Below are 72,089 nucleotides of genomic sequence, written 5' to 3'. Positions count from 1 at the left end.
TTCTTTCCTTATTTGGCGAAGCCGACTGTTGAAGATTCAGAGCCGTTGGCGCACCGGACACTGTCCGGTGCTCCAATGTGACCGCTGGCTCGACCACGCGTCACGCGCGGAATCCTCGGCCGACCGTTGGCCCGGCTGACCGTTGGCTCACCGGACAGTCCGGTGCACCACCGGACAGACCGGTGATTTTTAGCCGTACGCCGTCAATCACTTCCCGAGAGCGACGACTTCGCCTGTGAACGGCTCACCGGACAGTCCGGTGCACCACCGGACAGTCCGGTGATTTATAGCCGTACACCGCCGTCGAAGTCCCGAGAGCAGCAAGTTCGCTAGAGCCAGCTGTGGGGGATAGATATCCCCTGGGTCCACTAAAGAAGTAAAAGGCCTCACGAAAGGCCCAAGGGCCCAATAATTCGTAAGGTCATTCTTTCGTGGGCCTAGGGAAAGACAACCGACAAAGAAGAGAAGACGTGAGACTGGATTGGTGCAAACCCGGACGGCCCACAACGTCGAACGAATAAATCGCAACAGAGACCCGACTTTCCCGCGCTGAAGCCCCCATGCATCGGAGCCATGCGAGGATAAGTCGGTGAGGGTTATGTAGGGATAAACTCAGGAGGTTCACTATCTTTTAGCTACTTGTTGTTATCATATCCACATGTACTGCCCCACGGTCGAGTATATAAGGCCTAGGGGGCACCCCTTCAGATCGATCGACCCTATTTTACTTAGCCACCCACGTAAACTCTCTGCGCCCTCAATCCAGAGAGTCCTCTTGTAACCACGCTCATATACTCACCAGGACGTAGGGTGTTACGCACTTCTAAGCGGCCCGAACCTGCAAATCTTGTCCATTGTCCCTCGTGCGATCGGCACGAACCATTTTGCTACAGTTGTCGACACCGTCCTACTCCTAAAAACATCTTGAGGGGCAACCCCGGGTGTGCGGTCGGACCCAAAACACCGACAGCTGGCGTGCCAGGTAGGGGGTGTGTCGACAATCCAAGCTAGCTCAATGGCCGTCACCTTCCACAGCAAGATCGTCGTGCGTCCCGGATCTGTATTCTGCTTCGGGACAATCTCATCTGTAGCGGATGAAGAAGGAATTCTACACCGCCTCGCAGATCTGCCGGAGCAGAAATCTCCTCCAACAAACTCTGAAAATGCTGGAAAGACGCTACCTCCGGCTCTTCGGAAAAAGATCATCTCCGGGAAGGCTGGAGCGAGAAGCTCGCTGACCCGGAAGACTCCGCTGTCTACTTCCCCGATGAAAGAATGGACACGGGTCGCGAGAAAGAAGGAGACCAGGGAAAGGCAAGTCGTTCTTCCCGTTCCTCCGGCCTCAAAGGAAAACGGAAAGAAAGTCGCCACGACAGCAGTACCATTCTACCCCGACGTCCTCTTCATCGGGAGAGTAGAGTCGCCCGCCGTCTCTGACGACGAACCGACCGCGCCTGGAGAAGAACCACCTCAACGAGAATCCCGCCGACGGAGGAACCGACGCAGGAACGTTCGACGACATCACGCGGCCGGGGAACGGGATCCGGAGCAGCCTGTCTCGCGAGACGAGGTCTCGGAGGTAGGAGAAACTCCGGAAGAACGCGTCTTCAGGGAACGAAGGAACTCCCGACGACGTGATCGCCGACGGATTCAGGAGCAAGCCGAGCAAGATGCAAGGCAACGCCGGTAGAATCCGCTCTTCGGGCGCAACCTGAACCCCGACTTCGCCCGAGCTATGAACACGCCGAGCGAGGTCGGAGGCGTTCTAGCTCGGATAGCTGACGGACTTCCTCGGACTCCCGACGCCGAGGGATACCGACGCCTGTTCACTCAGGCAGCCAACCATCTTCTACCGCTCGCTCACCCGCCGAACGATTTGCGACACGCCATCAACAGTCGCCGAGACGCGCGAAGCTCTATCAATGCTTCACGCGAACGGCGGCATGAGAACGAAATTCGCCGTCGAGAGGAGTATGACCGAGATCATGGCTTCCCGACTCAAAGCCAGGCCACCAGGACTGAGTCGGCAACAACTTCAACTGGCGGTACCACCCGGGGACGGTCGAGGAACCACCACCACCACTCCCCTCCCCGGGACAGACGTCATCCCCGACGACAGGAGGACACATGCGGAGTATCCGCTCTTACTCCGCGCCTTAGGGCAATCCAATGGCCTCCCAACTTCAAGGTATCCAATGTCGACAAATATGAACCTAAGCAGGATCCAGGGGGTTGGTTAGCCGTCTACACCACCGCTGCTCGGGCTGCCGGAGCATCCGAAGACGTCATGACCGCGTATCTACCCATCGTCCTTGGGCAAGATGCGCTGCAGTGGCTACGACATCTACCCCGACACTGCATCGACGACTGGGGAGACTTCAGTCGACGTTTCACCGCCAACTTCCAGTCTCTCTCCGACAAGCCAGCGCAACCATGGGACCTCAAATGCATCAAGCGCCGGGGGGATGAGACTCTCCGGTCGTACCTCAAAAGGTTCCAGACCATGAGAAACCGCATCCCCGAGGTCACGGAGGCGGTCGTGATCGAGGACTTCTACAGAGGATCCAATGACTCGGCTTTCGTCCGAGCCATACTACAAAAGGCGCCGACTACCTCCGAGGAGCTGTTCCGGGAAGCCGACCTCTACATCACCGCCGACGAGCGGGCCCAGGATCTCATTGGAGGAGCAAAGCCTGCACCGACAGCACCACGACGCGACGCGAACCAGCCACCCGACAAACGCTGGGAGAAGAGGCCTCGTGAAGAAGTACACGCCGCCGGACCACCTGCCTCTCGCGCCCGAGGAGGGCCTCGTGGAGGCGAGCGCACGCTGGACGACATCCTCGACGCCCAGTGCCCGTACCACAAGGACATGCGCCATACTCTCCGTAACTGTCGGGACTTCAAGCACTCCGTCGGGCATGGCCGACCCTTCCAACCTCTACCGCCTCCTCCGCCGAGGGGAGGACCAGATGAACCACGACAGCCCCATCAGCAGGAGGAGGGGGGAGGAGGAGCTTTCCCACGCGTTGACAGGGAGGTCAACGTCATCTTCGGTGGACATGGGTCGCAGGAGAACACAAGACAACAAAAGCTCAACGACCGCCAGATACTGGTGGCGACCACCGGACCGCTCGCCCCATACCGGTGGTCGGAGCACCCGATCACTTTCACTCGGGAGGATCAATGTCTCAACTTCGACCATCCAGGCAAGTACCCGCTCCTCATCGATCCGGTGATCCGAGAGAGCCGGGTAAAGAAGGTGTTAGTGGACGGGGGGAGCAGCATCAACGTCACCTTCCCCCGTACGCTCCAAGGCTTGGGAGTTCATCTCAAAGAGCTCCACAAATCAGACACTCCTTTCTTCGGCATCGTGCCGACGGAAGGGGAATACCCGCTGGGCCACATCTACATGCCGGTCACCTTCGGGACTCCGGAGAACTACAGAACCGAGTTCCTGAGGTTCGAGGTGGCGAACTTCGATTGCGGGTACAACGCCATCATCGGGAGGCCGGGGCTGGCCAAATTCATGGCCATTCCGCACTATACATACATGATACTGAAGATGCCAGGACCGCAAGGAATCATAACTGTGCGCGCCGACTTCCAAGGCGCCGCAGAATGTTTCCGAGTGGCCATCCAAGCAGCCCTCACCACCAAGCCGTCAACGGTTCCTTCTACGCCGGCGAACTCTAAGCCTGAGGAAGACCTCGCCGTACCGGCAAACGAAGCTCAGGCCGTGACCTCTATGCGGCCGACTGAAGAAACCAAGCGGATCAACCTGGGGTTTGCTGATGAGCGCAAGACAGCCATCATCAGCTCCAGTTTGAATGACAAATAGGAAAGCGCGCTCGTCCAGTTCCTGCAAGATAACCGAGACGTATTTGCATGGCAACCTGCGGATATGCCGGGAGTCCCAAGAGAACTGGCCGAGCACAAATTGAAGGTCTATCCTCAGGCGAGGCCGATTCGGCAAAAGCTGCGTCGTTTCACGCCCGACAAGAGAGAGGCCATTCGTGCCGAGTTAGCTCGCTTGGTCGCGGCTGGATTTATTAGAGAAGTATTACACCCCGAGTGGTTAGCCAACCCTGTTCTTGTACTCAAAAAGAATAAAGTGGATTGGCGCATGTGCGTCGACTACACTGATCTCAACAAACATTGTCCGAAGGATCCCTTCGGGCTCCTGAGGATAGATCAAGTGGTGGATTCCACCACTGGATGTTCTGTGCTGTCTTTCTTAGATTGCTATTCCGGGTATCATCAGATCAGTTTGGCAAAAGAAGACGAGGAAAAAACGGCGTTCATCACCCCGTTTGGTGCTTTCTGTTATACCTCCATGCCGTTCGGCCTCAAAAACGCTGGAGCGACTTATCAGAGAGCCATTCAAACATGCCTAGCCGATCACTGGGGCAAGCGTGTGGAGGCTTACGTTGATGACGTGGTGATCAAAACAGAGAATTCGGAAAACTTCATCGAAGATTTACAGCTGGTTTTCAACGGCCTGAGAAGATATAGATGGAAGCTCAATCCTGAAAAATGCGTTTTCGGGGTACCAGCAGGAAAGCTGCTCGGATTTATCGTCAGCCACCGGGGAATTGAGGCTAATCTAGAAAAGATTGAAGCTATCATGAAGATGGAAGCTCCTCGGTCACAAAAGAAGGTTCATCGACTCACTGGATGTATGGCAGCTCTGAGCAGATTTATATCCAGACTGGGAGAGAAAGGTTTGCCATTTTACAAGCTACTCAAGAAGGTGGACAAGTTTCAGTGGACTTCAGAAGCACAAGAAGCTTTAGATGCACTGAAAAAATTCTTGACGACACCACCAGTATTGAAACCGCCCCGGCGAGCTACGCCGACTCAACCGGCTGAAGATTTGCTGATGTATATCTCTTGCACGACTCACGTGGTAAGCACTGCGTTGGTAGTCGAGCGAGTGGAAGAAGGGCATGCCTATCCGGTACAACATCCTGTTTACTTCATCAGTGAAGTTCTAGGTCCCTCGAAGAAAAAATATCCTCAGGTTCAGAAGCTATTATATGCAGTACTTCTAACTGCCCGCAAGCTGCGTCACTACTTTGACGACCACAAAGTCATAGTAGTTACTGGTTTTCCAATAGGGGACATTCTTCACAACAAGGAAGCCATTGGCCGAATAGCCAAGTGGGCTTGCGAGTTAGGATCCCATGATATCGAGTTCCGACCTCGCACTGCCATCAAAACTCAAGCACTGGTTGATTTCGTATCAGAGTGGACAGAACAGCAAGTTCCAGACAATCCAGAGACGACAGAAGTATGGCGAATGTATTTTGATGGCTCGCTGAAGCTGCAGGGAGCAGGAGCAGGGATTCTCTTCACTGCACCTGGAGGCGAACACCTCAAGTATGCTCTCCAGTTGCTATTCCCGGCCTCTAACAATGCAGCCGAGTATGAAGCCTTGATACACGGATTAAACATCGCCATATCACTGGGCGTCAAAAGATTGATGGTATATGGAGATTCTCTGGTAGTCATCAGCCAGATAAACAAAGAATGAGATTGTTCAAGTGATTCAATGGGAAAATACTGCGCTGCCGTCCGAAAGCTGGAAGATAAATTCGAGGGTCTGGAATTTCATCATGTAGAAAGAGATCGGAACACGGCAGCCGATGTACTGTCCAAGCTCGGGTCCGGTCGAACTCAGGTCCCACCCGGAGTCTTCGTGCAAGAAATCCTGCAGCCGAGTATCTCAATGGATCAAGCAGAAGAGTGCAACGTCATAGATCAACCCGAGTCAGACTCTGATGACCGGAGACGGCCGATTATTAAGTATATAAAGAATGAAGAAGAACCAGATGACAAGAACTCGGCACAGCGTATTGCCAGACAATCGGCTCACTATACACTCATTGGGGAGGTATTATACAGGAGGGGCGCGTCAGGCGTCCTCATGAAATGCATTCTCCCGTCCACCGGGAAGCAACTTCTGGAGGAAGTCCATGCAGGGCAGTGTGGAGTACATGCAGCATCCAGAACACTAGTCGAGAAGGTTTTCAGGTCAGGATTCTATTGGCCGACGGCGAAGAACGATGCAGCCGAGTTAGTTCAGAGATGCGAAGCTTGCCAATACCTGTCAAAGCAACAGCACATGCCAGCACAGCATCTACAGACCATACCAGTAACTTGGCCCTTCACATGCTGGGGATTGGATATGATTGGACCTTTCAAGAAAGCTCAAGGAGGATATACCCATGTATTGGTGGCAATTGACAAATTCACTAAATGGATAGAGTTCCAGCCCATTGCTTCTTTAACCTCTGCTAAAGCCGTGGAATTCATACAAAGCATAATATTCAGATTCGGGATACCAAACAGTATCATTACTGACTTGGGATCCAACTTCACCAGCTCAGAATTCTTTGACTTCTGCGAGCAAAAGAGCATTCAGATCAAGTACGCATCCGTAGCACATCCAAGAGCCAACGGGCAGGTTGAGCGAGCCAACAGAATGATATTGGAGGCACTCAGGAAAAGGGTCTTCGATAAGAATGAAAAATTCGCGGGAAAATGGATAAGAGAACTGCCTTATGTTGTTTGGAGCCTGAGAACCCAACCTAGCCGGGCCCTGCATGGAAACACTCCTTTCTTCATGGTCTATGGGTCGGAGGCAGTGCTACCTGCTGATCTCAAGTTTGGGGCGCCAAGATTAATCTTCGAAAGCATAGCAGAAGCCGAAGCCACCAGGCTGGAGGATATTGATGTACTTGAGGAAGAACGACTGAATGCAGTAATCCAATCGGCACGATACCAGCAGACTCTAAGGCGCTACCACGACAAAGCTGTGCGACAACGTTTCTTTTCGATAGGAGACCTCGTCCTCCGCCGAATTCTAACGGGGGAGGGACGGCACAAGTTATCACCCTTATGGGAAGGGCCATTCATAGTAGCAGAGGTCACTTGGCCCGGATCATATCGCCTCACCCAGATGGATGGCACAGAAGTTGGGAACTCCTGGAACATAGAGCACCTCAGAAAGTTTTACCCCTAGCTGTATTTCAAAACAGCTGGAGCGACCATGTATTCTGTAAAATGGAAATACGTCATCAATAAAGAGAGATTTCAAAGATACTCGACTCGTTTACGGTTGACTTGCATTCTTACTTAATTCGGGGTGACCACTATGCCCTACAAACGGAGCAATCGACTTAAGTCGGCAACGACTTGAGGCGGTGCAACATGCTCACGCTTACTTAATTCGGGGTGACCACTATGCCCTACAAACGGAGCAATCGACTTAAGTCGGCAACGACTTGAGGCGGTGCAACATGCTCACGCTTACTTAATTCGGGGTGACCACTATGCCCTACAAACGGAGCAATCGACTTAAGTCGGCAACGACTTGAGGCGGTGCAACATGCTCACGCTTACTTAATTCGGGGTGACCACTATGCCCTACAAACGGAGCAATCGACTTAAGTCGGCAACGACTTGAGGCGGTGCAACATGCTCACGCTTACTTAATTCGGGGTGACCACTATGCCCTACAAACGGAGCAATCGACTTAAGTCGGCAACGACTTGAGGCGGTGCAACATGCTCACGCTTACTTAATTCGGGGTGACCACTATGCCCTACAAACGGAGCAATCGACTTAAGTCGGCAACGACTTGAGGCGGTGCAACATGCTCACGCTTACTTAATTCGGGGTGACCACTATGCCCTATAAACGGAGCAATCGACTTAAGTCGGCAACGACTTAAGCCGGTGCAACATGCTCACGCCTACTCAAACCCAGGGCGACCACTATGCCCTACTAACGGAGTTATCGGCTAAAGTCATTGATGGCTTAAGCCGGTATAGCATACTCGCGCTTATGCAATTCAGGGGATGACTTCCATATCCCACAAACAAACTTCATAATTATCGTGCAGCATTACCACGAACTTGCGAACTAATAAATTCTGATACGATAAGAAAGTAATCATGACATTCGAACGATAAGCTGATATCCTCTAAATGAGTACTTGATCATACTAACTGCGCGCTCATGGCACGCAAAATGTTTCTCTATTTTCCAATATCTTTCTCAGGAACGACCGACGAAGAAGGGTGATTCGAAGAATCGGGGGCGGCATGCACGTCGGCCTTTATATCTTCAGGAACTACCACTCCGGGTCTCCTCATCAAGATTCGTCCCGCTCGAATAGCCTTGTCCATGGCTTTATCGCGCTGGGCTTTGAGAGTAGCAGCAGTCTCTTCGGCGACTTTAGCGGCCAGCTGAGCAGTTTCTAACTCCTGAGCAATGGATTTCTTAGAAGCTCGAAGTCCCTTGATGGTGGCATCCTTCGCTGATACCAATTGCTTGAGGCGGGCCACTTCGTCCGCAGATTCTTGCAGCCGGCGACGCTGATTGTCCAGTTCTTCCATCGTAAAACGGTGGCTCCTCTCCAAGATGGTTAGCGAGTTGCTAGAATCTCGATACAATCTGTCCAGATTGTCGCGAGAAGCAGCAAGGATGCGTTTTTCTTCCTACAAGCAAAAATCAACTCATTCAGAATCCAAGCATGTAATAAGGCGAAGCACGGTTTTGTAAGTTACCTTTTTGGAGTCAAGCTGAGCGTGAAGAGAAGAACTCAGAGCGTTGGCATCATCCAAAGCAGCGGAGACCTGATTCAGTTCAGTCTGGCTCTGAGAATACTTATCCTCGAAGTCAGCACACCGTTGAGCCATTTCAGCTTGATCTCGGGAATGTTTTTCCTCAAGGACTGCGATCTGCCGAGTGAGAGCACCTAGAGGGGGGGGTGAATAGGTGATCCTGTAAAACTTAAACTTATAGCCACAAAAAGTTGTTAAGGGTTAGCACAATAATTGCCAAGTGGCTAAAGAGGAGATCTTGCACAATACGATAATCACAAAGAATTCAACACAGAGAAGACACGGTGATTTATCCCGTGGTTCGGCCAAGTACAAAACTTGCCTACTCCATGTTGTGGCGTCCCAACGGACGAGGGTTGCAATCAACCCCTCTCAAGCGGTCCAAAGACCCACTTGAATACCATGGTGTTTTGCCTTGCTTATCTTTATCCCACTCGCGAGGAATCTCCACAAATTGGAGTCTCTCGCCCTTACACTTAAAGTTCACAAAGAAGCACGGAGTAAGGGAGGGAAGCAACACACACAAATCCACAGCGAAATGCGCACACACACGGCCAAGAATCGAGCTCAAAGACTATCTCAAAGTTCTCACAAGAACGGAGCTCGAATCACTTAGAATGACAAACGGATGCGCAAAGACTGAGTGTGGATGATCAAGAATGCTCTAAGGTTGCTTGGTGTCATCCTCCATGCGCCTAGGGGTCCCTTTTATAGCCCCAAGGCAGCTAGGAGCCGTTGAGAATAAATCTGGAAGGCCATCTTTGCCTTCTGTCGTCGGGCGCACCGGACAGTCCGGTGCACACCGGACAGTGTCCGGTGCCCGATTCCTTTCCTTAATTGGCGAAGCCGACCGTTGCAGATCTGGGAGCCGTTGGCGCACCGGACATGTCCGGTGCACACCGGACAGTCCGGTGCCCCCTTCCGACCGTTGGCTCGGCCACGTGTCCCGCGCAGATCGCGCGGCCGACCGTTGGCCCGGCCGACCGTTGGCTCACCGGACAGTCCGGTGCACACCGGACAGTCCGGTGAATTTTAGCCGTACGCCGTCAGCAAATTCCCGAGAGCGGCCTCTTCGGCCGAGGCAGCCTGGCGCACCGGACACTGTCCGGTGCACCACCGGACAGTCCGGTGCCCCAGACCGAAACAGCCTCTTGGCTGTACACAGCCAACTTTCTTCTTCTCTTCTTCTTCCTGTTTCTAATACTTAGACAAGTATATTAGTACACAAAACCAATGTACTAAGACTTAGAAACATACCTTTGCTCTAGATTTGCACTTTGTTCATTCATGGGCATTGATTCACATTTAAGCACTTGTGTTGACACTCAATCACCAAAATACTTAGAAATGGCCCAAGGGCACATTTCCCTTTCAATCTCCCCCTTTTTGGTGATTTATGCCAACACAACATAAAGCAACTAGAACAAGTGCAAAATCACTTCAAATAAAACTCAAATTGATTTTGATTCAATTTTGGCATATATGGATCATCCTTTGCCACCACTTGGTTTGTTTTTGCAAATCAAACTCAAATCTCTATCTCTATGTCAAACACACATGTTGAGGCATAAAGAGAGTCATTCCAAAAGAGATTGATCAAAGATTTCAAAAACTCCCCCTATTTCCCATAATCAACACTTCTCCCCACAAGAAGCCAACTTTTGACAAGAGAGACAATAAGAGACAATAAAAGCATTTGACAAAGCAAAAACTCTATTCTACTATTTTCAAAATCGCTCAAGTGGTAGCTGATCCATTTATCGCTTTGGCCTTTATTTTCTCCCCCTTTGGCATCAAGCACCAAAACGGGATCAATCTTGGCCCTTTAACCCCATTGCCTCACCAAAGTCTTCAATTAAGAGCAAATGGCAATAAGATTTCATGAGATGAACTTGGAATAAGTTACCCTCTCATCGGAGTGCAGTGGAAGTCTTTCATGGTCCAAGTCCACCTTTTCCCTTTCAATCCTCCTTCGAGACTAAATCATCAAACTCAAGCACATGGTTAGTCTCAAAGGGTCAAGTTGTAACACATCTCCCCCTAAACATGTGCATCACTTTGCAACGGACTTGTGAGGTCCAGGGAGTGTTTGTACAACTTGAGCACCATAATAAGCAACAAAATGCAAAAAGGAACAAAAGCATAAGTACATGTATGCTACAATTCAATCCAGGTTCCGCGAATCTAAGACATTTAGCTCACTACGCAACCTGCAAAAGGTCTTCTCATCTAGAGGCTTAGTGAAGATATCGGCTAGCTGGTTCTCGGTGCTAACATGAAACACTTCGGTATCTCCCTTTTGCTGGTGGTCTCTGAAAAAGTGATGCCGGATGTCTATGTGCTTTGTGCGGCTGTGCTCAACAGGATTCTCCGCCATGCGGATAGCACTCTCATTGTCACATAGGAGTGGGACTTTGCTCATATTGTAGCCAAAGTCCCGGAGGGTTTGCCTCATCCAAAGTAGTTGCGCGCAACACTGACCTGCGGCAACGTACTCGGCCTCAGCGGTGGATAGGGCAACGGAGGTTTGTTTCTTAGAGTTCCATGACACCAGGGACCTTCCTAAGAATTGGCACGTCCCCGATGTACTCTTCCTATCGACCTTACATCCAGCATAGTCGGAGTCTGAGTATCCAACTAAGTCAAAGGTGGACCCCTTTGGATACCAGAGCCCGAAGCAAGGCATAGCAACCAAATATCTAAGAATTCGCTTCACCGCCACTAAGTGACACTCCTTAGGATCGAATTGAAATCTAGCACACATGCATACGCTAAGCATAATATCCGGTCTACTAGCACATAAGTAAAGCAAAGAACCTATCATTGATCGGTATGCTTTTTGATCAACGGACTTACCTCCTTTGTTGAGGTCGGTGTGTCCGTCGGTCCCCATCGGAGTCTTTGCGGGCTTGGCGTCCTTCATCCCAAACCGCTTTAGCAGATCTTGCGTGTACTTCGTTTGGGAGATGAAGGTGCCGTCCTTGAGTTGCTTCACTTGGAACCCAAGGAAGTAGTTCAACTCGCCCATCATCGACATCTCGAATTTCTGCGTCATCACCCTGCTAAACTCTTCACAAGACTTTTGGTTAGTAGAACCAAATATTATGTCATCGACATAAATTTGGCACACAAACAAATCACCATCACATGTCTTAGTAAAAAGAGTTGGATCGGCTTTCCCAACCTTGAAAGCATTAGCAATTAAAAAGTCTCTAAGGCATTCATACCATGCTCTTGGGGCTTGCTTAAGTCCATAGAGCGCCTTAGAGAGCTTACACACGTGGTCGGGGTACCGTTCATCCTCGAAGCCAGGGGGTTGCTCCACGTACACCTCCTCCTTGATTGGCCCGTTGAGGAAAGCGCTCTTCACATCCATTTGGTACAACCTGAAAGAATGGTGAGCGGCATATGCTAGCAAGATACGAATTGACTCTAGCCTAGCCACAGGAGCAAAAGTCTCCTCAAAGTCCAAACCTGCGACTTGGGCATAACCTTTTGCCACAAGTCGAGCCTTGTTCCTCGTCACCACCCCGTGCTCGTCCTGTTTGTTGCGGAACACCCACTTGGTTCCCACAACATTTTGCTTCGGACGAGGCACCAGTGTCCAAACTTCATTGCGCTTGAAGTTGTTGAGTTCCTCCTGCATGGCCAATACCCAATCCGGATCTTGCAAGGCCTCCTCTACCCTGAAAGGCTCAATAGAAGAGACAAAAGAGTAATGCTCACAAAAATTAACTAATCGAGATCGAGTAGTTACTCCCTTGCTAATATCACCTAGAATTTGGTCGACGGGATGATCCCTTTGAATCATCGCTCGAACTTGGGTTGGAGGTGCCGGTTGCGCTTCTTCCTCCATTCCTTGATCATCTTGTGCTCCCCCTTGATCAAGCGCCTCCACTTGAGGTACCTGTTCGTCATCTTCGGTTGGGGGATGCACCATAGTTGAGGAAGAAGGTTGATCTCGTTCATCTTGTTCCTGTGGCCGCACTTCTCCAATCGCCATGGTTCGTATAGCGGCCGTCGGAACATCTTCTTCATCTACATCATCACAATCAACAACTTGCTCTCTTGGAGAGCCATTAGTCTCATCAAATACAACGTCGCTAGAGACTTCAACCAAACCCGATGATTTGTTGAAGACTCTATATGCCTTTGTATTTGAGTCATAACCTAACAAAAACCCTTCTACAGCTTTGGGAGCAAACTTAGAATTTCTACCTTTCTTCACTAGAATGTAGCACTTGCTCCCAAATACACGAAAGTAAGATACATTGGGTTTGTTACCGGTTAGTAGCTCATACGAAGTCTTCTTGAGGAGACGATGAAGATAGACCCTGTTGATGGCGTGGCAAGCCGTGTTCACGGCTTCCGACCAAAAACACTCGGGGGTCTTGAATTCTCCAAGAATTGTCCTCGCCATATCGATTAGCGTCCTGTTCTTCCTCTCTACCACACCATTTTGCTGTGGTGTGTAGGGAGCGGAGAACTCGTGCTTGATCCCTTCCTCCTCAAGGAACTCCTCCACTTGAAGGTTCTTGAACTCGGACCCGTTGTCGCTCCTTATCTTCTTCACTTTGAGCTCAAACTCATTTTGAGCTCTCCTGAGGAAGCGCTTGAGGGTCCCTTGGGTTTCAGACTTATCCTGCAAAAAGAATACCCAAGTGAAGCGGGAAAAGTCATCAACAATAACTAAACCATACTTACTCCCTCCTATGCTCAGATAGGCGACGGGTCCGAAGAGGTCCATATGCAGCAGCTCCAGGGGTCTTGAAGTGGTCATCACATTCTTGCTGTGATGCGCTCCTCCCACTTGTTTACCTGCTTGACAAGCTGCACAAGGTCTATCTTTTTCGAAATGCACGTTAGTCAAACCTATCACGTGTTCTCCCTTTAGAAGCTTGTGAAGGTTCTTCATCCCCACATGTGCTAAGCGGCGATGCCACAGCCAGCCCATGCTAGTCTTAGCTATTAAGCATGCATCTAGACCGGCCTCTTCTTTTGCAAAATCAACTAAATAAAGTTTGCCGTCTAATACACCCTTAAAAGCTAATGAACCATCGCTTCTTCTAAAGACAGACACATCTACATTTGTAAATAGACAGTTATATCCCATATGACATAATTGACTAACAGATAGCAAATTATATCCAAGACTCTCTACTAAAAATACATTAGAGATAGAATGCTCATTAGAAATTGCAATTTTACCTAACCCTTTTACCTTGCCTTGATTCCCATCACCGAATATAATTGAATCTTGGGAATCCTTATTCTTGACGTAGGAAGTGAACATCTTCTTCTCCCCCGTCATATGGTTTGTGCATCCGCTGTCGATAATCCAGCTTGAACCCCCGGATGCATAAACCTGCAAGGCAAATTTAGGCTTGGGACTTAGGTACCCAACTCTTGTTGGGTCCTACAAGGTTAGTGCAAATTTCCTTAGGGACCCAAATGCAAGTTTTGTCTCCCTTGCATTTTGCCCCTAACTTCCTAGCAACTATTTTCCTATCCTTTCTACAAATAGCAAAGGAAGCATTTAGGGCATGATAAATTGTAGAAGGTCCATGAACTTTCCTATGAGCAACATTTCTCCTAGGCATATTGTGAATAGCATTTCTTCTACAAACCTTTCTATCATGCACAACATGAGAACTAGAGACAGTCATAGCATAAGAATCATAAGCATGTGAATCAAAGGCATCATAACTTCTAAAAATATTTCTAGAATTTTTCCTATCATGATACAAAAAGGCATGGTTCCTTTTAGCACTAGTAGCCATAGGGGCCTTCCCTTTCTCCTTAGCGGGAATGGGAGCCTTATGGCTTGTTAAGTTCTTGGCTTCCCTTTTGTAGCCAAGTCCATCCTTAATTGAGGGATGTCTACCAATCGTATAGGCATCCCTTGCAAATTTCAATTTATCAAATTCGCTTTTGCTAGTCTTAAGTTGGGCATTAAGACTAGACACTTCATCATTCAATTTAGAAATTGAAGCTAGATGTTCACTACACGCATCAATGTCAAAATCTTTACACCTAGTGCAAATCACAACATGTTCTACACAAGATGTTGATTTACTAGATTTTTCTAGCTTAGCATTTAAATCATCATTAACACTCTTTAAAGTAGCAATGTTTTCATGACAAGAAGATAATTCACTAGAAAGTACTTCATTTCTTTTAACTTCTAAAGCATAGGATTTTTGTGCCTCTACAAATTTATCATGCTCATCATACAACAAATCCTCTTGCTTTTCTAAAAGCCTATCCTTTTCATTCAAGGCATCAATCAATTCATTGATTTTATCAATTTTATTTCTATCCAATCCCTTGAACAAACTAGAATAATCTATTTCATCGTCACTAGACTCATCGTCACTAGACTCATCGTCACTAGAAGAATCATAAGTGATATCATTACGAGTGATTACCTTCTTCTCTCTTGCCATGAGGCAAGTGTGACGCTCGTTGGGGAAGAGGGATGACTTGTTGAAGGCGGTGGCGGCGAGTCCTTCATTGTCGGAGTCGGAAGAGGAGCAGTCCGAATCCCACTCCTTGCCTAGATGCGCCTCGCCCTTTGCCTTCTTATAGTTCTTCTTCTTTTCCCTCTTGTTCCCTTGATCCTGATCACTATCATTGTCGGGACAGTTAGCAATAAAATGACCAAGCTTACCGCATTTGAAGCATGATCGCTTTCCCTTGGTCTTAGCCTTGCTTGGCTGTCCCTTTCGACCTTTTAGCGCCGTCTTGAATCTTTTAATGATGAGGGCCATCTCTTCATCATTAAGACCGGCAGCCTCAATTTGTGCCACCTTGCTGGGTAGCGCCTCCTTGCTCCTTGTTGCCTTGAGAGCAATGGGTTGAGGCTCGTTGATCGGACCATTCAAGGCGTCGTCGACGTATCTTGCCTCCTTGATCATCATCCGCCCGCTTACGAATTTTCCGAGTACCTCCTCGGGCGTCATCTTCGTGTACCTGGGATTCTCACGAATATTGTTCACGAGATGAGGATCAAGAACGGTAAATGACCTTAGCATTAGGCGGACGACGTCGTGATCCGTCCATCGCGTGCTTCCGTAGCTCCTTATTTTGTTGATAAGGATCTTGAGCCGGTTGTATGTTTGCGTCGGCTCCTCGCCCCTTATCATTGCGAATCGTCCGAGCTCGCCCTCCACCAACTCCATCTTGGTGAGTAAGGTGACATCATTTCCCTCATGAGAGATCTTGAGGGTGTCCCAAATCTGCTTGGCATTGTCCAAGCCGCTCACCTTGTGATACTCGTCCCTGCACAAAGAGGCTAGCAACACAGTAGTAGCTTGTGCATTTTTATGGATCTGTTCATTAATAAATGAAGGACTATCCGAGCTATCAAATTTCATTCCACTTTCCACAATCTCCCAAATGCTTGGATGGAGAGAAAATAGGTGTGTACGCATTTTGTGACTCCAAAATCCGTAGTCCTCTCCATCAAAGTGAGGAGGCTTGCCAAGTGGAATGGGGAGCAAATGAGTATTTGAGCTGTGCGGAATGCGCGAATAATCAAAAGAGAAGTTTGAGTTAACCGTCTTTTGTCTGTCGTAGTCGTCGTCCTTGTGGGAAGAAGTAGACTCGTCGCTGTCGTAGTAGACGATCTCCTTGATTCGTCTTGTCTTTTTCTTCTTCCCATCTTTACGTTTGTGGCCCGAGCCAGAGTCGTTGGATTTGTCATCTTTTGGCTCGTTGACGAAGAACTCCTTTTCCTTGTCGTTGATCACGATTCCCTTCCCCTTAGGATCCATCTCTTCGGGTGGTTAGTCCCTTTCTTGAAGAGAACGGCTCTGATACCAATTGAGAGCACCTAGAGGGGGGGGGGGGGTGAATAGGTGATCCTGTAAAACTTAAACTTATAGCCACAAAAAGTTGTTAAGGGTTAGCACAATAATTGCCAAGTGGCTAAAGAGGAGATCTTGCACAATACGATAATCACAAAGAATTCAACACAGAGAAGACACGGTGATTTATCCCGTGGTTCGGCCAAGTACAAAACTTGCCTACTCCACGTTGTGGCGTCCCAACGGACGAGGGTTGCAATCAACCCCTCTCAAGCGGTCCAAAGACCCACTTGAATACCATGGTGTTTTGCCTTGCTTATCTTTATCCCACTCGCGAGGAATCTCCACAAATTGGAGTCTCTCGCCCTTACACTTAAAGTTCACAAAGAAGCACGGAGTAAGGGAGGGAAGCAACACACACAAATCCATAGCGAAATGCGCACACACACGGCCAAGAATCGAGCTCAAAGACTATCTCAAAGTTCTCACAAGAACGGAGCTCGAATCACTTAGAATGACAAACGGATGCGCAAAGACTGAGTGTGGATGATCAAGAATGCTCTAAGGTTGCTTGGTGTCATCCTCCATGCGCCTAGGGGTCCCTTTTATAGCCCCAAGGCAGCTAGGAGCCGTTGAGAATAAATCTGGAAGGCCATCTTTGCCTTCTGTCGTCGGGCGCACCGGACAGTCCGGTGCACACCGGACAGTGTCCGGTGCCCGATTCCTTTCCTTAATTGGCGAAGCCGACCGTTGCAGATCTGGGAGCCGTTGGCACACCGGACATGTCCGGTGCACACCGGACAGTCCGGTGCCCCCTTCCGACCGTTGGCTCAGCCACGTGTCCCGCGCAGATCGCGCGGCCGACCGTTGGCCCGGCCGACCGTTGGCTCACCGGACAGTCCGGTGCACACCGGACAGTCCGGTGAATTTTAGCCGTACGCCGTCAGCAAATTCCCGAGAGCGGCCTCTTCGGCCGAGGCAGCCTGGCGCACCGGACACTGTCCGGTGCACCACCGGACAGTCCGGTGCCCCAGACCGAAACAGCCTCTTGGCTGTACACAGCCAACTTTCTTCTTCTCTTCTTCTTCCTGTTTCTAATACTTAGACAAGTATATTAGTACACAAAACCAATGTACTAAGATTTAGAAACATACCTTTGCTCTAGATTTGCACTTTGTTCATTCATGGGCATTGATTCACATTTAAGCACTTGTGTTGACACTCAATCACCAAAATACTTAGAAATGGCCCAAGGGCACATTTCCCTTTCACCGAGTCATTCCTATCAAGAGGTAATCAAACGAAGTGAGGTCAAAAGGTAAAACAATCCACGAGCAAGGGCAAGAAAGAAGAAGAAAGGGCACTAACCAGCATTAGTTGCCTCCAACTCGGATACACGACGATGAAGCAACACCGGATTCCAACGCTCAAGAGATGAAGCCACTTCTGGGATGGAAGCACCCTGCGATTTCAGCTGACTGGCCAATCCATCCACCAAAGCCTGATAAGAAGAGCGGATGAACATAATGACAACAATTCATGCAACTTAAAGATCAAACTAAAGCACAGCACAGCACCTGGAGGTTGGAAAAGAGCGAAGGGATCCCCAAGTCAGGAGAAATCAGCTGGTAACCAGGTGCCAGATCACCACCCGAAGCAGCTTGCAGCAGACCAGCAGGAACGAGCTCAGTACATTCAATAGAGCCTAACGCCAGACCAGTGGAGATGCTGCCCTCTAAAGCGACCCCCTGATCCGGAGTTTGGGCCACCACCATACCGCCAGAGTGCGGAGGTGAACCCGCATGAACGTCCATGGAAGTGCAGGAAGGAGACCTCGCTCGGACACCCTCGGGGGCTGGGTCAAAATTGGCACTGCCCACTTGAGCCGGATCATCCCCGGCAACACCCTCGGGGGCTGGGCAGTGGCTTACACTCTTCACCCGAGCTAAGCCTTCCCCGGCGACATCCTCGGGGGCTGGGCGCGTGTCAGCACTATTCAAGGGGTCCAAGCTCTCCGCCGTAACCACCTCTAAGGTTGACGGGCCTTCAGCTACTTCCATGGGGCCAGGACAATCCAAATCAGCATCCCGACCCTCGAGATCATGCTCTAAGGTCGACGAGGCACGGGATGACCTCAACCTAGCATCGGGCACGGCAGCACAAGTCTCTGTTGCATCAACATCCACAGGCTCTGACAACAAATTCTCCGGGACCATATCCTCTAGAGTTTGATCAAAGTTGGCCATGGACAGTTCTTGCAGACCAATAAGGGCAGACAAAGCAGGAGAAGGAACTCCACTACTTCCACCGCTGGCGACGAACTGCCGACTGTTTTTCCGAGTTAATGGAGCTTCATTTTCTTCCTCCTCATCTTCCACAGCAACAGCGCAAATAGCATCCTCATTGGGATCAGCAACAGTTTGGGCACACCCATTGGGATCAACAACAGTTTGGGCACACCCATTGGGATCAGTGTCGGTAAGACCGATTACAGGCACTTCTTCAGCAGCAGGAGCTAAAGTGCCGGCGTCCTCATCAAAACTGGATACTCGCCGGAGGCGTCTTCTCTTTTTCTTTTGCTCATCAGCAGAAGGCTCGGGCTGACTGGTTCGGCTAGGGCGCCTCGGACGAGTGCTGACAGGTTTCGGGACATCCAAAGTTGTATCAACCTCTGGAAGGGGCACCACTGCCAAGGTACCATCAGGAGCAGCATCGGACGAATCCTCAGCTAATAGATCAAGCATGTCATTTATGTCAGCATCACTGGGGTTCAGAGGCACTTCAAAATAAACCTGCCGTTCATCATCAGGAATCGCCCCGAGCGAAGCAACTAAAGAACTGACTTCCTCAGTAGAGGGTCGCACTCTAAGGCCCAAATTGCTGTCAGTCACAGGCGGATTTGACACAAAAAGGGTGAAAGCTTTGGGAGGAGGTAGGTTCCAAGCCGAGTATGCCACTGGAGCACCAACATTCGAAACTTTACCCCTGAGGATCATTTCAAGTCGGCTTACCAAGTCAACAGAAGGAATTCTCTTATTGGTAACCCGAGTTGAGTCGGCCAGCCCTCGATACAGATATGCTGGATAGGCCCTGTCTTTCAGTGGCTGAATGTTCTTGAAAACAAAATCAGTGACCACAGCTTCGGCAGTCAGACCTCTTTCTTTCAGTAATCCGACTTCAGTAAGCAACACGCCTGCCTCGGCCACTTCCTGATCCGTGGGAGACTCAGTCCAACTCGGAGTACGAACGTCTGGCTGTCTTCCTGACCGGGAGGGGAGAGAATTTCCATAATTATCAACTATAAACCACTCCAGACGCCAACCTTTAATGCTATCTTTGAGGGGAATCTCGAGATACTCGGTCTTTCGCCCACGGCGCATCTCCAAACTGGCACCTCCGACCAGCTGATGTTGCCCCCCGGCCATCCCAGGACGGCAGTGATACAGATACTTCCATAAACCGAAATGCGGCAGCACACCGAGGTAGGCTTCGCATAGGTGAACGAAAATGGAGATTTGGAGAATGGAATTAGGGTTCAAATGAGTCAAGTTGATGTGATAAAAATCAAGGAGGCCACGGAAAAAAGGAGAGATGGGAAGGCCGAGGCCGCGGAGAAGGAAAGGAGCGTAAACTACTGACTCGTGGGTATCTTCGGTTGGGACAGTAGTCCCGTGGCAAATCCGCCAAGAACAGAGTTCCCGCGGAGGAAGAACCCCGATGGAGACAAGACGGAGAAGCTCAGCTTCGGAAATAACAGACATATGGTTACCTGCGAAGGGTAACTGACTGTTGGGGTCGATTGCGGGGATCACTGCAGCAGACGAGTTCGCAGTTTTCCTCTTGGGCGCCATCTTGCTTCTCACTGGCGAACAGAGTAGGAGACGAGTGGCAGAGAAGATTCAGATGCGGAAATGCAAGAACTAGGGCACGGAAAGCAAAGGCGGCTAAAAGCGCAACTCTTATGGGATATTCTTGAGCCAGATACCGCTTCAAAAAGTGCCCAGTCATCACCCGGCGGTTATTTCCGAAACCTCAGCATGCCACATGGACATCTGGCAGTTATTTCCGAAAAAGTCGGCGTTGCCTCTAAGACGCTGACCCCGTATTCAACCGCTCGACATTACTTCTAAAATGCCGACGCCGACCTTCAAATCACTCAGCGTTGCCTCTAAAACGCTGACCCTGTATTCTATCGCTCGACATTACTTCTAAAATGCCGACGCCGACCTTCAAATCACTCGGCGTTGCCTCTAAGACGCTGACCCCGTATTCAACCGCTCAGCATTACTTCTAAAATGCCGACGCCGACCTTCAAATCACTCAGCGTTGCCTCTAAAACGCTGACCCTGTATTCTATCGCTCGGCATTACTTCTAAAACGCCGATGCTGACCTTCAATCACTTGGCGCGGTTTCTAACACGTCGACCTCGTGTTCAATCGCTCGACGTTACTTCTAAAACGCCGACGCCGACCTCCAATCACTCGGCGTTGCCTCCAAAACGCTGAACTTGCATTCTATCGCTCGGCATTACTTCTAAAATGCCGACACCGACCTTCAGTCACTCGGCGTGGCCTCTAGAACGCCGATCTCGTGTTCGATTGCTCGGTGTTACTTCTAAAACGCTGATGTCAACCTTCAATCGCTCGGCGTTGCTTCTAAAATGCCGACACCGACCTTCAAGTCACTTGGCGTGGCCTCTAAAACGCCGATCTCGTGTTCGATTGCTCGGTGTTACTTCTAAAACGCTGATGTCAACCTTCAATCGCTCGGCGTTGCTTCTAAAATGCCGATACCGACTACAATATTACTCGGCAGCTACTTCTGGAAGCGTCAATGTGATGCGCAAGTTATTCATCTACTATATCAAAAGAACCAGTTCAACAATCAGAGAAAGCAAATCATCGAGATGGGGCCAACAACAGTTCTTCATTAAGGGGAAGTTAATAAGTTTACAAACCAACTCTTCGCGAGTTGGTGCTTCCCTACTTCTACTCTACATTACTACTACTACTAAACTACACTATACTACTCTACATTACTACTACATTATTCTAACTATACTAATATCTAAAGACCAGTGGCGTTTAGCCACTGGCCTTGCCGCTGCTGCCCTTGCCGCCGCCGCCCTTGGTGCTGCCCTTGCTGCTGCCGCCTCTGGTGCTGCCCGTGCTGCTGCCGCCTCTGGTGCTGCCCTTGCCGCCGCTGCCTCCGCCGCCGTTGCCGCCATCACCGTCTCCATCGCCACCGTCGTCGTCGTCGCCGTCGTCGTCGTCATCATCTTCGTCCTCGCCGCCGTCCGAGTCCTCCTCATCCGAGGAGAACTCAGACTCATCCGAGCCCTCGAGCCCGGAGCGCTCGACGGCCCGGATGTACGTCCAGACCTCCGCCGCAAGCCCCTGGGAGTCGTCTGAGTCATCAGACGACTCTCGCAGGGGGATGGGAGCCGGAGATCCCTCGGACTCAGAGGAGAACTCCTCCTCTGAGTATTCCGAGTCACCAAACTCCTCCGATGGAGGAGTCGGCTCACGCTTGCGCTTGTTGTTCTTGCCCATGGTGGAAGCTTTGGGAGAGAAGAAAGGGAAGAAGCAGAGAACAGCAAAGGATGCGAAAAAACCAGAGGAGCAAGGGCGTTATTTATAGAAAGGAAAGGCAACCGCTCACTTCCAACCGTGGTCACTGAACAGTCGCAAAGCATTCAATAAGCACTCCCACCCATCTGAAGACACGTCAGACGGCGGACGCCGTTTCATGCAACACTACACCCATTGGGACTCCAGTCAACAGCGCAAAGGATATGATTACACTAGCCGTCCCATCACATTACTACTCAGAAGTAGCCGGCTAAAACACTCAGCGTACCAAGCCGTCCCTTGCCCACACCCATTGGGGGGGGACGCCCAGGAATTATCAGTATATTTTTCAAAACGGTCACATCCGTGCAGGGCATGCAGTAAATACCTCAAGACAAAAATGAGATATCAGTAAGGATCAGAGGAAAGCCAAATATAGCCAGCAAAGTACAAGATATGACCGACAGAAGCGATGTGAGGACTAGACACAGAACGTCCATCAAACGTCCAATCAAGTTGCAGAAGCAAATAAATTGCATTACCTAGCAAGATATGGACGGATTGCAAACTCGGCTGCTAAAGACAAAATATATGCTGACCTCTGCAGCAAAATTTTGATGACATAATGCTGACCTCCAAAGCATAATGCGAATAGCTTCATGCCAATTTTTTCAAAAGGAAGACCTTCGAATGGATTATCCTTAAAAAATCCATTTGAAGGTCGGGGGCTACACCCATTGGGTGCACCTCCGGTGCACCCCATGGAGTATCATTCTAAACCGATATAGCGCCGACTTCTAAGGCGTGGGACAAGATTGAAAAGATCAATCCTCAACCGAGATGCAGGAGCGCGAACGGAGATAATCTTTGGAGAAGACCTTCGAGTAGATTATCTTCTAAAATCTACTCAAAGGTCGGGGGCTACACCCATTGGGTGCACCTCCGGTGCACCCAATGAAGTCCAGAATCTTACAATCCAAAATGCCGACCTCTAAGGCACAGGTACAAAACTAAACTTTGGTCGAACAAGTGATCAGAGCAAGAGAAGACAGCAGGGAGTCATTTTTGGACCTCGGATCTTTGAGTTGATTACCTCTAAATCAACCCAAAGATCGGGGGCTTGTGGGGGATAGATATCCCCTGGGTCCACTAAAGAAGTAAAAGGCCTCACGAAAGGCCCAAGGGCCCAATAATTCGTAAGGTCATTCTTTCGTGGGCCTAGGGAAAGACAACCGACAAAGAAGAGAAGACGTGAGACTGGATTGGTGCAAACCCGGATGGCCCACAACGTCGAACGAATAAATCGCAACAGAGACCCGACTTTCCCGCGCTGAAGCCCCCATGCAGCAGAGCCATGCGAGGATAAGTCGGCGAGGGTTACGTAGGGATAAACTCAGGAGGTTCACTATCTTTTAGCTACTTGTTGTTATCATATCCACATGTACTGCCCCACGGTCGAGTATATAAGGCCTAGGGGGCACCCCTTCAGATCGATCGACCCTATTTTACTTAGCCACCCACGTAAACTCTCTGCGCCCTCAATCCAGAGAATCCTCTTGTAACCATGCTCATATACTCACCAGGACGTAGGGTGTTACGCACTTCTAAGCGGCCCGAACCTGCAAATCTTGTCCATTGTCCCTCGTGCGATCGGCACGAACCATTTTGCTACAGTTGTCGACACCGTCCTACTCCTAAAAACATCTTGAGGGGCAACCCCGGGTGTGCGGTCGGACCCAAAACACCGACACCAGCCTGGCGCACCGGACACTGTCCGGTGCACCCAGACTGAGCAGACTTTGGCTGAACAAAGCCATCCCTTTTCCAACTTGATTTTTCCTGTTTCCAGCACTTAGACACAATACATTAGTCCATAAAACAATGTATTAAGTCTAGAAACATACCTTTACTTTTGATTTGCACTTTGTCCATCACTTGGGATACTTTAACACTTAAGCACTTGTGTTGGCACTCAATCACCAAAATACTTAGAAATGGCCCAAGGGCACATTTCCCTTTCAGCCCCCGAGCTTCGAGTGGATTTTTGAAAATAATTCACTCGAAGATCTTCATTTTATGCCTTTTTATAGTGATCATCTTCCCTTTTTGCCGGATGCCTTGAAGGTCAGCACTATGTTATTGATATTATGCTTTAGAGATCAGCGTATATTTTGTCTTTGAGACCGAGTTCGTGATCTGCTCATATCTTGCTAGGCGGTGCAATTTATTTGATCTGTGACTGATTGGACGTTTGACAGGTGACCCTTGGCTAGTCTTTGTTATCGCTTCTTGCTTTAATGCTTCTGCCGATTAGACTTGTACCTTGTTGGCTATATTTGGCTTTCCTTTGATCCTTGTTGATATCTCACTTTTCTCTTAAAGTATTCATTGCACGTGCTGCACGGATGTGACAGTTTTGAAAAATATACTGGTATTTCTTGGGCGTCCCCCCAATGGGTGTAGGCAAGGGACGACTTGGTACACCGAGTGTTTTAGCAAACTGTCTCTGAGTAGTAACTTGATATGACCGCGAGTGTAATCATATCGCTCGCGCAGTTCACTGGAGTCCCAATGGGTGTTGTGTTGCGTGAAACGGCGTCAGCCGCCTGGCGTGTCTTCAGACGGTTTGAATTGCATATTGAATTTTTGCGACTGTTCAGTAGCCGTGGTAGGAGGTGAGCGGTTGCCTCCTTCTATAAATAGTGTTCTTGCTTCCTCGACATTTTCACATCTCTTACTGCTCTCTGCTGCTTGCTTTCTTCTTCCTCCTTCCTTTCCACCATGGGCAAGAGTAAGAAGGGTAGTAGTTCCTCGCCTCGCTCTGGTGATAAGCGCAAACGTGAGCCGACTCCTCCCTCGGAGGACTTCGGCGACTCGGAGTACTCGGAGGAGGAGTTCTCCTCCGAGTTCGAGGGATCTCCAGCCCCCACCTCTCCCCCGGAGTCGTCTGATAATTCAGACGACTCCCAGGGGATTGCCGTGGAGGTCTGGACCTACATCCGGGCCGTCGAGCGCGCCGGGCTCGAGGGCTCGGATGAGTCGGAGTACTCCTCGGACGCGGAGGACTCCTCGGACTCGTCCGAGGAGGGCAGTGGCAGCAATGGCGGAGGCAGCAACGACGACGGAGGCGACGGCGACGGCGGCGACGACAGCGGCAAAGGCGGCAACGGCAACGGCGAGGGCGGCCACGGCGGCGGCAGGGGCAGCAGCAGGGGCAGCAACCAGGCCAGTGGCTAAATGCCACTGGTTTTTAGATATTAGTATAGATTAGTAGTAGAAATAGTATTAGTGAAATAACGTAGTAGTAGTAGTATAGAATAGTGTAATGTAATGTAGTAGTAGTAGTAGGGAAGTATCAACTCATAACGAGTTGATTTGCAAGTTCTGTAACTTCCCTTTCATGAAGAATGATATAGTCTCTCCCTGTGTTAATTTCTTTGCTTCCTGCGACGATGGTGTCTTAGAAACAGTGACCGAGTTATTATCGACGACATTAGCGCTTCTGAAATAGTGTCCGAATGATGGCGGGGCCACGTTGGTGTTTTTAGAATTAACGGCCGAGTAGTTACTGTTGATACCAGCGTTATAGAAGTAACAACCGAGTGACTGACAGCAGCGCCGGCGTTTTAGAGGCAACAGCCGAGTGACTGATGGCAACGTCGGCGTTTTAGAAGTAACGGCCGAGTGACTGACGGCGACGTCGGCGTTTTAGAAGTAACAGCCGAACGACTAACGTAGCGTCGGCGTTTTAGAGGCAACAGCCGAGTGACTGATGGCAATGTCGGCGTTTTAGAAGTAACGACCGAGTGACTGACGGCGACGTCGGCGCTTTAGAAGTAACAGTCGAACGACTAACGGTAGCGTCGGCGTTTTAGAGGACACAGCCGAGTGACTGATGGCAATATCGGCGTTTTAGAAGTAACGACCGAGTGACTGACGGCGACGTCGGCGTTTTAGAAGTAACAGCCGAGTGAAGTCAGCGTTTTTAGAAACCACGGCTGAGTCAATTTGGGCCGCGTTGGCCGTTTTGGAATCAACGGCCGAGTGATGACATGGCATGCCGGCTTTTTTAGAAATAACCGCTGGGTGATGATGTGGCACGCCAGCGTTTTTAGAAATAACCGCTGGGTGATGATTGAGCACTTTTTTGGAAACGGCATCTGGCCCGGGAAAACCCTATATGTACTGTACTGTTCCGCGTCTCCACATTCCGTGCCCTAGTTCTTGCTTTCCTGCTTCCAGATCCTCTCTGCTGATTTGCAATTCTGCTTCCACTCTGCTCGCCGGCGAGGTTAAGATGGCGCCTAAGCGGAAAGCTTCGAGTTCATCTGCTGCCGTCATTCCCCCCATCGATCCCAACAGTCAGTTGCCTTTCGTAGGTAACCATATGTCTGTTGTTTCCCTCCGCGGCCTTGCTCTTCCTATTTCTCCCTTTTTCCGTGGTTTACTTGATTTCTATCGCTTGAATCTGACCCATTTGAATCCCAATTCCATTCTACAAATCTCCATCTTTGTTCATTTATGTGAGGCTTTTCTTGGTGTTCTGCTGCATTTTGGCTTGTGGAAATATTTGTATCACTGTCGCCCTGGGATGGCCGGAGGTCAGCACCAACTGATAGGGGGCGCGAGCTTGGAGATGCGCCACGGGAGGAAAACCAACTACCTTGACATCCCACTTAAAGACAGCATCAAAGGATGGCGCTTAGAGTGGTTTATCGTGGAGAATCATGGGAATTCCCTCCCACCACGGTCAGGGAGACAACCGGATGTTCATACTCCGAGTTGGACCGAGTCCCCCACAGACCAGGAGGTGGCTGAAGGAGGGGCTCCGCTAGCTGAAGTTGGATTGCTGAAAATGTCGGTGTTTCGAAACCCGGGGGGTCCCTGGACCGACGAGTGAATTGTCGCCGCGTGCCCCAGCCCAGATGGGTCAACGCCAGGCGGAACGCGAAGGGGGGAAAGGAAGCAGCCGGAGGGAGGCAGGCGTGAGAGAGTGGATCCTGCGGCCTTCGTGTTAGCCCCGCGCCTGAGTCGAGTGTGCTTGCAGTAGGGGGATACAAGCGTCCACGCGGGAGTGGGAGCGAGCGGCCTTGCGCAAGCGCCGTCCCGTCCTTCTCCGCGCGGGCCAACCAACCTTTCGTAAGAGGGCCCTGGTCCTCCCTTTTATAGGCGTAAGGAGAGGATCCAGGTGTACAATGGGGAGTGTAGCAATGTGCTAACGTGTCTAGCGGTGGAGAGCTAGCGCCCTAAGTACATGCCATCATGGCAGCTGGAGAGGTCTTGGCGCCCAGTTCGCGTGGTGTCGTGTCCATCGGAGGAGCGCTGGAGCCTGGCGGAGGGACAGCTGTTGGGGCTGTCGAGTCCTTGTTGACGTCCTCTTGCTTCCGTAAGGGGGCTGAGAGCCGCCGTTGTCATAGGGCATGCGGGGCGCCATCATTACTCGCATGGTGGGGCGAGCCAGATGGGACGCCGGTCTGGTTCCCCGTAGCCCGAGTCCGCTCGGGGTAGGGTAATGATGGCGCTTCCTGTTGACGTGGTCGTTCCGTGCCCTAGGCTGGGCGAGGTGGAGGCTCCTCCGAGGTCGAGGTCGAGGTCGAGCCCCCGGGTCGGGCGAGGCGGAGTTCGTCGTCTTCCGGGGTTGAGCCCATGTCTGAGCCCTGGGGTCGGGCGAGGCGGAGTTCGCCGTCTTCCGGGGCTGAGCCCGAGTCCGAGCCCTGGGTCGGGCGGAGCGGAGTTCGCCATCTTCCGGGGCTGAGCCTGAGTCCAAGCCCTGGGTCGGGCAGAGCGGAGTTCGCCGTCTTCTGGGGCTGAGCCCGAGTCTGAGCCCTGGGTCGGGCGGAGCGGAGTTCGCCGTCTTCCGGGGCTGAGCCCGAGTCCGAGCCCTGGGGTCGGGTGAGGCGGAGTTTCCTATGACGCCCGAGGCCGGCCTTGGCTGCTGTCAGCTTCACTCTGTCGGGTGGCTCAGCAGTCGGTGCGGCGCAGGCGGCGCTGTCCTCTTGTCAGACCGGTCAGTAGAGCGGCGAAGTGACTGCAGTCACTTCGGCTCTGTCGACTGGAGGGCGTGCGTCAGGATAAAGGTGTCAGACCACCTTTGCATTAAATGCCCCTGCGATTTGGTCGGTCGGTGTGGCGATGTGGCCAAGGTTGCCTCTCGGTGAAGACTGGGCCTCGGGCGAGCCGACAGTGTGCCCGTTGCTGGAGGGGGGGTCCTCAGGCGAGACGTAGGCTCTCCAGGGTCGGCTTCCTTTGCCCGAGGCTAGGCTCGGGCGAGGCACGATCGTGTCCCTTGAATGGACCGATCCTTGACTTAATCGCACCCATCAGGCCTTTGCAGCTTTGTGCTGATGGGGGTTACCAGCTGAGATTTAGGGGTCTTGAGGGTACCCCTAATTATGGTCCCCGACAGTAGCCCTCGAGCCTCCAAGGGAGTACTAATACTCGCTTGGAGGCTTTTGCCGCACTTTTTTGCAAGGGGACCAGCCTTTTTCGGTTGCATTCTGTTCCGGTGGGTGCGCGCGAGCGCACCCGCCGGGTGTAGCCCCCGAGGCCTCGGAGGAGTAGTTTTACTCCTTCGAGGTCTTAGTGCGTTTCGCAACACTTCGGCTGGTCTAGTTGTTCCCTCATGCGAGCTGTCCGTAGCCCGAGTGCACGGTCGGGTCCCAAGTTCTCGGGCTGGTATGTTGACGCTGTCAACGGTTTGGCCGGAGTCGGGTTTGCGAGAGCAGCCCCCGAGCCTCTGCACAGGGCGAGAGGACGGTCAAGGACAGACTCGTCTTTTTTACATATGCCCCTGCGTCGCCTTTCCGCAAGGAGGAGGGGGGGAAAGCGCCATGTTGCCCTCGGAGGGCGCCAAACATGGTGTTTCCGGTGAGCTGCTGGCGGGTAATCCGAGCGGACGCCCATGCCCCATTTGCTAGGGGTCGGCTAGAGGCCCGGAGGCGCGCTCCAAAAGTACCTGCGGGTGATCTGCCGGACCCGGTCCCCTTTGACGGGGTCCGAGGGCTCGATGCCTCCCTCTGATGGGATTCCGTTACAAGATCGCTCCCGCTGGTCTCGGAAATGTCCTAGGGTACCTCGGGAGCGCAGCCCGAGCCTTGGTTATGTATCGAACGTACCCATGGTCATCCCTCGCTCTGTGTCTGAGGCGACTGTGAACCCTTCGAGGGCCAGCCTACGAACCCCTGATCAGTAGTGGGTGCGGAGCCCGAGTGGCCTGAGGCGGCCGTTGAACCCTTCGAGGGGCCGACCATCGAACCTCTGACCAGTAGTGGGTGCAGAACCCAATCGATCTGAGGCGGCCGTTGAACCCCTCCGAGGGGCCGGCCTTCGAACCTCTGATCAGTAGGGAGGCTCAGAGCCTGTTTCCTTCACGGAGAAGGGTCCTTTTCGGGGTATCCCCCTTTCCCGGTCCCTGTTGTAAGAGAGATAAAGAGGAAAAAGGAAAAGGATACGAAGTCGAATGACATGGCGTACCTTTTTCGACGCGGTCATTATGGCGAAGGTGAAGCGTCGCTTGCTTCTCCCGCCTGAGGCGCCGCCTGTCCTGCCGTGGAGTTAATGCGACGGGGCGAGCGGTTCGCGAGGCGATCGTTGCGCGTGTGCGAGCCGTTCGAGGAACGGATCACGGGCGCACCGTCTTCACGCCGTGGGAGAGGGCTCCCTCGCTGCCCCTGGATGGGACGTAAGCTTGGCTGACGACGTGACCGCTGCTCCTGCCCGCCTGTCACCGCCATTACTGCCGGCCCATTTTTGACCGCATTTGACCGTCGCACTTGGCTGGCACTGCAGGGTTGCCTCGAGTCGCGGTATTGACTCCACAGTCGAGGAGACGCGGTAGTGGCGTGAGTGGCGGTGCAGTTGCTCGCACGTAGCAATCAGCGTGCCGGTTGCATGACGCGTGGGCCTGGACCTCCATGCTGGGCGCGTTGGAGTCGAAGGGGCGCGCCCACTTGGCACGGTTGCATGCCACCTGCATGGTTGTCCGCCCTTTCGCCCGCTGGTCTGGGCGAAAGTGGAGGAGTGCTTGTAACCGTCGGGTGGTTGCATGCACCGCGCGCGTGGCGGGTTGGCTTCTTCTCCCCTGGACCGGCTTGCATGACGTGTGGGACCCAGCCCCCGCGCCGTGGGGGGGGAGAATCTTGGAGCGTGTTGGAGAAGACTCAACCCGCAATGGTTGAGGGCGCAAGTGGGGAGAGTCGCCTTTAAAAGGGGGGCGACCCCATTGGAGGGCAACCATGTCCTTCGCGCTCCCCTCATGCATCGTGCCTTTCCATCTTCCGAGCCCCCCCCGGATGGGGGACGCCCGCAATCCTTCCGCCTTGTCGTTGGAGGAACGCAACTTCGTGGAAGTTGGTACCTTTCGGCCATCGTTCGGCTTCAAGGATTTTCATCGTGCAGCCCGGCTGCATCCCCTCGCCGGTGGTCACCCAAGACGGTGACCTCCAGCTTGATGGCGGGGAGAAGCGAGCCGGGCTGCGGCCTCTGCCCCTCCCTCAGCTTCAAGGATGTTCATCATCAGTGCTGGGGAGGGGAGTGTGCCGAGTTGGGGTCGGTCCATGTGCGGGCGGCGGCCCGCTCCTTCCCTCAGTGATCAGGGGGAAGGGCGTCCGCCGTTCATGGCATGGGCAGCTGCCGCGTGCCCGGCTCTCTTAGCCGAGCGGCTTCGGAGCCGCTCCCGGTGCCGCCTTCCGCCACGGTAGCTGGAAGAGGTTCCGCCGCCGACGAGCTAGCCGGCGCCACCCACGGACTGACCTCCAACTCTTCGGCCTTCTGCCTGTCCTTGCCTCTCGAGTCGGGGGCATGGGCGAGGGCCTCATGGAAGCAGCATCCGCCCTGAGGTCATCGCTGCTGCTGTTCGGCCCTCCGGGGCAGAAGTCGTCGTCGTTGCCGCTGCCGGGGCGGGCGACGACGAGCCGTTCGTCGGTCTTCTGTTGCTCCGCAGGCCCCCCAGTCGCGTGGGGTTGTTCGTACCTGCGGAGGTGGAACCAGAGTTTCGTTTGTAAAGGCACCTTAAGTGCCGGTGTTTTGTTCAATGCGGCTGTCGAGGTCTGAACGTGTATGTATTTTCAGCACGGAGCCGTGTTTTTTCTTCATTTCGAGCACTGAGACTCGCCTTATCGATTATCTGAACCGCTTCACCGAGCGTGAGTTGCCTCGTGCAAAGGTGACGAGTGAGGTATCCGTATCCCGGAGGAGTAGGTGTCCCTCGGCTCGGTCGGCCTTGCAGTCTGAGGCCCCTCTTGCTTAGTTAAAGGAACCCCTCGGCCACCCTTCGATGAGCCGAAGCCGGAGGTAGCGGTGTCAGCACAGACGGAGGCAGAGTTGGCTTCGAAAAGGAGGTGTGGTTGGCCAGAGCCTGGCCGGGTCGTCCACTGGCGGAACCGACGCCGGAGTTGAGCTACCGAGGCCACAAGCCGAGCTGATGTCTTTGGGGGTCAGCTGGCCGAGGCCTCGGGGTGGCCGGCTGAGCCGCCTGCTCGGGCCAGATTCTCGAAGAAGACCCTGGCGGCGATGGCCCGGGTGTGGTGCTGATGTCGTCCTTCAGAGTGGGGGCCCTCCGACCGCGTCGCCGTCCGAGGCTAGGTCAGACCCCGCCGGAGGTGTAGTTGATGCCGAGGGTGCTGCTGCCCCCTTCGGCTGTCGACGTCCGAGCCTGCAGGATCAGGTTGTCTTGTAGTGTGTGTATGTTTTCTGCGGCCGCCGAGGCCTGAACACACTGTCGTCGTGTTGTAAAGCTGCGTTTCTTTTCCTCTTGTTTCGAGTATCCGGACTCATTTGTCGGTAACAGAATTGTTTGTGCGGGCGAGAGTTGCTTTTCACGGAAGGCGATGAGTGAGGTATCCGTATCTCAGAGGCGTAGGAATCCCTCGGCTCGGTCGGCCTTGCCGCTTACGCGCGCTCTTACTCGTCCATAGGGTTCTGTTACCGACGCAGTCGAGAAGGCCCGAAAAATCATTTCGGTAGAGAAGCTCTCGAGCATGAAGACTTGTTCGGTCCGTGGAGTCACTTATCCGAACGTGAGTTACTTATCGCAGAAGATGATGAGTGAGGTATCCGTATCCCGGAGGCATAGGAGTCCCTCGGCTCGGTTAGCCTTGGCTGCTTACGTGTACTCCATCGTTTTCAGGATCCACTCTTGAAGTAGTCGAAGAGCACGAAAGGCATTCTGGCAGAAAAGATTTTTTTTTCTTTTTTCGAGGAAAATTTTGACGCAGAGGGGGTTGCCCCCTTCTAGCCCCCGAGGGAGGGTCGGGCTTTGCCGAGGCAAGGCTGACCCTTCCTTGACAACTAGACTTGGTGTGTGAACGAGGTATATGAGCAACTTGAAAGCATCTTAAGGGTAGAAGTGACGTAGCTGTTGGATGTTCCAAGCGTTGCTGTAGACCTCGCCTTGGCTGTTGGCCAGCTTGTACGTTCCGGGCTTCAGGACCTTGGCGATGACGAACGACCCTTCCCAGGGAGGCGTGAGTTTGTGCCGCCCTCGGGCGTCTTGTCGCAGCCGAAGCACCAGGTCGCCCACCTGGAGGTCTCGGGACCTAACCCCTCGGGCGTGGTAGCGTCGCAGGGACTGCTGGTACCGCGCCGAGTGTAGTAAGGCCATGTCCCGAGCCTCCTCCAGCTGGTCCAGTGAGTCTTCTCGGTTGGCTCGGTTGCTTTGGTCGGTGTAGGCCCTCGCCCTCGTGGAACCGTGTTCCAAGTCTGTGGGCAAGATGGCCTCGGCCCCATAGACTAGAAAGAACGGTGTGAAGCCCGTGGCTCGGCTCGGCGTTGTTCTCAGACTCCAGACCACCGAGGGGAGTTCCTTCATCCACCGCTTGTCGAACTTGTTGAGGTCGTTGTAGATCCGAGGCTTGAGTCCTTGCAGGATCATGTCGTTAGCCCGCTCCACTTGCCCATTCGTCATGGGGTGAGCCACGGCAGCCCAGTCCACCTGGATGTGGTGATCCTCGCAGAAGTCCAGGAACTTTCTGCCGGTGAACTGGGTGCCGTTGTCGGTGATGATGGAGTTCGGGACCCCAAAGCGATGGATGATGTTGGTGAAGAACGCCACCGCCTGTTCGGACCTGATGCTGTTTAGGGGTCGGACCTCGATCCACTTGGAGAATTTGTCGATGGCGACCAACAGGTGTGTGTAGCCCCCAGGTGCCTTCTGCAAGGGGCCAACGAGGTCCAGACCCCACACAGCAAATGGCCAGGTGAGGGGTATGGTCTGCAGAGCCTAAGCGGGCAGGTGGGTCTACCTCGCGTAGAACTGACACCCTTCGCAGGTGCGGACAATTCTAGTAGCGTCGGGCACCGCCGTCGGCCAGTAGAATCCTTGTCGGAAGGCGTTTCCAACGAGGGTTCGAGGTGCTGCGTGATGGCCGCAAGCCCCCGAGTGTATCTCTTGCAAGAGCTCCTGGCCTTCGGTGATGGAAATGCATCGCTGGAGGATGCCTGAGGGGCTGCGGTGATAGAGCTTCTTCCCATCTCCCAGCAAGACGAAAGACTTGGCGCGCCGCGCCAACCGACGAGCTTCGGCTTGGTCGAGGGGCAGCTCTCCTCGGTGGAGATATTGCAGGTACGGGGTCTGCCAGCTTTGATTAGGCGTGACCTCGCTCGGTTCCCCCTCGACGCATAGTGCTTCACCCTCGGGGGCCAAGGGTACCTCGGACCGTGCCGAGGGTACCTCGGACCGTGCCGAGGGTACCCCGGACTGAGCCGAGGATACCTCGGACTCAGCCGAAGGTGCCTCGGGCGGAGCCGAAGGTGCCTCGGGCTCGGGTGTGTCCTCGGTCTCGACGGAGGGTTGATGCAGGTCTCGGGAGAATACGTCCGGGGGAACTGTTGTTCGTCCCGAGGCTATTTTAGCCAGCTCGTCCGCAGTCTCGTTGTAGCGTCGAGCGATGTGGTTGAGCTCGAGCCCGTAGAACTTGTCTTCCAGGCGCCGAACCTCATCGCAGTAGGCTTCCATCTTCGGGTCGCGGCAGTGGGAGTTCTTCATGACTTGGTCGATGACGAGCTGCGAGTCACCGCGAGCGTCGAGGCGTCGGACCCCTAGCTCGATGGCGATTCGCAACCCGTTTACCAGAGCCTCGTACTCTGCCACATTGTTGGACGCCGGGAAGTGGAGGCGTAGCACGTAGCGTAGGTGCTTTCCGAGGGGCGAGACGAAGAGGAGGCCTACGCCGGCCCCCGTCTTCATCAGCGACCCGTCGAAAAACATGGTCCAGAGCTCCGGTTGGACCGGAGCCGTCGGGAGCTGGGTGTCGGCCCATTCAGCCACGAAGTCCGCCAAGACCTGGGACTTGATGGCCTTCCGGGGGGCGAACGAGATCGTCTCGCCCATGATTTCCACCGCCCGCTTCGCAATTCTACCCGAGGCCTCTCGGGACCGAATGATCTCTCCCAGGGGGAAGGATGACACCACAGTCACCGGATGAGACTCGAAGTAGTGTCGCAACTTCCGCCGTGTCAGGATCACCGCGTAGAGCAGCTTCTGGATTTGTGGGTAGCGGATCTTGGTCTCGGACAGTACCTCACTGATGAAGTAGACCAGCCTCTGGACGAGCAATGCATGCCCTTCTTCTCGTCTCTCAACCACGATCGCGGCGCTAACCACCTGGGTGGTTGCGGCGACGTAGATCAAGAGGGCTTCTCCGGCAGCGGGGGGCACCAAGATGGGCACGTTCGTGAGGAGCGCCTTCAGGTTCCCGAGGGCTTCCTCGGCCTCAGGGGTCCAAGGGAAGCACTCGGCCTTCCTTAAGAGGCGGTACAGAGGTAGACCTCTTTCGCCGAGGCGTGAGATGAAGCGGCTCAAAGCCGCGAGACATCCCATGACCCTCTGTACGCCTTTCAAGTCCTTGATGGGCCCCATGCTGGTGATGGCTGCGATCTTCTCCGGGTTGGCTTCGATGCCCCGCTCGGAGACGATGAACCCCAAGAGCATGCCTCGGGGCACCCCGAAGACACACTTTTCGGGATTGAGCTTGACGCCTTTCGCCTTGAGACATCGGAATGTCGCTTCAAGGTCGGAAAGGAGGTCGGAGGCCTTCCTCGTCTTGACTACGATGTCATCGATGTAGGCCTCGACCGTTCAGCCGATGTGTTCGCCAAACACATGGTTCATGCATCGCTTGTATGTTGCCCCCGCATTCCCCAAACCAAACGGCATTGTAACATAGCAGTACATGCCGAAGGGTGTGATGAATGAAGTCGCGAGCTGGTCGGACTCTTTCATCCTGATCTGGTGATACCCTAAGTAGGCATCGAGGAAAGACAGGGTTTCGCACCCAGCAGTGGAATCCACGATCTGATCGATGTGAGGCAGAGGGTAGGGAACCTTCAGACATGCTTTGCTTAGACCAGTGTAGTCTACACACATCCGCCATTTCCCCCTTTCTTTCTCACAAGTACAGGGTTGGCAAGCCATTCGGGATGGAATACCTCTTTGATGAACCCTGCCGCCAGTAGCTTGTGGATCTCCTCGCCTATGGCCCTGCGCTTTTCTTCGTCGAATCGGCGCAGAGGTTGCTTCACGGGTCGGGCCCCAGCTCGGATATCCAGAGAGTGCTCGGCGACTTCCCTCGGTATGCCGGGCATGTCCGAGGGACTCCACGCGAAAACGTCGGCGTTTGCGCGGAGAAAGTCGACGAGCACTGCTTCCTATTTGGGGTCGAGCTCGGAACCGATCCGGATCTGCTTGGAGGCGTCGTTGCAGGGGTCGAGAGGGACGAACTTGACCGTCTCCGCTGGTTCGAAGTTGCCGGCGTGGCGCTTCACGTCGGGCGCCTCCCTAGAGAGGCTCTCCAGGTCAGCGATGAGGGCCTCGGATTCGGCGAGGGCCTCGGCGTACTCCACGCACTCCACATCGCATTCGTATGCGTGTCGGTACGTGGGCCCGACGGTGATGACCCCGTTGGGGCCCGGCATCTTGAGCTTGAGGTAGGTGTAGTTGGGGACGGCCATGAACTTGGCGTAGCATGGCCTCCCCAGCACTGCGTGGTAGGTTCCTCGAAACCCGACCACTTCAAACGTGAGGGTCTCCTTTCGAAAGTTGGAGGGCGTCCCAAAGCAGACGGGTAGGTCGAGTTGTCCGAGGGGTTGAACGCGCTTCCCGGGGACGATCCCGTGGAAAGGCGCAGCGCCCGTCCGGACTGAGGACAGATCGATTCGCAGAAGCCCGAGGGTCTCGGCGTAGATGATGTTGAGGCCGCTGCCTCCGTCCATGAGGACCTTGGTGAGCCTGACGTTGCCGATGATGGGGTCGACAACGAGTGGGTATCTCCCCGAGCTCGGCACGTAGTCTGGATGGTCGGCCTGGTCGAAGGTGATGGGCTTGTCGGACCAGTCTAGGTAGACTGGCGCCGCCACCTTTACCGAGCAGACCTCCCGACGCTCTTGCTTGCGGTGCCGAGCCGAGGCGTTCGCCACTTGCCCACCATAGATCATGAAGCAGTCGCGGACCTCGGGGAACCCTCCTGCCTTGTGATCTTCTTCCTTTGCGTGGTCGAGGGCCTTGCCACCCTCCGCGGGTGGCCCGGCCTTGTGGAAGTGTCGTCGAAGCATGGCACACTCCTCAAGGGTGTGCTTGACGGGCCCCTGATGATAGGGGCACGGCTCCTTGAGCATCTTGTTGAAGAGGTTGGCACCTCCGGGAGGCTTCCGAGGGTTCTTGTATTCGGTGGCGGCGACAAGGTCCGCGTTGGCGGCGTCGCGTTTCGCTTGCGACTTCTTCTTGCCTTTCTTCTTGGCGCCGTGCTGAGTTGACGCCTCGGGAGCATCTTCCGGTGGGTGGCCCTGGGGCTGCTTGTCCTTCCGGAAAATGGCCTCAACCGCCTCCTGGCCAGAGGCGAACTTGGTGACGATGTCCATCAGCTCGCTCGCCCTAGTGGGGGTCTTGTGACCCAGCTAGCTCACCAGGTCGCGGCAGGTGGTGCCGGCGAGGAACGCGCCGATGACATCTGAATCGGTGACGTTGGGCAGCTCTGTGCGCTGCTTCGAGAATCGCCGGATGTAGTCCCAAAGAGGCTCTCCCGGCTACTGGCGGCAGCTTCGGAGATCCCAGGAGTTCCCAGGGCGCACGTACGTGCCCTGGAAATTGCCGGCGAAGGCTTGGACCAGGTCGTCCCAGCTGGAGATCTGCCCGGGGGCAGGTGCTCCAGCCAGGCTCGAGCGGTGTCGGAGAGGAACAGGGGGAGGTTGCGGATGATGACGTTGTCATCGTCCGTTCCACCCAGTTGGCAGGCCAGCCGATAGTCCGCGAGCCATAGTTCCGGTCTAGTCTCCCCCGAGTACTTTGTGATAGTAGTCGGGGTTCGGAACCGGGTCGGGAACGGTGCCCGTTGTATGGCGCGGCTGAAAGCCTGCGGACCGGGCGGTTCAGGCGAAGGACTCCGATCCTCCCCACTGTCGTAGCGTCCCCCACACCTGGGGTGGTAGCCTCGGCGCGCCCTGTCGTCGAGGTGGGCCCGACGGCTGTGATGGTGGCGCTCGTTGCCGAGGCAACCCGGGGCCGCAGGCGCTGTGTTGCGCGTGCGCCCGAAGTGGACCAAGGCTTCCCGCATGAATCGGGATGTCGCGGTGCGATGTTCCGAGGGGAACCCCTGCCTTCGGGAGGCAGAGCTTTCGGCCCGTCGGACCGCGGCGTCCTCCAGGAGATTCTTGAGCTCTCCCTGGATACGCCGCCCATCGGTGGTTGATGGCTCCGGCATCGCGCGGAGGAGTATTGCCGCTGCTGTCAGGTTCTGGCCGACTCCGCTGGAATCCGGCGGTGGCCTCACCCTGACGTCGTCGGCGATGCGGTGCTGGATGTCCTGGGGGAGATGACGCGCTTCTCCGGCCGGGGGTTGGACCGCTCATTACTGCCCGATGTCCCGGCGGATCGGCACAAGCGTTCCTGCTCCCTCGTCGAGCCTGGCCTGCCTCTCGTGGATTTGCTCAAGCTGTGGGTCTGGACCCCCCGCCGAGACGGGGACCACAGCTAGCTCCCGAAGGATGTCAACGCGAGGCACGGGCCTAGGGGGATCACCGTTTTCCGGCATACCAAGATAGTTGCCTTCGCCGGGACCCCCTAGATCGACGTGGAAACATTCACGACTTGGGCCACGGTCCTCGTTGTCGAGGCCGCGGCTGCCGTCGGAACAGTCGGAAAGGCAGTAGTCACATGCGGTCATGAAGTCCCGCACGGCACTGGGGTTACCAAGTCCGGAGAAATCCCAAAAGAGGTCGGGCTCGCCATCTTCCTCGGACCCCGAGGGCTCGTAGGTCGAGTCGGCCGTCAGTCGGTCCTAGGGTGACCGTACACGATACCCCAGAGGGTTTGGACTCGCCTCTAAGAGAGTGCTCACCGAAGCGGAGTCGCTTGGTGGGTCGAGGCCGAATCCAAAAGACACGAGATGGGAATCGGTCGGTACATTTCGGTCGACGGTCGGTGACGAGGTCGCGTCTGGGACTGACAGCATCGTTGTCTCAGGTACAAGGGTGATGCCCAGCAAGTCCTTCGCGAGCGTGCTGGCATCATGCGTTTGCTTGAGATTGGCGTGTTGCGGGGAGGCGGCGCTCGTCTTCGTCTCAGACGCGATATCGATGCCCGACGCGCCCTCCGTTGGGGCGCCGGCGCCGTCGACTCGCTCGACAGCCAACGAGGTGCCGCTTCCCGCTTGGCCTTGGTTGCCCCGCCTCCTCCTCCGTCAGCGGGGGAGGGGACGAGACAAGCCCGAATGTCGTCCTTCCACCACGTGGGGAAGGCGTCGTCGATTTCCCCACCGGCGAGCGGGTTGTCGACCGCCATTGTCGTTGTTGCGCGGCAGGGGAAGGAGTATCATGTTGTAGCTGCCGTCGAGGGACATGAACTCAAGATTCCCGAAACGGAGCACCGTCCCGGGCTGGAAAGGTTGCTGGAGACTGCCCATCTGGAGCTTGACGGGAAGCTGTTCGTCAACACGCAGCAGGCCCCTACCTGGCGCGCCAACTGTCGGTGTTTCGAAACCCGGGGGGTCCCTGGACCGACGAGTGAATTGTCGCCGTGTGCCCCAGCCCAGATGGGTCGATGCCAGGCAGAACGCGAAGGGGGAAAGGAAGCAGTCGGAGGGAGGCAGGTGTGAGAGAGTGGATCCCGCGGCCTTCGTGTTAGCCCCGCGCCTGAGTCGGGTGCGCTTGCAGTAGGGGGATACAAGCGTCCACGCGGGAGTGGGAGCGAGCGGCCTTGCGCGAGCGCCGTCCCGTCCTTCTCCGCGCGGGCTGACCAACCTTTCGTAAGAGGGCCCTGGTCCTCCCTTTTATAGGCGTAAGGAGAGGATCCAGGTGTACAATGGGGAGTGTAGCAATGTGCTAACGTGTCTAGCGGTGGAGAGCTAGCGCCCTAAGTACATGCCATCGTGGCAGCCGGAGAGGTCTTGGCGCCCAGTTCGTGTGGTGTCATGTCCGTCGGAGGAGCGCTGGAGCCTGGCGGAGGGACAGCTGTTGGGGCTGTCGAGTCCTTGCTGATGTCCTCTTGCTTCCGTAAGGGGGCTGAGAGCCGCCGTCGTCACAGGGCATGCGGGGCACCATCATTACTCGCATGGTGGGGCGAGCCAGATGGGACGCCGGTCTGGTTCCCCGTAGCCCAAGTCAGCTCGGGGTAGGGTAATGATGGCGCTTCCTATTGACGTGGTCGGTCCGTGCCCTAGGCTGGGCGAGGTGGAGGCTCCTTCGAGGTCGAGGTCGAGGTTGAGCCCCCGGGTCGGGCGAGGCGGAGTTCGTCGTCTTCCGGGGTTGAGCCCATGTCCGAGCCCTGGGGTCGGGCGAGGTGGAGTTCGCCGTCTTCCGGGGCTGAGCCCGAGTCCGAGCCCTAGGTCGGGCGGAGCGGAGTTCGCCGTCTTCCGGGGTTGAGCCCGAGTCCGAGCCCTGGGTCGGGCGGAGCAGAGTTCGCCGTCTTCCGGGGCTGAGCCCGAGTCTGAGCCCTGGGTCGGGCGGAGCGGAGTTCGCCGTCTTCCGGGGCTGAGCCCGAGTCCGAGCCCTGGGGTCGGGCGAGGTGGAGTTTCCTATGATGCCCGAGGCCGGCCTTGGCTGCTGTCAGCTTCACTCTGTCGGGTGGCTCAGCAGTCGGAGCGGCGCAGGCGGTGCTGTCCTCTTGTCAGACCGGTCAGTAGAGCGGCGAAGTGACTGTGGTCACTTTGGCTCTGTCGACCGAAGGGCGTGCGTCAGGATAAAGGTGTCAGGCCACCTTTGCATTAAATGCCCCTACGATTTGGTCGGTCGGCGTGGTGATGTGGCCAAGGTTGCCTCTCGGTGAAGACTGGGCCTCAGGCGAGCCGATAGTGTGCCCGTTGCTGGAGGGGGGTCCTCGGGCGAGACGTAGGCTCTCCGGGGTCGGCTTCCTTTGCCCGAGGCTAGGCTCGGGCGAGGCACGATCGTGTCCCTTGAATGGACCGATCCTTGACTTAATCGCACCCATCAGGCCTTTGCAGCTTTGTGCTGATGGGGGTTACCAGCTGAGATTTAGGGGTCTTGAGGGTACCCCTAATTATGGTCCCTGACAGAAAGAGAGGGGTCTGACTACCGAGGCTGTGGTTGCTGACTTTGTCTTCAAGAATATTCAGCCACTGAAGGACAAGGCATACCCGGCCTATCTGTATCGAGGTCTAGCTGACTCAACCCGGGTCACCAACAGAAGAATTCCTGCTTTGGACTTGGTGAACCGACTTGAAATGATACTTAGAGGCAAGGTACCAAACGTTGGCGCCCCTGTTGCGTACTCGGCCTGGAACCTGTCTCCTTCCAAAGCCTTTACTTATTTCGTGTCAAGTCCTCCTTCTGCTGATGGCGGTTTGGGCCTTAGAGTGCGACCCTCTGCCGAAGAAGTTAGTGCTTTGGTTGCTTTGCTTGGAGAAATTCCTGATGATGAACGGCAGGTCCACTATGAAGTGCCTTTGGATCCTAGTGATGCAGAGATAGGTGCCATGCTGGATATGTTGGCTGGGGATTCTTCTGATGCCGCTCCTACTGAAACATTGGTGGTGGTGCCCATCCCTGAAGCTGATAAAGCCTTGGACGCTCAGAAGCCTGTCAATGTTCATCCAAAACGTTCTCGCCGAGTTGACCAAGCCTCTTTTCCTACTGAGGGGGAGAAAAAGAAGAAGAGACGCCTTCGTCAGGTGTCTAGCTTGGATCAAGGTGTCGGTCCTTCTGCTCCTGTTGCTGAGGAAGTGCGAGTGCCTGAATTCACTAAAGCTAATCCCAATGGGTGTAGCCCGTCTGACGCTGAACCCAATGGGTGTACTGTCCGCCTTGCTGATGATAACGGTGAAGAAGAAGACGAAATCCCCCTGATTCGGAAAAACAACTGCCGTTATACTGCCAGTGGGGAGAGTAGCGGTGTTCCTTCTCCAGCCTTGTCTGCCCTCATTGGACTGCAAGAATTATCTCTGGCTAACTTTGATCAAACTCTTGAGGACATGATTCCAGAACATCTGCTATCAGAATCGGCAGATGGTGGCGCCATGGATGTTCGTGTTGATGTGCTCAACGCCGGGTTGGGGTCCTCCCGGGCAGCGTCCCACGCCTCATCGACCTTGGAGCGCGGTCTTTAGGGTCAGGAGGCTGGTTTGGATTCCCCTGCTCCTATGGAAGTGACCGAGGGACCTTCAGCCTTAGAAGCGACTGCTGCAGAGAACTCGGCCCACAATGATGGTGCTAGCCTTTACCCAGCCCTCGAGGGTGCTGCCGAAGATGATCCGGCTCAAATGGATAGTGCCAGCTACTACCCAGCCCCCAAGGGTGCTGCCGGAGATGATCCGGCTCGGATGGGTAGTGCAAGCTATGATCCAGCCTCCGAGGGTGTCCGAGCGGGTTCTCCCTCTTGCACTTCCATGGATGTTCACGTAGGGTCCTCTCCTCCACACTCTGGTTGCGTGGTAACAGCCCAAGCCTTTGGTCAGGGGGCTTGTGGGCGCTACCAATATTTGGCGATCATTGAGCTTTTGTTGTCTCTTGTTCTCCTGTGATCCATGTCCGCCGAAGATGACGTTGACCTCTCTGTCGACGCGCGGGAAGGCTCCATCTCCTCCCCCCTCCTGTTGTTGGGGTTGTCGCGGTTCTGGTCCTCCCCGTGGCAGAGGAGGAGGTAGAGGCTGGAAAGGTCGGCCGTGCCCAATGGAGTGCTTGAAGTCCCGGCAGTTCCGAAGGGTGTGGCGCATGTCCTTGTGGTACGGGCACTGGGCGTCGAGGATGTCGTCCAGCGTGCGTTCGCCTCCACGAGGTCCTCCTCGGGCGTGAGAGGCGGGCGGTCTGGCGGCGTGAACTTCTTCGCGAGGCCTCTTCTCCCAACACTTGTCGGGTTGTTGGTTCGTGTCGCGTCGTGGTGCTTCGACCGTCCCCAGGTAGTGCCGCCAGTCGAAGCTGTTGCCGACTCAGTCCTGGTGGCCTGACTCCGGGTCGGGATGCCGTGATCCCTGTCGTACTCTTCCCGGCGACGGATCTCGCTCTCATGTCGTCGTTCGCGTGAAGCGTTGATGGAGCTCCATGCGTCCCATCGACTATTGATGGTATGTCGTAGATCATTCGGTGGATGCGCGAGAGGTAGAAGATGGTTGGCCGCTCGAGTGAACAGTCGCCGGTAGCCCTCGACATCGGGAGTCCGAGGGAGACCGTCGGCTATCTGAGCCAGTACTCCGCCGACTTCACTTGGCGTTTTCAAGGCTCAGGTGAAGTCGGGGTTCAGGTTGCGCCCGAAGAGAGGATTTTCCCGACGTTGCTTAGTTTCCTGTTCGGCCTGTTCTTGAGCTCGCCGGCGATCGCGTCATCGGGAATTCCTCCTTTCCCGGAAGACACGCTCTTCTGGGGTTTCTCCCATTTCTGAGGCCTCGTCTCGCGACACAGGCTGCACCAGATCCCGCTCTCTGGCCTCGTGGTGTCTTCGGATATTTCGGCGTTGGTTCCTTCGTCGACGGGATTCCCGCTGAGGAGGTTCCTCTCCGGGTATAGTCAGCTCGTCGTCGGAGATGGGAGGTGACTCCGCTCTCCCGATGAAGAGGACGTCAGGGTAGAATGGCGTAGCTGTCGTGACGATCTTCTTTCTGTTCTCCTTTGAGGGCGGAGGCACAGAAAGAACAACTTGCTTCCCCCTGATTTTATTTGTTTCTTTATTTCTTGTAATTTGTGTCCATTCTTCTGTCGGAGAGTAGACAATGGAGTTCTCCAGGTTGGCGGGCCTCGAGCCTCTGTCCTGCCGGAGGCGATCCTTTTTCGGAGCATTGGAGGTTGCGCCTTTTCCTGCTTTTCCCCGATTTCCACGGAGATTTTTGAGGAAGATCTTCTCTCCGTTGGGTCCGCAATGCGATGCAGAGTTCCCTCTTCATCCGCTACAACTGAAATGGTTTCGAAGCAGAATTTGGACCCGGGGCGGAAGACGATCTTGTGCAGGAAAGTGACGGCCATTGAGCTAGCTTGGATCGATGACACACCCCCTACCTGGCGCGCCAGCTGTTGGTGTTTTGGGTCCGACCGCACACCCGGGGTTGCCCCTCAAGGTGCTTTTAGGAGTAGGACGGTGTTGTCAACTGTAGTTCAATGGTTCGTGCTAGTTGCACGAGAGACGACAGACAATGATTTACAGGTTCGAGCCGCTTTGAAGTGTGTAATACCCTACGTCCTGGCGAGAGTGTTGTATATGGTGAGTTACAAGGTGATTCTCTAATGCGTATGAAGCTGGGGTGGATGGCTAAGTGGTGAGTTCGATTTCCTCTGAAGGGGTGCCCCCTAGGCCTTATATACTCGACCGTGGGGCAGTACATGCAGATATGATAATCACGTGCACCTAAGAAATAGTAAACCGATTGAGTCTATCTTCCTATAGTTCCGCCGACCCATCTTCGCTCGGTTCGTTGTACGGGCCTCCAGCGCGGGGAGATCGGGTCTCTATTGTGATTACTCGCTCGAGATCATTGGGCCGTCTGAGCTTGTTCCGACCCAGCCTTATGTCGATCTACTTCACTGGTCGTTCCTCCCCAGGCCCACGAAGGGATGACCTTACGACTTATTGGACCCTTGGGCCTTTCGTGAGGTCTTTTATCCTTCCAGTGGACCCGGGGGATATCTGTCCCCCACAATATGACCATATGCACGATGTGTTGCTATAGCCTAATGTTGTCTCCAGCAAATCGTGCATGTGGCTATGCAAAATACCATTTTACACTATAGACTGCATCATTTAAAGAACGCGTGTTTGATTGGCTCTTGCCCATGGATACATAAAACATGTTTTGTTTGGTTCATGGACAAGTGTATACATTTGTTGGTGATGCAAAAGCGTGGCTCTTGCAGGCCAAATTACGCATACGAAGACTAAAAGACGAGACAAATTTATTAAATGAAGGACCAATGAGGCAACCAGAAAGGGTGAATGAAAGCCAATTAAATTTTACTGCCGAAGAATGAAAATGAGCACTTCACTTCACTTGAAATAAAGTAAGCACTGAAAGGGAAATGTGCCATTGGACCATTTCTATAAGTATTTTGGTGATTAGATGTCCAACACATATTAATTGAGTCCTAATGTGCTAAATGTGGAAGAAGTGTAAATCAAAGGACAAGGTATGTTTCTACACTTAGTGAAATGTTTTTTGTATGCTAACATGTTTATCCAAGTGCTAGAAACAGTACCAAGAAAAGAAGATTGGAATTGGAGAACAGTTGGCAGTGTACAGCCAACACCAGCTCAGGCCTGGCGCACTGGACTGTCCGGTGGCGCACCGGACAGTGTCCGGTGCCCCAGGCGAGTCGACAGTGAACCGACTGCTCTCGGGAAACGACGGAGTCGTACGGCTATAATTCACCGGACTGTCCGGTGGTGCACCAGATTGTCCGGTGAGTCATCCGCGATGAACTCGTTGCTCTCGGGAAAAGAAAAAGGCGACGTGGCTAAAATTCACCGGACTGTCTGGTGGTGCACCGGACTGTCCGATGAGCCAACGGTGCCAGCGTGCAACAGTCGTCTGCGCGATCAACTCGCGACACATGGCTTGCTCCAACGGTCGGCTGGGTGCACCGGACTGTCCAGTGCGCCATCCAACCCTGAGGAGCAACGGTCGGCTGCGCCCGATATGAAAGGAGATCGCGCACCGGACATGAACAGTGGCTGTCCGGTGGTGCACCGGACTGTCCGGTGCACCACTCGACAAAAGGCAAGAATGGTCTTCCAAATTGATCTCCAACGGCTCCTAGCTGCCTTGGGGCTATAAAAGAGACCCCTAGGCGCATGGAGCACAAAACCAAGCTCTCAAAAAAACATTCTAAGACTCCCAGACTCCGTCTCCATGCATTTGATTCGTTGTGTTAGTGATTTGAGCTCCGTTTGAGTTGCGAACTCCCTGTGTTGTGTTTTGAGCTTAAGTCTTGGCTTTTGTGCATGGTTGTGATGTGGATTTAATTCTTGTGTGTGTTGCTCTCCCAATCTTACTCTTGTGCCTTCTTTGTGATCTATATTGTAAGGGCAAGAGGCTCCAACTTGTGGAGATTCCTCGCAAACGGGAAGAGTACTCAAAGATAAAAACACCATGGTATTCAAGTTGATCATTGGATCGTTTGAAAGGGGTTGAGTGCAACCCTCGTCCATTGGGACGCCACAACGTGGAAGTAGGCAAGTGTTACCTGGCCGAACCACGGGATAAAAATCGCATGTCTCGTGTGTTACTTCTTGTGATTGTTTTGTTCGCACGAGCGTTTTTCATAGCCACTTGATTTCACTAACATCTTAATAATCGAATTTGTGGCTATTTAGTGTTTGATTTTACAGGATCACCTATTCACCCCCCCTCTAGGTGCTCTCAATTGGTATCGGAGCCGTACTCTTCATCTAAGGGACTAACCGCCCGAAGAGATGGATCCTAAGGGAAAGGGGATGGTGATCAACGACAAGGAGAAGGAGCCCCTCTTCAACGAGCCAAGAGACGACAAGCCCACTGACTTAGGCTCGAGTCACAAGAAAAGGGACGACAAGAAGAAGAGACGCATCAAGAAGATCATCTACTACGACAACACTGCATCCTCTTCTTCTCCAAGGGACGACGACTCCTCGTCCAAGAGATAAACGGTCAATCAAAATTTTTCTTTTGATTATTCTCGTATTCCATATAATTTGAATGCCCATTTACTTTCTATTCCTCTCGGAAAACCCTCACACTTTGATGGAGAGGATTACTCATTTTGGAGCCATAAAATGCGTAGTCATCTATTTTCTCTCCATCCTAGTGTTTGGGAAATTGTGGAAAACGGGATGCATTTTGATAGTATAGATAATCCTATGATTATTAATGAACAAATTCATAAAAATGCCTAAGCTACTACTGTCTTGCTAGCTTCACTTTGCAGGGATGAGTATAACAAAGTAAGTGGCTTGGACAATGCTAAACAAATCTGGGATACCCTAAAGATATCACATGAGGGAAATGATGCCACCATGATCACCAAGCTGGAACTAGTGGAGGGCGAGCTGGGGAGGTTCGTGTTGATCAGGGGAGAGGAGCCAACTCAGACCTACAATAGGCTCAAGACCCTGGTCAACAAGATCCAAAGCTACGGAAGCACAAGATGGACGGATCATGATGTCGTCCGACTCATGCTTAGGTCATTTACCGTTATTGACCCCATCTTGTCAATCTTATTCGTGAAAACCCCAGGTACACCAAGATGACGTCTGAGGAGATCCTTGGAAAATTTGTAAGCAGGCGCATGATGGTGAAGGAGGCGCGATACGTGGACGACGCACTAAATGGTCCACTACTCATCTACGAGTCGCAGCCCGTTGCTCTCAAAGCAACAAGCAGCAAGGAGGCGTTACCAAGCAAGGTAGCACAAGTGGAGGTTGCCGGGCTCAATGAGGACGAAATGGCGCTTATCATCAAGTGCTTCAAGACCATGCTCAAAGGACGCAAGGAGTACCCCCAACAAGAATAAAACAAGGGGAAAGCGTTCCTGCTTCAAATACGGTAAGACTAGTCATTTCATAGCACAATGCCCCGATAATGATGATGACCAGGGACAAGAAAAGAGCGGGAAGAGGGAGAAGAAGAAGAACTACAGGAAGGCAAAGGGCGAGGCGCACCTTGGAAAGGAATAGGATTCAGACTACTCCTCGTCCGACTCCGACGATGAAGGTTTGGCTACCTCGGCCTTCGACAAGTCTTCGCTCTTCCCCAACGAACGCCATACTTGCCTCATGGCTAAGGAGAAGAAGGTATGTATTCGAGATTCTCCTAAGTACTCTTCTTCTAGCGATGAGGAATCCCCTGATGATGAAGTAGATTACTCTGAGTTATTTAAAGGGTTAGATAGAGCCAAAGTAGAGAAAATTAATGAATTAATTGATGCTCTAAATGAAAAGGATAGACTACTAGAAAAGCAAGAGGACATTTTGTATGAGGAACATGACAAGTTTGTTAGTGTTCAAAAATCTCTTGCCTTAGAAATTAAAAGAAATGAGATGCTATCTTCTGAGTTGTCTGCTTGTCATGAAACTATCTCTTGTTTAAAGAATTTAAATGATGAATTAAATGCTAAGCTAGAAAAAGAAACCGAGTCATGTGTAGAACATGTAGTTATTTGTAATAGATGTAAGGACTTTGATGTTGATGCCTGTAATGAACATCTTACTTCTATTGATAAATTAAACAATGAGGTGGCAAGTCTTAATGCTTAACTTAAGACTTGCAAAGTTGATTTTGATAAATTAAAAATTGCTAGGGATGCCTACACTATTGGTAGACACCCATCGATTAAGGATGGACTTGGTTTTCGAAAGGGAACCAAGAACTTAACAAGCCAAAGGGCTCCCGCTCTCAACAAGGAGAAAGGGAAGGCCCCTATGGCTAGTAGTTCCCAAAAGAATCATGCCTATATTTATGATAGGAAATATTCTAAGAATGCTTATAATGATAGATGCTATGATCATTGTCGGTACCCTGAAATAGGGGTACCCCTTACTACAGCATGAAGATGCGGTGCCCACGCGACTATCTCTAGTCACGTGGTGAACAACACCCGACTCCACCACGTGGATGGCTCCAGGGTCGCCATGTGGCCACAGAAAGCGATACACTCCAAGATGCCAACAGTGGGTCTGGAACCCCATGGGAAAGTGCCGAACCCCTGTACATGTAGACCGGACCTCCGGAGCAAGATCCAGGACCCCCGCGAGTGCAACCCGGACCTCCGGGTCGGGTCCCGGACCCCTCTGCGTGGGGTCCAGACTACCCACAGCCGGGTCCCAGGACTTTGGGGCAGAGAATACCTAGGCCTTGCTCAGGCAGGCGTCCAGTGCCGACATGTGTCCAGGCCCAGCCTGGTGCAGACCTGTCCGCATAACGCTACTGCTCCCCGCCTAGGCGGAGACCCGATGCTGCCACATGGCCCACCGTGCGTGACGTAAGCCGGCGGGCGGAGCCTGATGTAAGGCCTCTAGGTCGCACTGTCTCTACATTTATTGTGGAGAAGACACGCCGCCTGACTATCCTGCTGACAGGCGATGTGCCCCTTCAGCATTTAATGTGTCCTGTCCACTAAGCTGGCAGGCGGCGTCCAGGCCATCCTACAGGCGGCGTGCCTATCCATTCCATTGCCAAACAGTACGCCCGTGCTGTGAAGTGCACTGTGCCCATCCATCATCACTCGTACGTTGCCAGGGAAGCTTCCCCTGCACACCAATACTACGTAGATCGCGGATATCAGGGCGCAAGGAGATTGCTCCAACGATGAGCATTAGTTGCTCCAAGTATTACATCCGTTATGTTCCTGGGCCCACATGTCGGGGCTTAGCACCCTTGTGCGTGTCCCCCTTGAGCTATAAAAGGGGAGGCATGCAACGACACACGGACAGAGACACACTTAGACCCAGCTCAGGCTTACAAGCTCTCAAGCTCAATACATCACACAGTGGAGTAGGGTATTACGCTCCGGCGGCCCGAACCACTCTAAATCCTTGTGTGTTCTTGTGTTTGTTCATCGTTTAGCAGACAGGTAAAACACTTAGGCCCCTCCTCATCTTAGGACTTGGGGCGGGTGCATTCCGCCACCCGGCCGGAGATTTTCCTCTCCGACATTTGGCGCACCGGGTAGGGGCTCTTAGCATTAGGTTTTTGCTTGTTTTCATGCTTGACACCATGGTTCACATCGTCGAGCACCACGAATTCATCCCCGAGGATTTCCCCATGGAGGAGGCTGCCTCTTCCATGCCACGGGCCTCCAGCCACCCTGTGCTCGGTGCAGCTGCTGCTGTGCGCTCTGTGCGGCAGCACACTCCTGCGCAGTCGACCAGGGCATCAAGGGCCACCCTCGGTGCGCTGTCCACTGCCAGGGAGTTGTTGCGCCACCCTCCTAGCTCCACGACCTCGCCAGGGGCCATGAAGCAGTGGCGTGACGACGTCGACCGGCTGCTCGGCATGGCGCACTCCGGCTCAGCCAGGCCCAGGCCCCGTTTGTCCCGCCGTCATCTTGAGGTGTCGGCATCAGTGTGCTCGCCCTCTGTGAGGGCTGCGCTGACCGAGGACATGCAGACAGAGTTCAACCACTGGCGAGCGGGAGAGGACGCCACAACCTCTCTGGAGGAGCCAGACGATCTGCGGACAGAACTCAACCGCAGGCGTGCGGGCGAGGATGCCCGTGTCTCTCTCGAGAGGGTGCGTGAGCGCCGACAAAACATCGAGGGTCGCAACCTTGATTACGACTTCGCTGCGGTAGCACCGCAGACCCCGACGGGCGCCCGGACCCTGACGGGTGTCCCGTTGGCCGGCGTGGGCCGCGCCGCGCTCACGGATCATCTCTACGTAGCGACGTGGCCATCCAAGTTCTGGCCACACCTACCGGAGAAATACAATGGTACATCCAATCCGTCGGAATTCTTGTAGGTTTACGTCACCGCCATCACGGCAGCAGGTGGAGACACCACCGTGATGGCAACATATTTCCATGTAGCCTTGTCTGGGCCGGCCTGGACTTGGCTCATGAACCTTGCCCCAGGAAAAAGCTCTGCGCACGGTTCACAGCGAACTTCGCCAGTGCTTACCAGCAGCATGGCGTGGAGGCCCACCTCCACGCAGTGAGGCAGGATCCTCGAGAAACTCTTCAGACGTTCATCTCCCGCTTCACCAAGGTACGAGGCACCATACCTCGTATTTCTGATGCTTCTATCTGAAAGGGAAATGTGCCCTTGGGCCATTTCTAAGTATTTTGGTGATTGAGTGTCAACACAAGTGCTGAAATGTGAATCAATGCCCATGGATGAACAAAGTACAAATCTAGAGCAAAGGTATGTTTCTAAGTCTTAGTACATTGGTTTTGTGTACTAATATATTTGTCTAAGTGTTAGAAACAGAAAGAAGAAGAGAAGAGAAGACTTGGCTGTATACAGCCAAGAGGCTGTTTCGGTCTGGGACACCGGACTGTCCGGTGGTGCACCGGACAGTGTCCGGTGCGCCAGGCTGCCTCGGCCGAAGAGGCCGCTCTCGGGAATTTGCTGACGGCGTACGGCTAAAATTCACCGGACTGTCCGGTGTGCACCGGACTGTCCGGTGAGCCAACGGTCGGCCGGGCCAACGGTCGACCGCGCGATCTGCGCGGGACACGTGGCCGAGCCAACGGTCGGAAGGGGGCACCGGACTGTCCGGTGTGCACCGGACATGTCCGGTGCGCCAACGGCTCCCGCATCTGCAACGGTCGGCTTCGCCATTTAAGGAAAGGAATCGGGCACCGGACACTGTCCGGTGTGCACCGGACTGTCCGGTGCGCCCGACGACAGAAGGCAAAGATGGCCTTCCAGATTTGTTCTCAACGGCTCCTAGCTGCCTTGGGGCTATAAAAGGGACCCCTAGGCGCATGGAGGAGAACACCAAGCAACTCTTGAGCATTCTTGATCATCCACACTCAGTCTTTGCGCATCCGTTTGTGATTCTAAGTGATTCGAGCTCCGTTCTTGTGTGAAACTGTGGGATAGTCTTTGAGCTCGATTCTTGGCCGTGTGTGTGCGCATTTCGCTGTGGATTTGTGTGTGTTGCTTCCCTCCCTTACTCCGTGCTTCTTTGTGAATCTTAAGTGTAAGGGCGAGAGACTCCAATTTGTGGAGATTCCTCGCGAGTGGGATAAAGATAAGCAAGGCAAAAACACCGTGGTATTCAAGTGGGTCTTTGGACCGCTTGAGAGGGGTTGATTGCAACCCTCGTCCGTTGGGACGCCACAACGTGGAGTAGGCAAGTTTTGTACTTGGCCGAACCACGGGATAAATCACCGTGTCTTCCCTGTGTTAAATTCTTTGTGATTGTCATATTGTGCAAGATCTCCTCTTTAGCCACTTGGCAATTATTGTGCTAACCCTTAACAAGTTTTTGTGGCTATAAGTTAAGTTTTTACAGGATCACCTATTCACCCCCCCCCCTCTAGGTGCTCTCAATTGGTATCGGAGCCGTTCTCTTCACAAAGGGACTTACTGCCCGAAGAGATGGATCCTAAGGGGAAGGGAATCGTGATCAACGACAAAGAAAAGGAATCCTTCGTCAACGAGCCGAAGGACGACAAGCCTAACGACTCCGGCTCGGGGCATAGACGAAAGGAAGGGAAGAAGAAGAAGACAAGGCGCATCAAGGAGATCATCTACTACGACGATAGTGATGAGTCTACTTCTTCCCAAAAAGATGATGACAACGACTACAAAAAGACGGTCAATTCGAACTTTTCATTTGATTATTCTCGTATTCAACATAGTTCGAATTCGCATTTGCTTTCCATTCCTCTTGGCAAACCTCCACACTTCGATGGGGAGGACTACGGATTTTGGAGTCACAAAATGCGTAGTCACTTATTCTCTCTCCATCCAAGCATATGGGAGATTGTGGAGAATGGAATGAAATTTGATAGCTCGGATAGCCCTATGCTTATAAATGAACAAATTCATAGAAATGCACAAGCTACTACTGTTCTCTTAGCATCTTTGTGCAGGGAAGAGTACAATAAGGTGAGCGGCTTGGACAATGCCAAGCAGATATGGGACACCCTCAAGATCTCTCACGAGGGGAACGACATCACCATGCTCACCAAGATGGAGTTGGTGGAGGGCGAGCTTGGACGATTCGCCATGATAAGGGGAGAGGAGCCAACTCAAACTTACAACCGGCTCAAGACCCTTATCAACAAAATAAGGAGCTACGGAAGCACGCGTTGGACGGATCATGACGTCGTCCGCCTAATGCTCAGGTCATTTACCGTTCTTGATCCTCATCTCGTGAACAATATTCGTGAGAATCCCAGGTACACGAAGATGACGCCCGAGGAGGTACTCGGAAAATTCGTAAGCGGGCGGATGATGATCAAGGAGGCAAGATACGTCGACGACGCCTTGAATGGTCCGATCAACGAGCCTCAACCCATTGCTCTCAAGGCAACAAGGAGCAAGGAGGCGCTACCCAGCAAGGTGGCACAAATTGAGGCTGCCGGTCTTAATGATGAAGAGATGGCCCTCATCATTAAAAGATTCAAGACGGAGCTAAAAGGTCGAAAGGGACAGCCAAGCAAGGCCAAGACCAAGGGAAAGCGATCATGCTTCAAATGCGGTAAGCTTGGTCATTTTATTGCTAACTGTCCCGAAAATGATAGTGACCAGGAGCATGGGAAAAATGGGAAGAGAGAGAACAAGAAGGTTTACAAGAAGGCCAAAGGCGAAGCACACCTTGGAAAGGAGTGGGATTCGGATTGCTCTTCGTCCGACTCCGACGACGAAGGACTCGCCGCCACTGCCTTCAACAAATCGGCTCTCTTCCCCAACGAGCATCACACTTGCCTCATGGCAAGGGAAAAGAAGGTAATCACTCGTAATGCTAATACTTATGATTCTTCTAGTGATGATGAATCTAGTGAGGATGAAATTGATTACTCTAGTTTATTCAAGGGATTGGATAGAACTAAGATAGCTAAGATTAATGAGTTGATTGATGCCTTAAATGAAAAGGATAGAATCTTAGAGAAACAAGAAGACCTGTTATATGAAGAACATGATAAATTTGTTAGTGCACAAAATTCACTTGCTCTAGAAGTTAAAAGAAATGGAATACTTTCTTGTGAACTTTCTACTTGTAATGAAACCATTTCTTCTTTAAAAGGTGAAATTAATGTTTTAACTGCTAAACTAGAAGTAGCAAGTAACTCTTGTGTTGAAAATATTACAATTTGCACTAGGTGTAAGGATTTTGATGTTAATGCTTGTAGTGAACACTTAGTTTCAATTTCAAAACTAAATGATGAAGTGGCTAGTCTTAATGCTCAACTTAAGACTAGCAAGAGTGAAGTTGATAAAATAAAATTTGCAAGGGATGCCTACACGGTGGGTAGACACCCCTCAATTAAGGATGGTCTTGGCTTCAAGAGAGAGGCCAAGAACTTAACAAGCCATAAGGCTCCCATCTTCGTCAAGGAGAAAGGGAAGGCCCCTATGGCTAGTAGTGCTAAAAGGAACCATGCTTTCTTATACCATGATAGGAGACATGCTTATAATGATTTTGATTCACATGTTTATGATTCTCATGCCATGTTTGCTTCTAGTTCTTCCTATAAGCATGATAGAGATATGTGTAGGAGAAATGTTGTGCATATGCCTAGGAGAAATTTTGCTCATGTTCCTAGAAAAGTTGTGAACAAACCTTCTACCATTTATTATGCTTGCAATGCTCCCTTTGCTATTTGTAGAAAGGGTAAGAAGGTAATTGCTAGGAAATTAGGGGCAAGATGCAAGGGAGATAAAACTTGCATTTGGGTCCCTAAGGATATATGTGCTAACCTTGTAGGACCCAACATGAGTTGGGTACCTAAGTCCCAAGCCTAAATTTGCCTTGCAGGTTTATGCATCCGGGGGTTCAAGCTGGATTATCGACAGCGGATGCACAAACCATATGACGGGGGAGAAGAAGATGTTCACTTCCTACGTCAAGAATAAGGATTCCCAAGATTCAATTATATTCGGTGATGGGAATCAAGGCAAGGTAAAAGGGTTAGGTAAAATTGCAATTTCTAATGAGCATTCTATCTCTAATGTATTTTTAGTAGAGAGTCTTGGATATAATTTGCTATCTGTTAGTCAATTATGTCATATGGGATATAACTGTCTATTTACAAATGTAGATGTGTCTGTCTTTAGAAGAAGCGATGGTTCATTAGCTTTTAAGGGTGTATTAGACGGCAAACTTTATTTAGTTGATTTTGCAAAAGAAGAGGCCGGTCTAGATGCATGCTTAATAGCTAAGACTAGCATGGGCTGGCTGTGGCATCGCCGCTTAGCACATGTGGGGATGAAGAACCTTCACAAGCTTCTAAAGGGAGAACACGTGATAGGTTTGACTAACGTGCATTTCGAAAAAGATAGACCTTGTGCAGCTTGTCAAGCAGGTAAACAAGTGGGAGGAGCGCATCACGGCAAGAATGTGATGACCACTTCAAGACCCCTGGAGCTGCTGCATATGGACCTCTTCGGACCTGTCGCCTATCTGAGCATAGGAGGGAGTAAGTATGGTTTAGTTATTGTTGATGACTTTTCCCGCTTCACTTGGGTATTCTTTTTGCAGGATAAGTCTGAAACCCAAGGGACCCTCAAGCGCTTCCTCAGGAGAGCTCAAAATGAGTTTGAGCTCAAAGTGAAGAAGATAAGGAGCGACAACGGGTCTGAGTTCAAGAACCTTCAAGTGGAGGAGTTCCTTGAGGAGGAAGGGATCAAGCACGAGTTCTTCGCTCCCTACACACCACAGCAAAATGGTGTGGTAGAGAGGAAGAACAGGACGCTAATCGATATGGCGAGGACAATGCTTGGAGAATTCAAGACCCCCGAGTGTTTCTGGTCGGAAGCCGTGAACACGGCTTGCCACGCCATCAACAGGGTCTACCTTCATCGCCTCCTCAAGAAGACTTCGTATGAGCTACTAACCGGTAACAAACCCAATGTATCTTACTTTCGTGTATTTGGGAGCAAGTGCTACATTCTAGTGAAGAAAGGTAGAAATTCTAAGTTTGCTCCCAAAGCTGTAGAAGGGTTTTTGTTAGGTTATGACTCAAATACAAAGGCGTATAGAGTCTTCAACAAATCATCGGGTTTGGTTGAAGTCTCTAGCGACGTTGTATTTGATGAGACTAATGGCTCTCCAAGAGAGCAAGTTGTTGATTGTGATGATGTAGATGAAGAAGATGTTCCGGCGGCCGCTATACGAACCATGGCAATTGGAGAAGTGCGGCCACAGGAAAAAGATGAACAACCTTCTTCCTCAACTATGGTGCATCCCCCAACCGAAGATGACGTACAGGTACCTCAAGTGGAGGCGCTTGAACAAGGGGGAGCACAAGATGATCAAGTAATGGAGGAAGAAGCGCAACCGGCACCTCCAACCCAAGTTCGGGCGATGATTCAAAGGGATCATCCCGTCGATCAAATTCTGGGTGACATTAGCAAGGGAGTAACTACTCGATCTCGATTAGCTAATTTTTGTGAGCATTACTCCTTTGTCTCTTCTATTGAGCCTTTCAGGGTAGAGGAGGCCTTGCTAGATCCGGATTGGGTATTGGCCATGCAGGAGGAGCTCAACAACTTCAAGCGCAATGAAGTTTGGACACTGGTGCCTCGTCCGAAGCAAAATGTTGTGGGAACCAAGTGGGTGTTCCACAACAAACAGGACGAGCACGGGGTGGTGACGAGGAACAAGGCTCGACTTGTGGCAAAAGGTTATGCCCAAGTCGCAGGTTTGGACTTTGAGGAGACTTTCGCTCCTGTGGCTAGGCTAGAGTCCATTCGTATCTTGCTAGCATATGCCGCTCACCATTCTTTCAGGTTGTACCAAATGGATGTGAAGAGCGCTTTCCTCAACGGGCCAATCAAGGAGGAGGTATATGTGGAGCAACCCCCTGGCTTCGAGGATGAACGGTACCCCGACCACGTGTGTAAGCTCTCTAAGGCGCTCTATGGACTTAAGCAAGCCCCAAGAGCATGGTATGAATGCCTTAGAGACTTTTTAATTGCTAATGCTTTCAAGGTTGGGAAAGCCAATCCAACTCTTTTCACTAAGACATGTGATGGTGATTTGTTTGTGTGCCAAATTTATGTCGATGACATAATATTTGGTTCTACTAACCAAAAGTCTTGTGAAGAGTTTAGCAGGGTGATGACGCAGAAATTCGAGATGTCGATGATGGGCGAGTTGAACTACTTCCTTGGGTTCCAAGTGAAGCAACTCAAGGACGGCACCTTCATCTCCCAAACGAAGTACACGCAAGATCTGCTAAAGCGGTTTGGGATGAAGGATGCCAAGCCCGCAAAGACTCCGATGGGGACAGACGGACACACCGACCTCAACAAAGGAGGTAAGTCCGTTGATCAAAAAGCATACCAGTCAATGATAGGTTCTTTGCTTTACTTATGTGCTAGTAGACCGGATATTATGCTTAGCGTATGCATGTGTGCTAGATTTCAATCCGATCCTAAGGAGTGTCACTTAGTGGCGGTGAAGCGAATTCTTAGATATTTGGTTGCTATGCCTTGCTTCGGGCTCTGGTATCCAAAGGGGTCTACCTTTGACTTAGTTGGATACTCAGACTCCGACTATGCTGGATGTAAGGTCGATAGGAAGAGTACATCGGGGACGTGCCAATTCTTAGGAAGGTCCCTGGTGTCATGGAACTCTAAGAAACAAACCTCCGTTGCCCTATCCGCCGCTGAGGCCGAGTACGTTGCCGCAGGTCAGTGTTGCGCGCAACTACTTTGGATGAGGCAAACCCTCCGGGACTTTGGCTACAATCTGAGCAAAGTCCCACTCCTATGTGACAATGAGAGTGCTATCCGCATGGCGGAGAATCCTGTTGAGCACAGCCGCACAAAGCACATAGACATCCGACATCACTTTTTGAGAGACCACCAGCAAAAGGGAGATATCGAAGTATTTCATGTTAGCACCGAGAACCAGCTAGCCGATATCTTCACTAAGCCTCTAGATGAGAAAACCTTTTGCAGGTTGCGTAGTGAGCTAAATGTCTTAGATTCGCGGAACCTGGATTGAATTGTAGCATACATGTATTTATGCTTTTGATCATGTTCCTTTTTGCATTTTGTTGCTTATTATGGTGCTCAAGTTGTACAAACACTCCCTGGACCTCACAAGTCCGTTGCAAAGTGATGCACATGTTTAGGGGGAGATGTGTTACAACTTGACCCTTTGAGACTAACCATGTGCTTGAGTTTGATGATTTAGTCTCGAAGGAGGATTGAAAGGGAAAAGGTGGACTTGGACCATGAAAGACTTCCACTGCACTCCGATGAGAGGGTAACTAATTCCAAGTTCATCTCATGAAATCTTATTGCCATTTGCTCTTAATTGAAGACTTTGGTGAGGCAATGGGGTTAAAAGGCCAAGATTGATCCCGTTTTGGTGCTTGATGCCAAAGGGGGAGAAAATAAAGGCCAAAGTGATAAATGGATCAGCTACCACTTGAGAGATTTTGAAAATAGTAGAATAGAGTTTTTGTTTTGTCAAAAGCTTTTATTGTCTCTTATTGTCTCTATTGTCAAAAGTTGGCTTCTTGTGGGGAGAAGTGTTGATTATGGGAAATAGGGGGAGTTTTTGAAATCTTTGATCAATCTCTTTTGGAATGACTCTCTTTATGCCTCAACATGTGTGTTTGACATAGAAATAGAGATTTGAGTTTGATTTGCAAAAACAAACCAAGTGGTGGCAAAGGATGATCCATATATGCCAAAATTGAATCAAAACCAATTTGAGTTTTTATTTGAAGTGATTTTGCACTTGTTCTAGCTGCTTTATGTTGTGTTGGCATAAATCACCAAAAAGGGGGAGATTGAAAGGGAAATGTGCCCTTGGGCCATTTCTAAGTATTTTGGTGATTGAGTGTCAACACAAGTGCTGAAATGTGAATCAATGCCCATGGATGAACAAAGTACAAATCTAGAGCAAAGGTATGTTTCTAAGTCTTAGTACATTGGTTTTGTGTACTAATATATTTGTCTAAGTGTTAGAAACAGAAAGAAGAAGAGAAGAGAAGACTTGGCTGTATACAGCCAAGAGGCTGTTTCGGTCTGGGACACCGGACTGTCCGGTGGTGCACCGGACAGTGTCCGGTGGTGCACCGGACAGTGTCCGGTGCGCCAGGCTGCCTCGGCCGAAGAGGCCGCTCTCGGGAATTTGCTGACGGCGTACGGCTAAAATTCACCGGACTGTCCGGTGTGCACCGGACTGTCCGGTGAGCCAACGGTCGGCCGGGCCAACGGTCGACCGCGCGATCTGCGCGGGACACGTGGCCGAGCCAACGGTCGGAAGGGGGCACCGGACTGTCCGGTGTGCACCAGACATGTCCGGTGCGCCAACGGCTCCCGCATCTGCAACGGTCGGCTTCGCCATTTAAGGAAAGGAATCGGGCACCGGACACTGTCCGGTGTGCACCGGACTGTCCGGTGCGCCCGACGACAGAAGGCAAAGATGGCCTTCCAGATTTGTTCTCAACGGCTCCTAGCTGCCTTGGGGCTATAAAAGGGACCCCCTAGGCGCATGGAGGAGAACACCAAGCAACTCTTGAGCATTCTTGATCATCCACACTCAGTCTTTGCGCATCCGTTTGTGATTCTAAGTGATTCGAGCTCCGTTCTTGTGTGAAACTGTGGGATAGTCTTTGAGCTCGATTCTTGGCTGTGTGTGTGCGCATTTCGCTGTGGATTTGTGTGTGTTGCTTCCCTCCCTTACTCCGTGCTTCTTTGTGAATCTTAAGTGTAAGGGCGAGAGACTCCAATTTGTGGAGATTCCTCGCGAGTGGGATAAAGATAAGCAAGGCAAAAACACCGTGGTATTCAAGTGGGTCTTTGGACCGCTTGAGAGGGGTTGATTGCAACCCTCGTCCGTTGGGACGCCACAACGTGGAGTAGGCAAGTTTTGTACTTGGCCGAACCACGGGATAAATCACCGTGTCTTCCCTGTGTTAAATTCTTTGTGATTGTCATATTGTGCAAGATCTCCTCTTTAGCCACTTGGCAATTATTGTGCTAACCCTTAACAAGTTTTTGTGGCTATAAGTTAAGTTTTTACAGGATCACCTATTCACCCCCCCCCCCTCTAGGTGCTCTCACTATCATCACTGCTTTCCGCCGGGGAGTACGTGACAAAAAGATGTTGGAGAAGTTAGCCACGCACGACGTGGAGACTGTCTCCACACTCTTTGCTCTGGTCGACAAGTGCGCCAGAGCCGCCGAGGGCCGTGCGTGGCACTCGATGCCACAAACCCGGGCTGCCCAGATGGGTGGCTCGGGTGTCGTCGCTCAGGACGGCAAAAAGAAGAAGAAAAAGAACCGCGGCCACAAGATGCCGTCGTCTGCCGCTCTGGTCGTAGCAGCTGCGGCTGGGGCCGGAGCGAGCGCAACAAGCGCCCGCGGCCGCAGAGGGGTAACAGCGGCTGAGCCCTATACACCCCAACAATCGCCACAGCGCTGCGGAGTGTCGCGAGATCATCGAGCTCGTGAAGCGCGTCAGCGAGCGGCGCGAGCAGACCTCCAGGGATGGCTCCCCTCCTTACCGCTGGCCTAGCAAGGAAAGGGTCGACAGCGGCGAGGTGGCCGTAGGAGAACCGGACCTCAGGTATCAGTCACCCGAGAGGGTCTTGAAGGATGTTTTTACCGGACACTCCAACTCTAATGATGACAACTAGACGGGCCACCGGGGGACCCAGTACTCCCTAGTCTACGGGGTCGAAGCCTGCCTTCCCTCGAAAACCTTTCTGGACTCCCCATGGATCCAGTCTTTTGATAAGTCTATGCAGGAGCGGCCACTGCGTAAGAATGTGGACTCCATCAACGAACACAGAGGGCAAGCAGCAACCTGAAATGCACGTTGCAACTAGGCGCCCAAGCGCAACTAATGGTTCATGCATAGTAGGGAACCCAGGGTCAGGACCTAGCCCTATGGCGAGTACTAAACCAAGAAGGGTCCCGTAAACTCTCCCCCAGCTGGGAAGGACCCTTCAAGGTGACGGAAATGTGCTGACCTGGGGGTAACCACCTTGCTACAGCTGGAGTACCTCCTCCTGACCCTTGGAGCGTCTCTGTAAGTTCTATCCATAGAAGCAAGTCTGAGGGGTTGAGTTTTTCTCCCTTTTATAACTAGGTTGTGCATACGTGTACGCCAGCTCGGTGAGGTCCGCCCTCATAAGCCCGGCCTGTTGGCCTGCACCCATGCATGTCGAGTCATAAAGAGAAGTTTTACCCCCTCAGATGTGCTTCTATGACAGTTTTGTCCTCCTGCCTCTATGGTTTTATCCTGCAGTTTCCAGATATTATTTTTTATCTAACCCACCCGTGCAGTTCCCATCTGTTCTGGCATGATGACAACCGAATTGAGTAGCCAGGCCTGCAGTTTAGGACCCCTCTATGAAAGCAGGGGGTTCGGTAGCCTGGGGGCCGGTTCTAAAGAACAGGAGCTCGTTCCATGGGGTGGTCCGGAGCATTGTAGCCGCTTAGCCTGGTTCCGTACCCAAAGCCTGCACACTCCACCACTCTGTGACGGGCACCCTAGTATTTGGAACTATAGTCCTGTGGGTCCGACAACCTGGGGTCCGGTTCTAAAGAATGGATACTTGTCTCCTATGGTGGTCCAGAGCCGTGTAGCCGCTTAGCCTGGTTCCGTACCGTAAGCCTGCACGCTCCACCACTCTGCGACGGGTGTCCTAGTATTTGGAATCGCGGTCCAGGGGGTCCGGACACACAACTTGGCCTCCCAGACTAAAACCTGCAGGAGTCATGCATGTATCAAAGGATGGCTAATGTCAGACGATGGGTCCTATGGGTGTGCTACAAACGCTCCCTAGTCGAAGCTGTGTTCAGGTCCAGGTCCTAGTCAAGGCTGCCTCCTGGGAGCCATTGCCAACTCTTTTAGGTATGCTGGTATCTAGCCTCGACACGTCGAGCCTACATCCCAGGGGGACCAGGTACCATGGAGGAGTCGGCAGCGCCACACACAATAGGGACAAATAGTATGCAGATAAGTGCTAATACTACTCGATAAATAGTACTCAAAAAGTACCTTACAAAAGCAAAGTTATTACATTCGCCTTCAAGCGGAGCCCTAGCCTTATGTCTATAGGTACGACCTACTTGACATCAGTAGGGTCACGCTGGAAGCAAGCGGCCGCCATCTCCACGGCGTACGACATCTTGTACGACCCCCCCGGAGGGCGTCCTCAGCAGCCAGGCACCGGCGGAAGAGCGCAAACTCCCCGACGGTGAGATCACCAAGGGGGATGTCGTCGATCCGAATCCTTCCACCAAACACCGTCGTACACCATCCAAGCAGGCGGCACACCATGTCGAGCACCCACTCAGTCTGGACACGCTCGGGATGAACTTACAAGGCCATGGCGAACTACGGCGACGCAAAGCAGAGACCTTGAAGGCAAAGGGGCGCAGAGGGCTCTGAGGCGAAATGGCACAACGAGTGGGAGAGAAGCGAAGGCATGACTGCTACTCGAGGGATGAACCCTTTTTTAAAGGCAGACTCCCCCGCCCGCACCGTGAAACACCACGGGAAGTCTCCCCCGATGCACACCGGTGTACCCAACCTATGACGCGGGGCCCGACCCCACAAGTCATACAGCTAGTGCGCTGGTCTCCGAGTGCGGAGAAGGCGAACCGCCATGCAAGGAGCGTGCTACAGACTCACGGTAGTGCGCCTCTTCATCTTCGCCACAAACAACGTCTCCGACCTCTGGCATGGGGGCCCAAGCCCACATGTCATGCACCTGGCGTGCCGGTTCCTGGGTGCGGAGAAGGCGAACCACCATGCGAGGAGCGAATCGCCGCGCCTCTTCGTCCTCGCCGAAAGCAGCGGTCCAGCCCCTGACACGGGGGGGGCCAGGCCCACGAGTCATTCTCCTTGGGCGTCGGTCTCCGTGTGCGAAGAAGGCGAACCGCCGCGCCTCTTCATCCCCGCCGAAACCAACAGCCCAGTCTCTAACACGAGGGCTCGGGCCCACGAGTCATCCACCTTGGGCCCCGGCCCCTTGGTGCAGAGAAGTCGAACCGCCGCTCGCGCCAGTACTATGCCCCCTCAGGGCCAACGCAGTGGTATCGAGGCACCTCGCGCGTGGGCCGACGAAACCATCAAGTATGGGGGCCACGGGTCAAGTCGGCAGCGACGACAGAAACGACAGTTGATGTGACCGATGGCAGACTGACAGCGCGATCGCGCCGAGTTAATGCGGCGCGCGTAGAGGTGGCGCCCTAGTCACCGGTCATGCCAAACTGACGCAAGGTACAAGTTTTGGCCCCACCTGCAAGCTCGCATCCTCCCTCGAGGTAGACCCAGGGGTCACTGTCGGTACCCTAAAACAGGGGTACCCCTTACTACAGCATGAAGACGTAGTGCCCACGCGACTATCTCTAGTCACGTGGTGAACAGCACCCGACTCCACCACGTGGATGGCTCCAGGGTTGCCATGTGGCCAGAGAAAGCGATACACTCCAAGATGCCAACAGTGGGTCTGGACCCCCATGGGAAAGTGCTGGACCCATGTACATGTAGACCGGACCTCCAGAGCAAGGTCCAGGACCCCCGCGAGTGCAACCCGAACCTCCGAGTCGGGTTCCGGACCCCTCTGCGTAGGGTCCGGACTACCCACAGCCGGGTCCCGGGACTCTGGGGCAGAGAATACTCAGGCCTTGCTCAGGCAGAGGTCCGGTGCCAACATGTGTCTAGGCCCAGCCTGGTGCGGACCTGTCCGCATAACGCTACTTCTCCCCGCCCAGGTGGAGACTCGATGCTGTCACATGGCCCACCGCGCATGACGTAAGCCGGCGGGTGGAGCCTGACGTAAGGCCTCTAGGCCGTGCTGTCTCTGCATTTATTGCGGAGAAGACGTGCCGCCTGACTATCCCACTGACAGGCGATGTGCCCCTTCAGCATTTAATGTGTCTTGTCCACTCAGCTGGCAGGCAGCGTCTAGGCCATCCTGGAGGCAGCGTGCTGTCCATTCCATTGCCAAACAGTACGCCCGTGCTGCGAAGTGCACTGTGCCCATCTATCATCACTCGTACGTTACCAGGGAAGCTTCCCCTGCACGCCAATACTACGCAGATCGCGGATATCAGGGCGCAAGGAGATTGCTCCAACGATGAGCATTAGTTGCTCCAAGTATTACATCCGTTATGTTCCTGGGCCCACATGTCGGGGCTGAGCACCCTTGTGCGTGCCCCCCTTGAGCTATAAAAGGGGAGGCATGCAACGACACATGGACAGAGACACACTTAGACCCAACTCAGGCTTACAAGCTCTCAAGCTCAATACATCACACAGTGGAGTAGGGTATTACGCTCCGGCGGCCCGAACCACTCTAAATCCTTGTGTGTTCTTGTGTTCGTTCATCGTTTGGCAGACAGGCAAAACGCTTAGGCCCCTCCTCATCTTAGGACTTGGGGCGGGTGCATTCCACCACCCGGCCGGAGATTTTCCTCTCCGACAATCATGCTTTTAATGATTCACATGCTATGTTTGCATCTAGTTCCACTTTTGTTCATGGTAGAAGTAGGCCTAGGAGAAATCATGTTGTGCATCATGCGCCTAGGAAAATGTGCAATGGACCTTCTACCATTTACCATGCTTGCAATATGTCATTTGTACTTTCACGTAAGAACACAAAAGTAGTTGCTAGGAAGTTGGGATCCAAATGTAATGGAGACGAGACTTGTATTTGGGTTCCAAAAGTTATTGTGACTAACCTCGTAGCACCCAACAAGAGTTGGGTACCTAAAACCCAAGTTTAAAATTGCCTTGCAGGTTTATGCATCCGAAGGCTCAAGTTGGATTATCGACAGCGGATGCACAAACCATATGATGGGGGAGAAAAAGATGTTCACCTCCTACGTCAAGAACAAGGATTTTCAGGATGCGATTATCTTTGGAGATGGGAACCAAGGCAAGGTTAAAGGATTGGGAAAGATATCCATCACATCCGAGCATTCTATCTCAAATGTGTTTCTAGTTGAATCGCTCGGGTACAACTTATTGTCTGGGAGTCAATTATGTAACATGGGTTATAATTATTTATTCACAAATGTAGACGTATCTGTCTTTAGAAGGAGTGATGGTTCATTAGCCTTTAAGGGTGTATTAGACGACAAGCTCTATTTAGTTGATTTTTCGAAAGAGAATGTCGATCTAGATGCATGCTTAATGGCTAATATGGGTTGGCTTTGGCATCGCCGGCTAGCACATGTTGGGATGAAGAACCTTCATAAGCTTCTAAAGGGTGATCATGTGGTAGGACTAACCTATGTCTGTTTTGAGAAAGACAGACCTTGTGCAGCATGTTAGGCAGGAAAACATGAGGGAAGCACTCATCACAGCAAGAATGTGGTGACAACATCAAGACCACTGGAGCTTCTTCACATGGACCTCTTCGGACCCGTTGCCTACCTAAGCATCGGGGGAAGTAAGTATGGTCTTGTAATTGTCGATGATTTTTCCCGCTTCACTTGGGTGTTCTTTTTGCAGGACAAATTTGAAACCCAAGGGACCCCAAAGCGCTTTCTAAGGAGGGCTCAAAATGAATTTGAGCTAAAGGTGAAAAAGATAAGAAGCGACAGCGGGTCCGAGTTCAAAAATCTACAAGTCGAAGAGTTTCTTGAGGAGGAAGGCATCAAGCACGAGTTCTCCGCTCCCTACACACCACAACAAAATGGTGTGGTAGAGAGGAAGAACAGGACGCTAATCGACATGGCAAGAACAATGCTTAGAGAGTTCAAGACGCCCGAACGGTTTTGGTCGGACGCTGTGAACACAGCCTGCCACGCCATAAACCGACTTTATCTGCATCGCCTTCTCAAGAAGACCTCCTATGAACTCCTTACCGGTAATAAACCCAATGTCTCTTACTTTTGTGTATTTGGGAGCAAATGCTACATTCTGATGAAGAAAGGTAGACATTCTAAATTTGCTCCTAAGGCAGTAGAAGGGTTTTTACTAGGGTATGACTCAAATACAAAGGCGTATAGGGTCCTTAACAAATCATCAGGATTAGTTGAAGTCTCTAGCGACGTTATATTTGATGAGACTAATGGCTCTCCAAGAGAGCAAGTTGATCTTGATGACATAGATGAGGATGAAGTTCCGATGGCGATAGGCGATGTGCGACCACAGGAACCACATGAAGAAGATCAAATATCTTCCTCAATAATGGTGCATCCCCCAACTCAAGACGGTGAACAGGTACCTCAAGAAGAGGGGCAGGATCAAGGGGGAGCACAGGAAGAACAAGTAATTGAGGAAGAAGCACCACAGGCCCCTCCAACTCAAGTCTGAGCGACGATCCAAAGACATCACCCCGTTGATCAAATTCTGGGTGACATCAGCAAGGGAGTAACTACTCGCTCACGTTTAGCTAATTTTTGTGAGCATTACTCGTTTATCTCTTCTATTGAGCCTTTCAGGGTAGAAGAGGACTTGCAGGATCCGGACTGGATGTTGGCCATGCAGGAAGAGCTCAACAACTTCAAGAGAAATGAAGTCTGGAGCCTGGTGCCATGTCCCAAGCAAAACGTTGTGGGAACCAAGTGGGTGTTTCGCAACAAGCAAGACGAGCACGAAGTGTTGACAAGAAATAAGGCTCGACTTGTGGCAAAAGGTTATGCTCAAGTCGCAGGTTTGGATTTTGAGGAGACTTTTGCTCCTGTTGATAGGCTAGAGTCAATTCGGATACTATTAGCCTATGTTGCTCACCATTCCTTCAGGTTATTCCAAATGGACGTGAAGAGCGCTTTCCTCAATGGGCCAATCAAGGAGGAGGTATACGTGGAACAACCCCCTGGCTTTGAGGATGACAGGTATCCTGACCACGTGTATAAGCTCACTAAGGCGCTCTATGGACTTAAGCAAGCCCCAAGAGCATGGTATGAATGCCTTAGAGATTTCCTTATTTCTAATGCTTTCAAGGTTGGGAAAGCAGATCCCACTCTTTTCACAAAGACTTGCAACGTTGATCTCTTTGTTTGCCAAATTTATGTTGATGACATAATATTTGGTTCTACTAACCAAGAGTCTTGTGAGGAGTTTAGCAGGGTGATGATGCAAAAGCTTGAGATGTCGATGATGGGCGAGTTGACCTACTTCCTTGGATTCCAAGTGAAGCAACTCAAGGACGGCACCTTCATCTCCCAAACGAAGTACACTCAGGATCCTCTCAAGAGGTTTGGGATGAAGGACGCCAAGCCCGTGAAGACACCGATGGGAACTGACGGGCACGTTGACCTCAACAAAGGAGGTAAGTCCGTTGATCAAAAGGCATACTGGTCAATGATAGGTTCATTACTGTATCTTTGTGCTAGTAGACCGGATATTATGCTTAGTGTATGCATGTGTGCTAGATATCAATCCGACCCCAAGGAATGTCACCTTGTGGCCGTTAAGTGAATTCTTAGGTATTTAGTCTCTATGCCTTGCTTCGAGATCTGGTATCCAAAGGGGTCTACCTTTGACTTGATTGGATACTCAGACTCCGATTATGCCGGTGGAAGGTTGATAGGAAAAGTACATCAGGGACGTGCCAATTTCTAGGAAGGTCCCTGGTGTCCGAGAGTTCCAAGAAACAAACTTCCATTGCCCTATCCACCGCTGAGGCCGAGTACGTTGCCGTAGGATAGTGTTGCACGCAACTACTTTGGATGAGGAAAACCCTCCGAGACTTTGGCTACAATCTGAGCAAATTCCCACTCCTATGTGACAATGAGAGTGCAATCCGCTTGGCGGATAATCCTGTTGAACACAGCCACACTAAGCACATAGACATTCGACATCACTTCCTAAGAGACCACCAGCAAAAGGGAGATATCGAGGTGTATCATATTAGCACCGAGAACCAGCTAGCCGATATCTTCACTAAGCCCTTAGATGAGAAAAGGTTTTGCAGGTTGCGTAGTGAGCTAAATGTCTTAGATTCGCGTAACTTGGATTGATCTATAGCATACATGTGTTCTATGCCTTTGATCATGTTAATTTTTGCTTTTAAATATATTATTTGTGGTGCTCAAGTTGTACAAGTCATCCCTGAACCTCACAAGTCCTTATGCAAATGATGCATAAATTTAGGGGGAGATGTGCTACAGCTTGATCCCTTTGAGACTAACATGTTTGTTTGAGTACACTTGATGTAGTCTCAAAGGTACATTGAAAGGGAAAGTGAACTTGGACGATGAAAAGACTTCCACTGCACTCCGGTATTAGTGTATTTAATTCCAACTTCATACTTGTGCTCTCATTGCCTTTTTGCTCGTATTTTGACATTTTGGTGAGGCAATGGGGTTAAAGGGCAAAAAATGATCCCGTTTTGGTGCTTAAGGCCAAAGGGGGAGAAATTAAGGTCAAAGCAAATGGATCAGCCAACCACTTGTGAATTTCGAAAACAATAGAGTTAAAATTTGTGTGTTGTCCAAAATACTCTTATTGCAAAATTTGGTCTCTTATGGGGGAGATTATTGATTATGGGAAAAGGGGGAGTTTTTGGCACTTGATCAATTTTTACTCTTGGAATATCTCTCTATTTGCCCAAACAAGTGTGTTTGACTTAATGATAGGAAAAAGAATTTGATTTGCAATAACAAACCAAGTGGTGGCAAAGAGTGATCCATATATGCCAAATCATAAGCAAAAGCAATTTGGTCTTCAATTGCATCGATGTTGCACTTCTTTTGTTGCTTTTTAATGTGTTGGCATAAATCACCAAAAAAGGGGAGATTGAAAGGGAAATGTGCCCTTGGGCCATTTCTATAAGTATTTTGGTGATTAGATGCCCAACACATATTAATTGAGTCCTAATGTGCTAAATGTGGAAGAAGTGTAAATCAAAGGACAAGGTATGTTTCTACACTTAGTGAAATGTTTTTTGTATGCTAACATGTTTATCCAAGTGCTAGAAACAGTACCAAGAAAACAAGATTGGAATTGGAGAAGAGTTGGCAGTGTACATGTAACGCCCCGAATTTTGCAGTTGAATTTTTTCTTTTCTTTACTCGCCAAAATTCGGGCGTTACCTTTCCCTTTTCTTTTTCCCTTCGCTAAACCTTGACCTTTTCCAAAGTTCTAAGCGGGATTCGGTTTGGAATTCCCGTGTAAGAGAAACCCTAAATACTTTATGTTGTTTGATGCACCATGCCGAACCTTGCATTTCTTTTGATTGCTTTGAAAGCGCAATTGCATTCATGTAGAAAGATCGGATTTCGAAAATGTGGAGAAGATCTTTTCTTTCTTTTTTCTCCCTCTCTTTTTCTCTCCTCTTTTTCTCTCTCTCCCGCGCCGTGGGCCGACCCCGGCCGGCCCAGCCGCCCCTGGCGCCCCCCCCCCCTTGGGCCCAATAGGCCCATGCCGCCCCCACCTCCCCTTTTTCCCCAAACCCTCTCCCTCTCCCTCTCATTTTTTCCCTCTCTCATTCTCTCCCTAGCCGCCGCCCCTACCCGCCCCCTGCCCTAGCGCCGCCCCTACCCTAGGCCGCCGCGCCGCCCCCTGCCGCCGGCCGCCCCTCGCCGTCGATCCCCGCCGGTGAGCCCCCTCCCCCTCCTCCCTCTCCTCCCTCCCCTCTTCTCTCCCCACCCCCGCGCGCCCCCTGGCCGCGCCGGCAGCCGCCCCAGCCCCGCCGTGGCCCCTGGCCGCCGCTGGCCGGCCCTCGGCCGCGCCCAGCCGCGCCCCGCCCGGCCGCCGCTGGCCCGCCCCGGCCGCCTGGCCCCCTGGCCGCGCCCCCCTGTCCCGGGCCGGTTCAGCCGGCCTCGGCCCCGGCTCAACCGCCCCCGGCCCCAGCTCGGCCGCCCCCCGCGCTCGGCCGCCCCAGCTCGGCCGCCTGCCCCCGGGCCGGTTCAACCGCCCCTAGGGCCGGTTCAACCGCCCCCCCCCCCTCTGTTTTTTTTATTTTTTTTATTTTATTTTATTTACTTTCTGTGATCATAATTACTGTATTTTAAGTAGGCTAATCACTGTTCATGCTATGGGAAAATAGGAAGTTTAATTTAAAATTCCGTTATGTTATTGATTCACGTAGTTAATTGTTTACCCTGTGCAATGTTGATCAACTAAAAGTGATTAGGTTTCCATCAGTATATATAAATATATATAACAGAATTATTTTGTTAAAAACCAATTGTGTCATTAGTGCATAAGATTTAACCCCCTGCGAGACCTTTCCCGTTTCTTTCTAACCATAACAAATGCGTTATCGAATGTCATACTTGGTGCATATTCACTTTATTTGTTATCTTGTATGGTGTACTGTTCTTTTGTATTAAATATGTGGATGGATGTATGTATGTTTGCGCTCGCATAGAGAACGATCCGGTCGAAGAGCCCGAGGAATTCGCAGGAGAAGCCCCTGAGCAGCAGTCGGTTGGTGGAGGCAAGTGTCCTTTGACCTATCTCTGTCCTATTCATTCTTTAATTCACCTCCCGCATTACACATTTATACCTAAGGATTGACTAGCTTTTGTTATCCATGTCCTTGTTTACCTATTTGGGTCGGATTATTACTACTTAGTCTGATGCTATTGCTCAACTCTAATCAATGAACATGATGTGATTATCTATGATACGCTGTTTTCCCGTTCTTCTTTATGATTATACTTGTGGTTTTCAAGGGGACTCGAGCGGTTTCTCGAGTGCCTCTCCGTAAGGACCTGTTCTATGGATGACCGCCCGGGAAAACAGTGCAACCATGAGGGTGGAATGGGGTGCCCTTAGCTGAATAATTAGAGGATCCGGGATGTAGTTCACTTAGCCGTCGTGCCGTCAATGGGGCTCGGTGTATGCGGCTCGCTCTGCCAAGTTTGGGTTCGCCCCTTGGGGAGGAGTGCGGTGCATTTAGGAAACCTAACGGGTGGCTACAGCCCCGGGGAATCTTTGTAAAGGCTACGTAGTGAAACCCTGCCTATTCACCTTGGTAGTGTTTAAGGGTTTGATCGGCCCGAGGCAAGAGGGAATCACGGCTTGTGGGTAAAGTGCACAACCTCTGCAGAGTGTTATGAAACTGATATATCAGCCGTGCTCACGGTTATGAGCGGCCAAGGGAGCTCCAGAGATTAGTGATACTTGATCAGAGACATTGTGGTACAGGTGGCAATGAGATTGATGGTTCTGGTTATGATTATGGTATTGGTAAGTGGTATTCTTTCCGTTTGGAAAGGATACATTGGGTTAATAACTTGGGTTAATGTTAAAACCTGGCTTTCTACTAGTAAGTAATAACCTGACCAACTAAAAGCAACTGCTTGACTTATCCCCACATAAAGCTAGTCCACTACAGCCAAACGGGATGCTTGCTGAGTATGTTGATGTGTACTCACCCTTGCTCTACACACCAAACCCCCCCCCAGGTTGTCAGCATTGCAACCACTGCTCAGGCGAAGATGAAGCTGTGGAAGGAGACTTCCAGGAGTTCCAAGATTACGACGAGTTCTAGGTGTGGGTTAGCGGCAACCCCCAGTCGGCTGCCTGTGAAGGCCGCGTTTATCTACGTTTCTTTTCCGCACTTTGATTTATTGTAAGAACCATATGGACGTCTCAGACGTATGATGTAATCGACTATTATTTCCCCTTTTAATACTATTTTGAGCACTGTGTGATGATGTCCATATTATGTAACTGCTGTGTACGTGAATAACTGATCCTGGCACGTACATGGTTCGCATTCGGTTTACCTTCTAAAAAAACCGGGTGTGACATAAGTGGTATCAGAGCCGTGCTGACTGTAGGACCGCTAACCTAGAGTAGAATGGTCGTTCTAAGGACTATAGACCTCTGTCCCTGCCTTGACTTTGATATCTCTTCAAAAGTTGGTCCTACTGACCAAACCTATGTTCTACTACATATTATACCTTGCTGAAAATTATGTTTTATCCTGATCCTTCATTTACTTATGATTCATTATTTGCTGGTCATATTAATTCTATTCTTACCCTTTTGCTTGCGATGTCTTTTGTAGATGGCTCGACTTAGACACACTGCACGAAAGTCAGTCATCCCCTTCTTACCCTCCCGCCTTGCTGAGCGTCCGCTTCGCCGTCCCATGGCCGGACAGTCCAGCCACTTGGAGAGACTACACCACCGCCTGCGTGAGGAGCAGGAACGTCGACGACAGGAGCAGCAGAGCTCTTCCTTCTCGCTCCACCAGGAGATAGAGTCTGTGAGGAGCTGTTCTCCTGTGCTTCCCCTGGAGGCGCCCCCTGCACCACCACTGGGCGCCCCAGCTTCTGGAGTAGCTGCTGGAGGAGACCCAGACGACGGAGATGGCGACGACAGCTCGAGCCACGACACCGACTTCTCTGCTAACCCTGAGCCGGAAGGATGGGTTGCTCGACCCATCACTCGCGACGCTGCTCGCGGGTGTCACTTCCACGATGCGCTCGACACCCTGCTACGTCGGGCATTTGACCGGCATACTTGGTCCGTCGAGTATCGCTGTGTGGTCTACCAGCACAGTCGCGGGGTCTACCCGGACCGCTGGGAGGCAACTTGCTTGGTGCGCTGCCCGGAGAACAGTCTCCAGGGAGCGGAGGCTTGCTCAGAGCACTATTCTATCTCTGAGCGGGACTCAGCTGAGGCAGCCATGCAAGATGCTGCACGGCGTGCGCTTTCGCACTACTGCTCGGTTTTCGGTGGGGCAGCTGACGGCCTTGACCTGAAGTATTACCCCCGCCGTTCATCTGGCAGCACAGGAGGCGTGATTGTCTCACCTGTCGGTGAGGGCAATCCTAGGTTGAGCAGCACAGTCAACCTAGCCGCCGTGCTAAACACGGAGCTAGACCATGCATTAGACGAGCTGAGTAGGGCTCGTGCTGAGATCGCCCTGCTGCGGGCTGAGCGCGCGGAACGCCGTTATTTGGATGGTGGTTCCCCCGCTCCCGTTGGGACTCAGCACCCGTACCGCTCACCTCAGCGTGGACACCAGTCTTATGGCAATCCCGACTGCAAGACCAAGATCAACCTAGAACCATAGATCGTTAGAGTTGGATCTTGTAATTAATACGAAATAAATATATACATAGAAGCTTCAGTCTTAGTGTTAGTCTCGCTCTTAGTTAGTCTTAGTT

The sequence above is a fragment of the Zea mays genome, chromosome 3 (genome assembly GCF_902167145.1).
Source record: "Zea mays cultivar B73 chromosome 3, Zm-B73-REFERENCE-NAM-5.0, whole genome shotgun sequence".
Taxonomy (NCBI): Eukaryota; Viridiplantae; Streptophyta; class Magnoliopsida; order Poales; family Poaceae; genus Zea; species Zea mays.
The sequence above is the reverse complement of the archived record's forward strand: the minus strand, read 5'-3'. Positions refer to the sequence as shown.